General features: G+C 45.0%; 4 protein-coding genes across 4 annotated transcripts; 2 read left to right on the top strand and 2 right to left on the bottom strand.

Moving 5' to 3' along the window:
- Positions 1-1193: 1193 nt before the first annotated feature.
- On the bottom strand, positions 1194-2039 carry LOC120045396 (myeloid-associated differentiation marker-like protein 2). The gene has a single exon (XM_038990271.1). It carries the CDS (start codon positions 2037-2039, stop codon positions 1194-1196), a length of 846 nt encoding a protein of 281 aa, XP_038846199.1.
- A 1022-nt stretch (positions 2040-3061) lies between these two features.
- LOC120045395 (myeloid-associated differentiation marker-like protein 2) lies at positions 3062-3868 on the bottom strand. The gene has a single exon (XM_038990269.1). The coding sequence runs from the start codon at positions 3866-3868 to the stop codon at positions 3062-3064; it is 807 nt and encodes a 268-aa protein (XP_038846197.1).
- Positions 3869-31723: 27855 nt separating this feature from the next.
- LOC120046268 (STIP1 homology and U box-containing protein 1-like) lies at positions 31724-42933 on the top strand. The gene is made up of 8 exons (XM_038991350.1): positions 31724-32036; positions 33138-33374; positions 33605-33803; positions 34198-34363; positions 34711-34789; positions 34980-35036; positions 40701-40817; positions 41115-42933. Exons 2-8 carry the CDS (start codon positions 33261-33263, stop codon positions 41238-41240), a joined length of 858 nt encoding a protein of 285 aa, XP_038847278.1. The 5' UTR covers positions 31724-32036; positions 33138-33260; the 3' UTR covers positions 41241-42933.
- Positions 42934-44199: 1266 nt separating this feature from the next.
- On the top strand, positions 44200-46248 carry LOC120045498 (pentraxin fusion protein-like). Its single transcript, XM_038990395.1, has one exon. It carries the CDS (start codon positions 44242-44244, stop codon positions 44875-44877), a length of 636 nt encoding a protein of 211 aa, XP_038846323.1. The 5' UTR covers positions 44200-44241; the 3' UTR covers positions 44878-46248.
- The last annotated feature ends 25841 nt before the right edge of the window (positions 46249-72089 follow it).

Below are 72089 nucleotides of genomic sequence, written 5' to 3'. Positions count from 1 at the left end.
TGAAGGCCCTGTTGCTATGGAAATAGCTAACATGTGTAAATGGTATGTCACAGGTGGGACTGATTGACTCATTAACTCTCCCAGACATTTAATTGGATGAGGGATTAAGTAAGTGAAGTGAGTGTTCTTCTGAATTCTATTTAACCCCCGTTTAAGGGGTGGCCACCCACAGGAAGTCAAGCCGTCTGGAGTCATGGTGGAGCCCTTTGTTGGTTGAGCGAGAGAGCGTATCCGTTTGGTGAGATCATACAGAGGTCTTTGAGTTGAAGCAACTGGGCACCTGCCTCCTGGGCTGCACCACTTCCAGTGCCCGTTTCTGTTTGGTTTGTTTCTTTCTGGTATCTGTATGTCATTTTGAACTTTTAATCTATTTGCATTGGCTAAACAAAAACTATGGAACAGAACATTGTGTGGTGTAACCATCAGAAAGCCATGCCCTATTAAATATGTTGTTTGTTGAAACTGTTGCCTGCCTCTACTTCACTCTTCCTGATTAACCCAGATCCAAACGAACCTTTTGCACCTCGTGACAGTTCTACATGGGCATATGTTTCACCCATGCATATCTTGATGAAGAATTCATGCGAGATCCGTACAGGATTAGACAGACAGACCGAAGAGAGATCAGTTACCACCAGAGGTCAGCTCTGGGCGTTTGAAGCCTAACATGGGTAAAAAACAGGGCAGGGTAAAAAACAGGGGAAGATCTTGTTTGCATACTCCTCGCGTCCTCTCTCCTCGTCCTCGGCAAGAGGACGCGAGGAGTATGCAATTGAGATTCTCCCCATGTCCACTATAATGAGGATGAAGGGTTTCATTCACAAGGATGTACTGTACATCTGGGCTTTCAAATAAAGCGCCATAGGTTCCATTATGTTATGAAAAAGAACAACCATTAACACAGGGAATAAATAAAATCTACAACGTAAAAGATTGACATACGCTACAACCACCAGATTGTCCCATGTGCAGGTTTGGCAGATGGAAAGTCGTTCTGGAATCTGAAGACAAGGTCGCAGGCGGAGGTGTACAGAAGCACGGCCAGGATGTCAAAGCCACCCAGGTACACCTCTAGAAGCTGGAAGATATGTTTTACAGGAAAAGAGGCTGAGGTCGATGATTACTGGAAACAGACCAAACAGACAATATGTCATAAAAAAAAATGTAGACCTACCTCTTAACTTAGCAAGATGTTAGGATTTCAGTCGAGCCAAGATGGTGAAAACCAAGTCCACGACGTAGAGGATGAGATTGGCAATGGTCCCCACAGTTACCACATCCAGGTTGTCATGGCGACAGTTGTCACAGTTTGGTGGATTGTACTCACGGTAGTGCTTGTAACCGAAGACAGGCCAGAGGATGAGGGCAGACAGGTACAACACCACAGCCACTATGTTAAACACCAGCTCCAACAGATCCATCCCAATACAGGAGATGAGGCTTTCAAGTAGACTGCACAGATGGATGGGTATGATGAGAACGGTCACAGGGAGACAGACTACATAGACTACAATGCACCAGAACATGGCGGGTGGGCGGAATTCGCCTTCCACACCCAGGAAGTAGTTGGTGGCGCCGGCGAGGATGATGCAAGCCAGGACGGCCTCTGTGAATCTCAGAATACCCCTCAGGTTTGATAGATAGCCCTTTGGACATTTCATTTTTCTCTTGACGCTGTCCACCAGGAAGACCACGGTAGCGGCCAATGAGAAGATGATGCAGAAGACACTGCTGAAACATGACAGGCAGCCAAAGACGATGGCGAAAATGAGCGTGGCGGCGGCGACCATGAGCGTGCACAGCATGGTCAGACCGCAAACAAGGTCGTCCCAGTTCGGCAGGAGGATGTGCAATAGCATGATCTCGGACACCAGTAGGACCACAGCCACAATGACACAGAAAACCCAGATGAACTCGCAGTAGATGCCGTATGGGTTCACCATCCTACCCCTGAACATAGGGATGACCAAGGCTAACGTACACAGTATGATCTCCAGCAGCCGCAAGATGTTGGGCAGACTCTTGAAGTGTTTACACATCTCCAACTCCTGAATACGGTAAACTTCAATTCCAAAATTCTATTCCACCTGTGTAGCTTTTTTAAGGATAACCAAGATTTTCCAAGCTCAACTTTTGCTGTAGACTTGAGTGACAACACTTCCCTTGAGTTACGCTGAGTTATTCCACCTTCATAACTGTTTCACAATCTCGGATGGAGGCAACCCTTATAGTATTACAGACAGAAGTGGGCAGGCTGTCTGCTGTTAATGGTTAACGTACGTTTGACACTAATATCGTTATTCAAATCCCTGGAGAAGTAGATACATAGTACACTGGAGAAGCTGTTCTGCACTATTACTGTTATAGACCAATGAGAATGCGGTCACACTTCATTTAGATAGAGTATCTACAGATTGACTATTCGGACTAAGGATGGTCATATTATCAACAAACTATCTGTTGCTAAGCAACTGCTTGCTACGGTTATGGTTAGGTTGAGAACAAGGGTTAGGGGAAGGGTTGACGTTAAGATAAGGGCTAGGTTTAGTAGATAGAGATTCTACAGATAGTCTGTCGTCAATCTAAATGAAGTGTTCCCGAGAATGCAAGTGGTAAAAGGACAGTAGGGCAGTGCTGCGACTCACACACAAGAGTTTAACGTAATGAAAAGAAATGTGGTTGTGGTACTTCAAAATCCTTTATCATATACAGTAGTTGTGAATGTTGGCCATGTAATGCTGTTACACGGGCTACTTTTATGTAAATGTATGCCTTGTTGCCATGGAAATATCCATGTGTGATTGACATTGTAACTATACCCTTTACGTTCTATATGGATCATTTCATCATTAACGTGTAACACCATGACAAATTCCTCAGAGGTCACTGCAGGGTTTATATTTGTTCTACTTAAACTATAATAAAAAAAATAATAATAATAATAAAAAGATGAGTGAAACAAGCAGCTTTTGTTAAATTACTATTCAATGCAACAACAAATAATGAATGAAAAGCTATGGATTATATAGTATAGTAAAACAGATACAGAGATCAGTTAACGCTATGAGCGTTTGAAGCCACACATCCCAAGCAGGGTAAACACCAAGTCCATTATAAAGAGGATCAGATTGACGTATGTCATGAATGCCACCATGAACTGAATGGCCCAGATACAGAAGCTTCCAGGACAGTCACTGGGACGAGGGTTGCCTCTGAATGTATAGATGGGCCAGATGATGGCAGCAAAAGTATAGAGAACCACAGAGATGACCAGAAATATAAACACAAACCTGTCTATATTAAATGGCAAACAGTTCTTAATTTTTGTGAAGATGTTGGTGATGATGATAATAGGGATGATGGGGAAGGGAATGACATAGGCCACAATGCACATGATCAGTGCCGGTTTCCCGTCATAACCCGTGAGGGAGATAAAAATGATGCAGCTCACGAAAGCCTCCAGAACCTTCCAGAAGCCAGGCAGGGCGGCCAGGTAGCTCCCCTTCTTCTTATCCATGAACTTATCTTTCACGACCTCTAAGATGTAGGCCACGCCACAAAGTAGGGCGAGGAAGGCGATCACAATCGAGTACAAACATTTTTTGCAGATGTAGAAGTTGGCGTACATGACGAAGACGGACGTGGTCATGAGAGCGGAGGACATCGCCATTCCCGTGGTGAAGTCGTCCCAGTCCAGACAAAACTTGAGGAGGAGGTGGAGTTTGAACATCTCAATGACGGTGATGATGAGGGTCATGATGGAGCAGAAGGCCCAGCTGAACATGGCATAGTTCCAGTAGGTGTGTTGAGTCTCGCCCTGAACAGCGGCCAGGATGAAGGTCAAGATGCCCAGCACTATCTGAGTCATGTGCAGGGCCCCTCGTCCACTTATTAGAGAGGAAGGAGTGAATACGGCTTCGGACAGGAACTTTTTTATTTTGTCCATTGTCTCCGAGTGTGTGATGATGCCTCTTCTCCTCTATCAGGCTTTCTAGACAGCTGTAATGGTAGAGGAGAGAGTGAGCTTCGTCTGAGCTATCCTCTTATCTGTTACCTAGTAGATAGCCGGTCACAATGTGCTTTGCATGATATTCATGAAATACGGTGTGCAGTATCTACACCGGACAGTATACTTCAGTGAGTTTTAAGAGGAAGTGTTTCTCAAGTTTTTGAAAGAGAGACTGGCTAAACGTTTTCAATTCAAGCATGGAAAACATCTGTGACAAATGCACACTCTCTCAAGTTTCCAAAGACAAAATGAAGCAAGGTTTATTTCAATATTTTAAAAAGGAGGGAGAGCTGCTTTGATATCAAGAATGAAAATAAGGAGAGGTGTTCATCGGAGAACGGGTTATAACTTATAGCAACCAAATTAAGTTGCAGCTGTGTAAAAACATTGTACTTCAAAAAATACAAGGCACTCTCTCGTGGAGAGAAAATGTAAAAAGCCTTTATTTGAGTGGCTATCGCATTGCATTGCATCTTCAGGGAAGGCCTGTGAGCCGCAATGAGTTGGTGCGTTTTTGGGTTGTTTTTTAAATAAAAAAGCTAGTTAGACAGACTGAATAAAGTACAGAAAAACGAATCTGATAAGATTACATTTATTATTGACTAGGATGTACTGAATGTGCAACTTATAAAGTGCCAGTCAAAAGTTTGGACACACCTATTCATTCAAGGGTTTTTCTTTATGTTTACTATTTTCTACATTGTAGAATAATAGTGAAGACATCTATGAAATAACACATATGGAATCATGTAGTAACCAAATCAAAATCTAAAAAAAAGTAGCCACCCTTTGCCCTGATGGCAGCTTTCCACACTCCTGGCATTCTCTCAACCACTTTCAGGAGGAATGCTTTTCCAACAGTCTTGAAGGAGTTCCCACATATGCTGAGCACTTGCTGGCTGCTTTTCCTTCACTCTGCGGTCCAACTCATCCCAACCCATCTCAATTGGGTTGAGACTCGGGTGATTGTGGAGGCCAGGTCATCTGATGCAGCACCAGCACCAGCACTCTCCTTCTTGGTCAAATAGCTCTGGAGGTGTGTTTTGGGTCATTGTCCTGTTGAAAAACAAATTATAGTCCCACTAAGCGCAAACCAGATGGGATGGCGTATTGCTGCAGAATGCTGTGGTAGCCATGCTGGTTAAGTATGCCTTGAATTCTAAATACATCACCGACAGTGTCACCAGTAAAGCACCATCACACCTCCTCCTCCATGCTTCATGATGGAAACCACATATGTGGAGATCATCTGTTCACCTACTCTGCGTTGCACAAAGACACGGCGGTTGGAACCAAAAATCTCATATTTGGACTCATCAGACCAAAGGACACATTTCCACCGGTCTAATGTCCATTGCTCATGCTTCTTGGCCCAAGCAAGTATCTTCTTCTTATTGATGTCCTTTAGTAGTGGTTTCTTTGATGCAATTCAACCATGAAGGCCTGATTCACGGAGTCTCCTCTGAACAGTTAATGTTTAGATATGTCTGTTACTTGAACTCTGAAGCATTTATTTGGGCTGCAATCTGAGGTGCAGTTAGCTCTAATGAACTTATCCTCTGCAGCAGAGGTAACTCTGGGTCTTCCTTTCCTGTGGCGGTCCTCATGAGAGCCAGTTTCATCATAGCACTTGATCGTTTTTGCGAACTGTCTAAGTTCTTGACATTTTCCGGGTTGACGGTGTAACGATTCTCGTTGGTGGAAGGAGAGGAGGACCAAAATGCAGCGTGGTAAGTGTTCGTCATATTTAATTAAAACTGACCACTACACAAAACAACAACGAGGAAAAACGAAAATGAAACAGTTCTGCCAGGTGAACATACACTAAACAGAAAACAATCACCCACAACACACAATGGAAAACAGGCTACCTAAGTATAGCTCCCAATCAGAGACAACGATAGACAGCTGCCTCTGATTGGGAACCACACCAGGCCAAACACAGAAATAGACAACCTAGACATACAACATAGAATGCCCACCTACATCACACCCTGACCAAACAAAACATAGAAACATACAAAGCAATCTATGGTCAGGGCGTGACAGACGGACCTTCATGTCTTGAAGTAATGATGGACTGTCATTTCTCTTTGCTTATTTGAGTTGTTCTTGCAATAATATGGACTTGGTCTTTTACCAAATAGGGCTATATTCTGTATACCACCTTTTCCTTGTCACAACACAACAGATTTGCTCAAATGCATTAAGAAGGAAAGAAATTCCACAAATGAACTTTTAACAAGGCACACCTGTTAATTGAAATGCATTCCAGATGACTACCTCATCAAGCTGGTTGAGAGAATGCCAAGAGTGTGCAAAGCTGTCATCAAGACAAATGGTGACTACTTTGAAGAATCTCAAATATAAAATAGATTTTGATTTGTTTAACACTTTTATGTGGTTACTACATGATGCCATATGTGTTATTTCATAGTTGTGATGTCTTCACTATTATTCTACAATGTAAAAAATAGTACAAATAAAGAAAAATCCTTGAATGAGTAAGTGTGGCCCAAACTTTGGACTGGTACTGTATGTAGGTGTCATCATGCACCAGTAGTACAATGAACTAAGCCACACAGTGAATAAATCAAGTTCACAAAGTAAAGGAGCAGGTTGACACGTCAGTTTTGGCAGATAGAAGGACGAAGGTTGTTCTGGAAGCTGAAGACGGGCCACTGTGTCACAGCGGAGGTGTACAGGAGAAAGGTCGGGAGATCAAAGCCAGCCAGGTACACCTCCAGAGGCTGCAGGAGATGTTTTACAGAGGGACAGAGGTTTAGGACGATGACAAGGATCGTCAAGGGGAAACACACCGAGGAGACGATCACACGGCACTCCATTCCTGGATTTCCCTTGTAGTCGGTAAGGAACACAATTATGATGCATGCCCCAAATTCCACAGCAAAACCTAATACACACAATCTAGTAAAGGAATGGGATGAGAATATATAAGTATAAAATATATGGATGAGCAGTGACAGAGTGGCTAAGATGCAATAGATAGTGAAGAACATATAGTGAAGGATACAGTATACACATATGAGATGAGTAATGCGAGATATGCAAACATTCTTAAAGTGTTATTATTAAAGTGACTAGTGTTCCATTTATTAAAGTGGCCAATGATATCAAGTCTGTAGGTAGGCAGCCGCCTCTCTGTGCTAGTGGTGGCTGTTTAACAATCTGATGGCCTTGAGATGGAAGCTGTTTTTGAATCTCTCTGTCCCAGCTTTGATGCACCTGTACTGACCTCGCCTTCTGGATGGAAGTGAGATGATGGAAGCTCGGGTGGTTATTTTCCTTGGTGATCTTTTTTTCCTTCCTGTGACATCGGGTGTTGTAGGTGTCCTGGAGGGCAGGCAGGTTGCCCCCGGTGATGCGTTGTACAGACCGCACCACCCTCTGGAGTGCCCTGCGATTGTGGGTGGTGCAGTTACCATACCAGGTGGTGATACAACCAGACAGGATGCTCTCAATTGTGTACCTGTATGAGTTAGCGAGGGTTTTCCGGTGACAAGCCAAATTTCTTCAGCCTCCTGAGGTTGAAGAGGCGCTGTTGCGCCTTCTTCACCACACTGTCTGTGTGCGTGGACCATTTCAGTTTGTCGGTGATAAGTAACTTTCCACCTTCTCCACTGCTGTCCTGTCGATGTGGATAGGGGGGTGCTCCCTTTGCGGTTTCCTGAAGTCCACGATCATCTCTTTTGTTTTGCTGACATTGAGTGAGAAGTTATTTTCCTGACACCACACTCCGAGGGCCCTCACCTGCTCCCTGTAGGCTGTCTCGTTGTTGTTGGTAATCAAGCCTACCATGGTAGTGTCGTCTGCAAAGTACATGAGAGGGCTGAGAACGCACCCTTGTGGGGCTCCAGTGTTGAGGATCAGCGGAGTGGAGATGTTGTTTCCTACCTTCACCACCTGGGGGCGGCCCGTCAGGAAGTCCAGGACCCAGTTGCACAGGGCGGTGTCGAGACCCAGGGTCTCAAGCTTAATGATGTGTTTGGAGGGTACTATGGTGTTAAATGCTGAACTGTAGTCAATGACCAGAATTCTTACATAGGTATTCCTCTTGTCCAGATGGGATAGGGCAGTGTGCAGTGTGATGGCAATTGTGTTGTCTGTGGACCTATTGGGGCGGTAAGAAAATTGGAGTGGGTCTAGGGTATCAGGTAGGGTGGAGGTGATATGATCCTTGACTAGTCTCTCAAAGCACTTCATGATGACAGAAGTGAGTGCTACAGGGCGAAAGTCATTTAGTTCAGTTACCTTTGCATTATTGGGTACAGGAACAATGGTGGCCATCTTGAAGCATGTGGGGACAGCAGACTGGGATAGGGATTGATTGAATATGTCCGTGAACACACCAGCCAGCTGGTTTGCACATGCTCTGTGGACGCGGCTAGGGATGCCGTCTGGGCCGGCAGCCTTGCAAGGGTTAACACGTTTAAATGTTTTACTCATGTCGGCCACGGAGAAGGAGAGCCCACAGTCTTAGGTAGCGGGCCGTGTCAGTGGCACTGTATTGTACTCAAAGCGCGTAAAGAAGCGCGTAAAGAAGTTGTTTAATTTGTCTGGTAGCAATACGTTGATGTCGGCGACGGGGCTGTTTCCTTTTTTTGTAATCCGTGATTGTCTGTACACCCTGCCACATACGTCTCGTGTTTGAGCCGTTGAATTGTGACTCTGCTTTGTCTCTATACTGACGCTTTGCTTGTTTGATTGCCTTACGGAGGGAATAACTGCACTGTTTGTATTCGGTCATGTTTCCAGTCGCCTTGCCATGATTAAATGCAGTGGTACCTACCTCTCTGCTGCTTGAAAAATGTCCAGAAACAAAGGACTTTCTTCTGAAACTCGTCAGTCTATTCTTGTTCTGAGAAATGAAGGCTATTCCATGCGAGAAATTGCCAAGAAACTGAAGATCTCGTACAGCGCTGTGTACTACTCCCTTCACAGAACTGCATATACTGGCTCTAACCAGAATAGAAAGAGGAGTGGGAGGCCCCAGTGCACAACTGAGCAAGAGGCCAAGTACATTAGCGTGTATAGTTTGAGAAACAGACGCCTCACAAGTCCTCAACTGGCAGCTTCATTAAATAGTACCCACAAAACACCAGTCTCAACCTCAACAGTGAAGAGGCGACTCCGGGATGCTGGCCTTCTAGGCAGAGTTAAAAAGAAAAAGCCATATCTCAGACTGGCCAATAAAAATGAAATATTAAGATGGGCAAAAGAACACAGACACCGGACAGAGGAACTCTGCCTAGAAGGCCAGCATCCCGGAGTCGCCTCTTCACTGTTGACATTGAGACTGGTGTTTTGCGGGTACTATTTAATGAAGCTGTGCTAGCATAATTGCAAAAGGGTTTTCTAATGATCAATTAGCCTTTTAAAATGATAAACTAATTTATTATTAGGATTAGCTAATACGACGTGCCATTGGAACACAGGAGTGATGGTTGCTGATAATGGGCCTCTGTACGCCTATGTAGATATTCCATAAAAAATCTGCCGTTTCCAGCTACAATAGTCATTTACAACATTAACAATGTCTACACTGTATTTTTGATACATTTTATGTTATTTTAATGGACAATTTTAAATAAAATAAAAAACAAGGACATTTCTAAGTGACCCCAAACTCTTTAAATGTAGTGCAGGTGTCATAACCAGCCATAAAATAATCCAATATGTCACCACAGGTCTAAATATGTGTCGTGAGTGTTATGACCATATTATGTCAGGTTCTGACAAGTTATGTCAGCTGTTATGACATGGCTATGACCATGGCTATGATCATGTCATAAAGTGTTATGATGCTGGGTGTCATGTAAAGTGTTACCAGGACCTGTCTGGTTGACTGACATGTCAAGAAAGCAGAACAACGGCTTATCTTGGACAGATCTCTTCCCATTTAGCAATCATTGAGTATACCAAACATTAGGAACACCTTGAGTTGCACCCCACTCCTTTTGCCTTCAAAACAGCCTCAATTCGTCAGGGTAGGAACTCGACAAGGTGTCGAAAGCGTTCCACAGATGTGCTGGCCCATGTTGACTCCAATGCATCCCACATCCCACAGCATCCCACACCTTTGGGTGGTGAACCATTCTTGAAACTGTTGAGCTTGAAAAAGCCAGCCGCGTTGCAGTTCTTGACACACTCAAACCGGTGCTCCTGGCACCTACAACCATACCCCGTTATTTTTGTCTTGTCTGGCCCATTCACCCTCTGAATGGCACATATACACAATCCATGTCTCAATTGTCTCAAGGCTTGAACATCCTTCTTTAACCTGTCTTCTCCCCTATATCTACACTGATTGATGTGGATTTAACAAGTGACATCAATAAGGGATCATAACTTTCACCTGGTCATGGAAAGAGCAGGTGTTCTTCATATTTTGTACAATCATTGTATGTTTTGACCCTCGCCCCCGACCCTGGTCCAGGAACCTTCACCAAGGCCCCTCCTAAATAGAGGAGACAACTCAGGATAGAGAGGTAGCTCAGCACAGAGAGGTAGCCCAGGACAGAGAGGTAGCTCAGGACAGAGGGGTAGCTCAGGACAGAGGGGTAGCTCAGGACAGAGGGGTAGCTCAGGACAGAGGGGCAACTCCGGACTGAAGGGCAGCTCCGGACAGAGAGGCAGCTCTGGACTGAATGGTTGCTTCGGACTAGATGCAGCTCCGGACTATATGGCAGCTCATGACTGGAGGGCAGCTCATGACTGGAGGGCAGCTCATGACTGGAGGGCAGCTCATAACTGGAGGGCAGCTCATGACTGGAGGGCAGCTCATGACTGGAGGGCAGCTCATGACTGGAGGGCAGCTCATGACTGGAGGGCAGCTCATGACTGGAGGGCAGCTCATGACTGGAGGGCAGCTCATGACTGGAGGGCAGCTCATGACTGGAGGGCAGCTCATGACTGGAAGGCAGCTCATGACTGGAAGGCAGCTCATGACTGGCTGGCGGCTCTGGCAGCTCCTGACTGGCTGGCGGCTCTGGCAGCTCCTGACTGGCTGGCGGCTCTGGCAGCTCCTGACTGGCTGGCGGCTCTGGCAGCTCCTGACTGGCTGGCGGCTCTGGCGGCCCCTGACTGGCTGGCGGCTCTGGCGGCTCCTGACTGGCTGGCGGCTCTGGCGGCTCCTGACTGACGGACGGCTCTAGCGGCTCCTGACTGACAGACGGCTCTGGTAGCTCCTGACTGACGGACGGCTCTGACGGCTCGGGACAGACGGGCGGCTCTAATGGCTCGGGACAGACGGGCGGCTCTAATGGCTCGGGACAGACGGGCGGCTCAGATGGCTCGGGACAGACGGACGGCTCAGATGGCGCTGGGCAGATGGACGGCTCAGATGGCGCTGGGCAGACGGACGGCTCAGATGGCGCTGGGCAGACGGACGGCTCAGATGGCGCTGGGCAGACGGACGGCTCAGATGGCGCTGGGCAGACGGATGGCTCAGATGGCGCTGGGCAGACGGATGGCTCAGATGGCGCTGGGCAGACGGATGGCTCAGATGGCGCTGGGCAGAAGGATGGGCAGACGGATGGCTCAGATGGCACTGGGCAGACGGATGGCTCAGACGGCGCTGGGCAGTCCCGAGCCATCTGAGCCGCCCGTCTGTCCCGAGCCATTAGAGCCGCCCGTCTGTCCCGAGCCGTCAGAGCCGTCCGTCAGTCAGGAGCTACCAGAGCCGTCTGTCAGTCAGGAGCCGCTAGAGCCGTCCGTCAGTCAGGAGCCGCCAGAGCCGCCAGCCAGTCAGGAGCTGCCAGAGCCGCCAGCCAGTCAGGGGCTGCCAGAGCCGCCAGCCAGTCAGCTGGGCAGACGGATGGCTCAGACGGCGCTGGGCAGACGGATGGCTCAGACGGTGCTGGGCAGGCAGGCAGCTCAGACGGTGCTGGGCAGGCAGGCAGCTCAGACGGCGCTGGCCAGGCAGGCCGCTCAGACGGCGCTGGGCAGGCAAGCAGTGCAGGCGGCGTTGAGCAAACGAGCAGTGCAGGCGGCGTTGGACAGACGGCCTAGTGCGGGGAGCAGGAACAGGGCACACTGGTTTCTCAAAGCGCACTATAGGCCTGGTGCGTGGTGCCGGAACTGGTGGTACCGGACTGAGGGCACGCACCTCAGGGCGAGTGCGGGGAGAAGGAACAGTGCGCACAGGGCTCTGGAGACGCACAGGAGGCTTGGTGCGTGGTGCCGGAACTGGTGGTACTGGGCTGGAGACACGCACCTCAAGGCTAGTGCGGGGAGCAGGAACAGGGCACACTGGTTTCTCAAAGCGCACTATAGGCCTGGTGCGTGGTGCCGGAACTGGTGGTACCGGACTGAGGGCACGCACCTCAGGGCGAGTGCGGGGAGAAGGAACAGTGCGTACAGGGCTCTGGAGACGCACAGGAGGCTTGGTGCGTGGTGCCGGAACTGGTGGTACTGGGCTGGAGACACACACCATAGGGAGAGTGTGTGGAGGAGGAACATGGCTCTGGAGACGTACTGGAGGTCTTGAGAGCAGGGCTGGCACCATCCGCCCTGGCTGGATCTTCACCCTAGCCCGGCAGATGTGGGGAGCTGAGATGTTGCGCACCGGGCTAAGCACACGCACCGGGGACACCGTGCGCTCCACCGCATAACATGGTGCCTGCCCGGGACGACGCCCTCTCTCTCCACTGGAAGCATGGCTGGGAGAGCTGTAGCGGCGAGCTGGCAGAGGACGTGCAGGGCTAGGAAGGCGCACAGGAGGCCTGGTGCGTGAGGCTGGCACAGTCTTAACCAGACGGCTAGCACGCACCTCAGGACGAGTATGGAGAGCTGTTCCCGGTGACATCAACTCCCCGACACGTTCAGTCGGGCGGATGTCGTGCCTTATGCACCAAACCAGCACCTCCCTCATAACTCTCTCCTCCAATTTCCCCATTAACTCCTTCACTGTCTCTGCGTCGCTCACCTCCAATTCCGCCCTGACCGGCTCCTTACGGTAAGCAAGGGGAGTTGGCTCAAGTCTACTACTTGACCCAGCTACACTCCCTTTTAGCCCCCCCCCCCCAAGAAATTTTTGGGTGAGCCTCTCGGGCTTCCAGCCGCTCTGCCTTGCTAGCGCCTCATAATGCCGCCTCTCCGCTTTCGCTGCCTCCAGCTCCGCTTTGGGGCGGCGACACTCCTCTGGCTCTGCCCAGGGTCCTTCTCCGTCTAGGATTTCCTCCCATGTCCATTCCTCCTTGTACCGCTGCTGCTGTCGCTGCTGCCCGTTACTCCGCTGCTTGATCCTTTGTTGGTGGGTGATTCTGTAACGTTCGTCTAATTCCTCCTCCTCGGATGAGGAGGAGCATGGATCGGACCAACACGCAGCGAGGTATGAAGACATGAATAAATTTATTAAACAAGACGAACACTGACACGAAATACACTAGAATAACTACAAAACAACAAAACGACGTAGACAGACCTGAACATGAGAACTTACAATAACACGAAGAACGCACGAACAGGAACAGACTAAACCAAACGAATGAACAAACGAAACAGTCCCGTGTGGTGCAACGGACACAGACACAGGAATAATCACCCACAAACAAACAGTGAGAACAGCCTACCTTAATATGGTTCTCAATCAGAGGAAACGTCAAACACCTGCCTCTAATTGAGAACCATATCAGGCAACACATTAACCCAACATAGAAACACATAACATAGACTACCCACCCCAACTCACGCCCTGACCAACTAAACACATACAAAAACAACAGAAAACAGGTCAGGAACGTGACATTCGGTTTTATAGTGGAGCTGTGCTTAATATGAGCAGCTGAGAACACGTATTTCCCTCCACACACCAACCACTGTTTGAGGAGCATGCTCTCGCTTCCCTAACAGGTGATATTCCGCCCAAACTCTGTATGCCATCGGATCTCCAATGTTGTTCCTGTGTCACGCCCTGGCCTTAGTATTCTTTGTTTTCTTTATGTTTTTTAGTTAGGTCAGGGTGTGACATGGGGAATGTATATGTTTTGTAGTGTCTAGGGGTGTTGTATGTGTATGGGGCAGAGAAGAGTGTAGTTGTCTAGTTATGTCTATGGCTGCCTAGATTGGTTCTCAATCAGAGACAGCTGTCATTCATTGTCTCTGATTGGGAGCCATATTTAAGGCAGCCATAGGCAGTAGGCTTTTGTGGGTAGTTGTCTATGTTCTATGTTGCATGTGTGCACTTAGTTCAGGTTTAGCTTCACGATCGTTTGTTTTGTTCATTTTGTAAGTGTTTGTTTTTCCTTCATTAAAAGAAGATGTATTTTTCACGCGCTGCGCCTTGGTCCTCTCTCTCTTATCAAGACGATCGTGACAGAACTACCCACCAACCATGGATCAAGCAGCGTGAGAGGAACCAACAACAGCGGCAAAGAAACCAGGACTCGTGGACATGGGAGGAAATATTGGACGGAAAAGGACCCTGGGCTCAGACAGGGGAATATCGCCGCTCTGTTGAAGAGAGGGAGGCAGCTAAAGCCCAGGAGCGGTGGTATGAGGAGGCAGCAAGGAGACGTGGCTGGAAACCCGAAAAGCCTGTGAGTAAACCCCAAAAATTTCTTGGGGGGGGGGGGGGGGCTAAAAGGGAGAGTGGCGAAGTCAGGTAGGAGACCTGCGCCCACTCCCTGTACTTACCGTGGAGAGCGAGAGTACGGGCAGACACCGTGTTACGCAGTAGAGCGCATGGTGTCTCCTGTACGCGTGCATAGCCCGGTTCGGTACATTCCAGCTCCAGGTATCGGCCGGGCTAGATTGAGCGTTGAGCCGGATGTCATGAAGCCGGCCCAACGCATCTGGCCACCAGTGCGTCTCCTCGGGCTGGCTTACATGGCACCAGCCTTACGCATGGTGTCCCCGGTTCGCCTACATAGCCCGGTGCGGGTTATTCCACCTCCCCGCACTGGTCGGGCGACGGGGAGCATACAACCAGGTAAGGTTGGGCAGGCTCAGTGCTCAAGGGAGCCAGTACGCCTGCTCGGTCCGGTATTTCCGGCGCCACCCCCCCCGCTCCAGCCCAGTACCACCAGTGCCTACACCACGCACCAGGCTTCCAGTGCGTCTCCAGAGCCCTGTTCCTCCTCCACGCACTCTCCCAGTGGTGCGTGTCCTTAGCACGGTGCCTCCAGTCCCGGCACCATGCATCAAGCCTCCTGTGCGTCTCCAGAGCCCTGTACGCACTGTTCCTTCTCCCCGTACTCGCACTGATGTGCGTGCCCTCAGCCCGGTAACACCAGTGCCGGTACCACGCACCAGGCCTATAGTACGCCTTGAGAGTCCAGTGTGCCCTGTTGTTGTTCCCCGCACTAGCCTGATGGTGCGTGTCCTTAGCCCGGTACCTCCAGTTCCGGTTCCACGCACCAGGCCTACAGTGCGTCTCAGCCGGCCAGAGTCTGCCGTCTGCCAAGCGGCGCCTGAACTGCCCGTCTGCCAAGCGGCGCCTGAACTGCCCGTCTGCCAAGCGGCGCCTGAACTGCCCGTCTGCCCAGCGGAGCCTGAACTGCCCGTCTGCCCAACGGCGCCTGAACTGCCCGTCTGCCCAACGCCGTCTGAACTGTCCGTCTGCCAAGCGCCGCATGAACTGCCCGTCGGTACTGAGCCTTCAAAGCCGCCCGTCTGCCATGAGCCTGCAAAGCCGCCCGTCTGCCATGAGCCTTCAGAGCCGTCCACCAGACAGGAGCCGCTAGAGCCGTCCGCCAGACAGGAGCCGCCAGAGCCTTCCGCCAGACTGGAGCAGCCAAAGCCTTCCGCCAGACAGGATCAGCCAGAGCCTTCCGCCAGACAGGATCAGCCAGAGCCTTCCGCCAGACAGGATCAGCCAGAGCCTTCCGCCAGACAGGATCAGCCAGAGCCTTCCGCCAGACAGGATCAGCCAGAGCCTTCCGTCAGACATGACCAGCCAGAGCCGTCAGCGAGCCATGACCAGCCAGAGCCGTCAGCGAGCCATGACCAGCCAGAGCCGTCAGCGAGCCATGACCAGCCAGAGCCGTCAGCGAGCCATGACCAGCCAGAGCCGTCAGCGAGCCATGACCAGCCAGAGCCGTCAGCGAGCCATGACCAGCCAGAGCCGTCATCCAGCCATGACCAGCCAGAGCCGTCATCCAGCCATGACCAGCCAGAGCCGTCATCCAGCCAGGATCCGCCAGAGCCGTCATCCAGCCAGGATCCGCCAGAGCCGTCATCCAGCCAGGATCCGCCAGAGCCGTCATCCAGCCAGGATCCGCCAGAGCCGTCATCCAGCCAGGATCCGCCAGAGCCGTCATCCAGCCAGGATCCGCCATCCAGTCCGGTGCTGCCGTCCCTCAGTCCGGAGCTGCCATCCCTCAGTCCGGAGCTGCCGTCCTTCAGTCCGGAGCTGCCGTCCTTCAGTCCGGAGCTGCCCCTCATTCCGGTGCTGCCCCTTAGTCCGGTGCTGCCCCTTAGTCCGGTGGGGTTAATTTGGAGGGTGGCCATTTGGAGGAGGCTACCAAAGCGGGTATTGACAATGGTGGAGTGGGGGCCACGTCCCGCACCCGAGCCGCCGCCATGATGGGGCCCACCCCGGACCCTCCCCTTTTTATTTCAGGTTGTGCGGTCGGAGTCCGCACCTTTGGGGGGGGGGGTACTGTCACGCCCTGGCCTTAGTATTCTTTGTTTTCTTTATGTTTTTTAGTTAGGTCAGGGTGTGACATGGGGAATGTATATGTTTTGTAGTGTCTAGGGGTGTTGTATGTGTATGGGGCAGAGAAGAGTGTAGTTGTCTAGTTATGTCTATGGCTGCCTAGATTGGTTCTCAATCAGAGACAGCTGTCATTCATTGTCTCTGATTGGGAGCCATATTTAAGGCAGCAGGCTTTTGTGGGTAGTTGTCTATGTTCTATGTTGCATGTGTGCACTTAGTTCAGGTTTAGCTTCACGATCGTTTGTTTTGTTCATTTTGTAAGTGTTTGTTTTTCCTTCATTAAAAGAAGATGTATTTTTCACGCGCTGCGCCTTGGTCCTCTCTCTCTTATCAAGACGATCGTGACATCCTGCAGCTACCTAGTGCTTAATTTGGGAAACCAAGTGAAATCTGTTAGGAACATCGATTGTTTTCGCAAAGAAAAGTATTTCACTAAACTGTTGACAGCCCAGCCCGTCTGGGCGCTCGAGAAAAGAATAAAGGAGAGAGAGTAGGACAGGCCAGGGCAATTATTTTCCATGGAGGGCCACGTTAGAATATATTTTTGCCATCGCGGGACAAAATCATATTAAAGGATTATACATCATGTGTATGACTGTGTTGACAGATATAACTACTGTAAATCACGTCCATATAGGCTACTTATTTTACTTTTTTAACATGCACAGAAATAAACCACATCCATGTTCTCCTTTTGGTAGGTATTTTCATTATTAAACATGCAATGAACTACATGGAGGGAAAAGTACACTGTGCATTCAGCACCACGGACAGAACTCTTGTTAACGGGTTAACATTACATTTACATTTAAACTATTAAATCAGTGTGAGGAGTGAAGTCTCTGATGGGCTTGACTAGAGTAGTGAAGTCCGATATAGTTTCTGACGTCGCTATGCACAGGATTGCTGAGAGGTGAGTGTCAGTAAGAGATGAGCTGTGCCATGACTTGTTATATTTCATCACTGAAAATGTCTGTTCACATACATCCAGTGGCAAGAAAAAGTATGAGAACCCTTTGGAAATACCTGGATTTCTGCATAAAATGGGCATAAAATGTTATCTGATCTTCATATAGGTCACAACAATAGACAAACTGTCACGCTCGTCGAAAGGAGTGGACCAAAATGCAGCGTGGTATGTTTCCATCCCTTTTATTAGGAAGAGAAAACTAAAAGAACAAAAACAATAAAACTAACAAACGAAACGTGAAGCTAATAATAATGCTCACAGGCAACTATACATAGTCAAGATCCCACAAAGCACAATGGGGGGAAATGGCTACCTAAATATGATCCCCAATCAGAGACAACAATAAACAGCTGCAGGGGAGGGTCCGGGTGGGCATCTACCGTCGGGGCTCGTGGATACCACTCCGCTCGTGGATACATCATCGGAGGAACCGGACCGTGGATCGTTGCCGGAGGCTCCGGACCGTAGATCGTCGCCGGGGACTCCGGACCGTGGATCGTCGCCGGAGGAACCGGACCGTGGATCGTCGCCGGACGAACCGGACGTTGCTGGGGACTCCGGACCGCGGACTGTTGCCGGAGGCTCCGGACCGCCGACCGGAGCCGTAGGTTCCGGACCGCCGACCGGAGCCGTAGGTTCCGGACCGCCGACCGTCTCAGGAGGTTCCGGACCGCGGACTGTCGTTGGAGGTTCCGGACCGCGGACCGTCGTTGGAGGTTCCGGACTGCGAAACGTCGCCGGAAGCTCTGAACCGCGGAACTGTCGCCGGAAGCTCTGGACTGGGAACTGTCGCCGGGAAGTTCTTGACTGGGAACTGTCGCCGGAAGCTCTGGACTGGGAACTGTCGCCGGAAGCTTAGTGCGTGGGACCGGCACTGGTGGTACTGGGCTGGTGACATGCACCTCAGGACGAGCGCGAAGAGCAGGCACAGGACGTAATGGACTGTGGAGGCGCACTGGAGGCCTGATGCGTGGGACCGGTACAGGTGGCACCGGGCTGGTGACACGCACCTCAGGGCAAGTGCGGGGAGGAAGCACAGGACGTACTGGACTGTGGAGGCGCACTGGAGGCCTGATGCGTGGGACCAGTACAGGTGGCACCGGGCTGGTGACACGCACCTCAGGGCGAGTGCGGGGAGGAGGCACAGGACGTACTGGACTGTGGAGTGGTGTCCTCCCATGAACACCATTCTTGTTTAGTGTTTTACTTATCGTAGACTCATCAACAGAGATGTTAGCATGTTCCAGAGATTTCTGTAAGTCTTTAGTTGAGACTCTAAGATTGTGGTGCTGCACATTCTGCACATTCTGCGCTGTGATCTTGCAGTCATCTTTGCAGGACAGCCACTCCTAGGGAGAGTAGCAACAGTGCTGAACTTTCTCCATTTATAGACAATTTGTCTTACCGTGGACTGATGAACATCAAGGCTTTTAGAGATACTTGTGTAACCCTTTCCAGCTTTATGCAAGTCAACCATTCTTAATCTTAGGTCTTCTGAGATCTCTTTTGTTCGAGGCATGGTTCACATCAGGCAATGCTTGTGAATAGCAAACTCAAATTTTGTGAGTTTTTTTTATAGGGCAAGGCAGCTCTAACCAACATTTACAATCTCGTCTTATTGATTGGACTCCAGGTTAGCTGACACCTGACTCCAATGAGCTTTTGGAGAAGTCATTAGCCTCGGGGTTCACATACTTTTTCCAATCTACACTGTGCATGTTTAAATTATGTATTCAATATAGACAAGAAAAACACAATAATTAGTGTGTTATTAGTTTAAGCACACTATGTGTGTCTATTGTTGTGACTTAGATGAAGATCAGATCAAATTTCATTAACCAATTTATGCAGAAATACAGGTAATTCCAAAGGGTTGACATAGTTTTTCTTGCAACTGTAGGTTGACCCAAACAGTACAAACATCTTCTGAGCATGACTCCTAATCTTTGGAAAGTTTTGTTCATCGAGAGATGCATAGAACCTCGTCAGTGACATTGTTTTGAATAGTTGTCCAATAACTGCATCAGACTGAAGATCGAGAAGCTAAAGTTGCAGGTCAGTGGGAGCGTTATCTACATTGAAGGTGAAAGGAGAGGAAACGAACAGCATGTCATTTTCCAACACTTTGAAATCTTCAAAACGACGAGAAAACTCACAGTTCAAAGCACGCAGCATCGATGTATACTTCTCCCGCTGGTCATCTGATAGGGAACAGACTAGTAGTGTCGGAAGGTGGGTGAGATTGTTGGTTTCTACTTGGCGGGTCAGGAGGAGTAATTTTCCCTTGCAGGCTTTGACAAGGCTGTACATCTGATGTGCAAAAAGGCCCTTCCCTTGTAGTTTGGAATTCAGTTAATTCAAGAGGGCCATGATGTCCACGGTAAAGGCAAAATCAGCCAACCGTTCTTTATCTTGCAGTTGAGAGAAATCCACATATTTTCCTTTAATTTGCAAAAACTCAGCAATCTCCGACTTCAGGTCCCACACCCGTTTAAGCACCTTCCCCAAACTCAGCAATCTCACGTTTGTGTGGTAGGGGAGATCTGCATGACCCGACTCTGTCTCTTCCAACAGTGAGATAAACCACATGTGGTTTAAAGATTTTGCTCTTATGAAGTTTACCACTTTAGTGACTGCATCCACAACATGGCTCATTTTCAGAACACATTTACAGAGCACCTCCTGATGAATAATGCTTAGCAGGATAACAGTTTTCTGATCCGGGTTCAGCTCATCTACTTGATCTTGTATCCTTTTCAAAAGGCCAATGTTTTTTCCTGTCAAGTTTGGGCACCCATCAGTGGTCACACTGGATAACTTTTCAAAATTCAGTCCCAGCTTTGCCACACTTATTAACCTCCTCCAATAAATCTTTACCTGTGGTTGTGCTCTGCTCTGCATTGAGCAAGCTCCTCTGTCATTTCAAAGTCTGGGGTTATGCCTCGTAAGAATATCAATAACTGCGCCATGCCACTTGCATCACTGATCTCATCCAGGGCCAAGGAGAAATAGTTGAAATCCTTTACCTTGACTTTCAACTGTTGTTCCATATTCTCTGCGTTGTCCTCAACACGCCGTGTCACTGTTCGTCTTGACAGGGAAACATTTCCCACAAGCGGTGGGAGTTAAATCATTACACAAAGGTGAGTATTCATTGGGCTTCTAATCTGAATAACAAATAAATTTTTCCAAACTTTACTATCGCAAATTCTTTATGTGATCTGAGCATGATTCCACGGGTCGTATTGAATCAGGTCGCGGGCCGCATACGGGCCTTTGCCCAGGCCTAGAGTAGGAGATAGAAACGCATGGTGGTGAGATATTCTGTATAGCTAAAGGTAATGTGTCACCCAATTAATTATGATTTTTTTTTTAAATGCCATATTACTAGGCTATTCAAAATGAAATACGAATTCACCAATTGTAGGCTAACTGTAAGCTGCCCTGCATAATCAATGAACCAACAGCATCGCCGAGGCTATATACGTTCTCTCCCAGACTCATGTATTGACATTTTGGAGTGTAGCATAAGATAACCAGTCCATCCAGTATGGATAGTAATACAGTCCACACTCAAAGGCGATTACTCCATTTTTTTATATTTTGGAGTACATGTTAGACCAATTATGTACCAAAGACATTTTAAATCAGTTGTGTTTTATGTTTTTCTGCAATGCATAATATGCGGTAGTCTATGTATTGTATAACAGCACAATCCTAACTTCTTTCTCTTTTTTTACCCCCTTTTCTCCCCAATTATCGTGGTATCCAATTGCTAGTAATTACTATCTTGTCTCATCGCTACAACTCCCGTACGGGCTCGGGAGAGACGAAGGTCGAAAGCCATGCGTCCTCCGAAACACAACCCAACCAAGCCGCACTGCTTCTTAACACAGCGCACCTCCAACCCGGAAGCCAGCCGCACCAATGTGTCGGAGGAAACACCGTGCACCCGGCTCCCTTGGTTAGCGTGCACTGCGCCCGGCCCGCCACTGGAGTCGCTGGTGCGCGATGAGACAAGGATATCCCTACCGGCCAAACCCTCCCTAACCCGGACGACGCTAGGCCAATTGTGCGTCGCCCCACGGACCTCCCGGACGGCTGCGACAGAGCCTGGGCGCGAATCGAGAGTCTCTGGTGGCGCAGCTAGCGCTGCGATGCAGTGCCGTGGACCACTGCGCCACCCGGGAGGCTTCAATCCTAATTTCTATTCAGTTTTTTTTGAAGGCTCATAAGCCTATGCATATATATAAGCTATAATATGCATATGGGTGTGTGGAATTAATCATCACCTTAGAACACACTGTCCATTTCGTTGTGTTAAGTTTTGAAACAACATCCACAACAACCATGTTTTACACTGTTTCAATCTGCTGTTGAACTTCTTTCTTCAAATTGACCTCTCTTTCTAAAATGATCAGCCAAAATTGTTGCAACCCCTATTACTAGCCTGTTCAACCTCTTTGTATCGTCTGAGATCCCCAAAGATTGGAAAGCTGCCGCGGTCATCCCCCTCTTCAAAGGGGGAGACACTCTAGACCCAAACTGCTACAGACCTACATCTATCCTACCCTGCCTTTCTAAGGTCTTCGAAAGCCAAGTTAACAAACAGATTACCGACCATTTCGAATCCCGCCGTACCTTCTCCACTATGCAATCTGGTTTCCGAGCTGGTTATGGGTGCACCTCAGCCACGCTCAAGGTCCTAAACGATATCATAACCGCCATCGATAAGAGACAATACTGTGCAGCTGTATTCATCGACCTGGCCAAGGCTTTCGACTCTGTCAATCACCACATTCTTATTGGCAGACTCAACAGCCTTGGTTTCTCAAATGACTGCCTCGCCTGGTTCACCAACTACTTCTCAGACAGAGTTCAGTGTGTCAAATCGGAGGACCTGTTGTCCGGACCTCTGGCAGTCTCTATGGGGGTGCCACAGGGTTCAATTCTCGGGCCGACTCTTTTTTCTGTGTACATCAATGATGTCGCTCTTGCTGCGGGTGATTCTCTGATCCACCTCTATGCAGACGACACCATTCTGTATACCGCTGGCCCTTCTTTGGACAATGTGTTAACTAACCTCCAAACGAGCTTCAATGCCATACAATTTTCCTTCTATGGCCTTCAACTGCTCTTAAATGCAAGTAAAACTAAACGCATGCTCTTCAACCGATCGCTGCCCGTACCTGCACGCCCGTCCAGCATCACTACTCTGGACGGTTCTGACTTAGAATATGTGGACAACTACAAATATCTAGGTGTCTGGTTAGACTGTAAACTCTCCTTCCAGACTCTCTCCTTCCAGACATTAAGTATCTCCAATCCAAAATTAAATCTAGAATCGGCTTCCTATTTCGCAACAAAGCATTCTTCACTCATGCTGCCAAACATACCGTCGTAAAACTGACTAACCTCCCAATCCTTGACTTCGGCGATGTCATTTACAAAATAGCCTCCAACACTCTACTCAGCAAATTGGATGCAGTCTATCACAACGCCATCCGTTTGTCACCAAAGCCCCATATACTACCCACCACTGCGACCTGTATGCTCTCGTTGGCTGGCCCTCGCTTCATATTCGTCACCAAACCCACTGGCTCCAGGTCATCTACAAGACCCTGCTAGGTAAAGTCCCCCCTTATCTCAGCTCGCTGGTCACCATAGCAGCACCCACCTGTAGCACGCGCTCCAGCAGGTATATCTCTCTGGTCACCCCCAAAACCAATTCCTCCTTTGGCTGCCTCTCCTTCCAGTTCTCTGCTGCCAATGACTGGAATGAACTGCAAAAATCTCTGAAGCTGGAAACACTTATCTCCCTCACTAGCTTTAAGCACCAGATGTCAGAGCAGCTCACAGATTACTGCACCTGTACATAGCCCATCTATTATTTAGCACAAATAACTACCTCTTCCCCCTACTGTATTTATTTATTTTGCTCCTTTGCACCCCATTATTTCTATTTCTACTTTGCACATTCTTCCACTGCAAATCTACCATTCCAGTGTTTTACTTGCTATATTGTATTTACTCCCTTATCTCACCTCATTTGCTCACATTGTATATAGACTTATTTTTCTACTACATTATTGACTGTATGTTTGTTTTACTCCATGTGTAACTCTGTGTTGTTGTATGTGTCGAACTGCTTTGCTTTATCTTGGCCATGTCGCAATTGTAAATGAGAACTTGTTCTCAACTTGCCTACCTGGTTAAATAAAGGTGAAATAAAAAATCTAAATAAATAAATTGGTGCTTTCAAGACAACTGGGAACTCTGAAAAAACAAGGTCAAATCATGACGTCAGTGATCTTCAGGTCGGAAAGTCAGAGCTCTAGAAAGAGGCCAGAGTTCCCGACTTGGAATTCCGAGTTGGATGACCACGATTTTTCAGTTGTTTTTTCCTTATTCCCAGTTGTCTTGAACGCACCGAAGTCAGAAGTCTGAGATTTCTGAGTTCCCGGTTGTTTTGAACACGGCATATGTGCCTATGAGCTCCTGAGTCGAGGCAGTCTAGCCAAAGATACTGATAACTAACCCCTAACTAAGGTTTCCCCTTTTGTCTGTGGTCTAGCTTTTAGCTAACGTTAGCTAGCTAGCATTGCAAATTAGCATTTTGCTTTTATAAGAAAACAGCTGAGATGACTCAAACACTGTAGCTAGCTAGCAAGCCCTCCTCAGCGACAATGTTATTGGGGCGCAGGAATGTTAGATTCGTCTTATAATTTTAAGTTAATTGTCATTGAAGGTGGTAGTTAATCATGGTTTCAGATCCGAGGCCAGAGAAATTGTCCAACATGTTTTGTGTTTTGGTAAGGGCTCGGCAGCGCTAAAAAGATTTCACATGGGCCCTCGGAGCCTCAAAAAGTTCTATAGCTGCACCATCGAAAGCATCTTGACTGACTGCATCACTGCTTGGTATGGTAAATGCACCACCCTTTACCGCAAAGCGCTACAGAGGGTGGTGTGGACAGCCCAGTACATCACTGGAACAGAGCTCCCTGCCATCCAGCACCTCTATATCAGGCAATGTCACAGGAAGGCACTAAAAATTGCCAAAGACTCAAGCCACCCAAGCCATAGACTGTTCACTCTGCTACTGTCCGACCCATGGTAGGGGAGCCTCGGCTCTCGGACCAACAGGCTCCGAGACAGCTTCTACCCACAAGACCGCTAAATAGCCAGATTGCTAAATAATAAATTAATGGTACCCAAACTATCTGCACTGACTAGATCTTGCACTGACCCTACGCAAACTCACTAAACTATATACAGTTGAAGTCGGAAGTTTACATACACCTTAGCCAAATACATTTAAACTCAGTTTTTCACAATTCCTGACATTTAATCCTAGTAAAAATTCCCTGTCTTAGGTCAGTTAGGATCACCACTTTATTTTAAGAATGTGAAATGTCAGAATAATAGTAGAGAGAATGATATGAGCTTTTATTTCTTTCATCACATTACCAGTAGATCAGAAGTTTACATACACTCGATTAGTATTTGGTAGTATTGCCTTTGAATTGTTTAACTTGGGTCAAACATTTTGGGTAGCCTTTCACAAGCTTCCCACAACAAGTTGGGTGAATTTTGGACCATTCCTCCTGACAGACCTGGTGTAACTGAGTCAGGTTTGTAGGCCTCCTTGCTCGCACACGCTTTTTCAGTTCTACCCACAAATTTTCTATGGGATTGAGGTCAGGGCTTTGTGATGACCACTCCAATACCTTGACTTTGTTGTCCTTAAGCCATTTTGCCACAACTTTGGAAGTATGGTTGGGGTCATTGTCCATTTGGAAGACCCATTTGCGACCAAGCTTTAACTTCCTGACTGATGTCTTGAGATGTTGCTTCAATATATCCACATAATTCTCCTGCCTCATGATGCCATCTATTTTGTGAAGTGCACCAGTCCCTCCTGCAGCAAAGCATCCCCACAACATGATGCTGCCACTCCTGTGCTTCACGGATGGGATGGTGTTCTTCGGCTTCAAAGCCTCCCCCTTTTTCCTCCAAACACAACGATGATCATTATGGCCAAACAGTTCTATTTTTGTTTCATCAGACCAGAGGACATTTCTCCAAAAAGTACAATCTTTGTCCCCATGTGCAGTTGCAAACCGTATTCTGGCTTTTGTATGGCGGTTTTGGAGCAGTGGCTTCTTCCTTGCTGAGCGGCCTTTCAGGTTATGTCGATATAGGACTCATTTTACTGTGGATATAGATATTTTTGTAGCTGTTTCCTCCAGCATCTTCACAAGGTCCTTTGCTGTTGTTCTGGGATTGATTTGCACTTTTCGCACCAAGGTACATTCATCACTAGGAGACAGAACGCGTCTCCTTCCTGAGCAGTATGATGGCTGCGTGGTCCTATGATGTTTATACTTGCGTACTATTGTTTGTACAGATGAATGTGGTACCTTCAGGCATTTGGAAATTGCTCCCAAGGATGAACCAGACTTGTGGAGGTCTACAATTTTTTTCTGAGGTTTTGGCTGATTTCTTTTGATTTTCCCATGATGTCAAGCAGAGGCACTGAGTTTGAAGGTAGGCCTTGAAATACATCCACAGGTACACCTCCAATTGACTCAAATGATGTCAATTAGCCTATCAGAAGCTTCTAAAGCCAATTCTCCAAGCTGTTTAAAGGCACAGTCAACGTAGAGTATGTAAACCTCTGACCCACTGGAATTGTAATACAGTGAATTATAAGTGAAATAATCTGTCTGTAAACAATTGTTGGAAAAATGACTTGTCATGCACAAAGTAGATGTCCTAACCAACTTGCCAAAACTATAGTTTGTTAACAAGAAATTTGTGGATTGGTCGAAAAACAAGTTTTAATGACTCCAACCTAAGTGTATGTAAACTTCCAACTTCAACTGTATACACACTCACACACACTACAATGACACTCCCAAACAAAACCCACATACGTTCACACACACACACACACACACACACACACACACACACACACACACACACACACACACACACACACACACACACACACGCTGACACAACCCAAACAGCTGAGGAGTATTTTTCTCCACTCGCACAGGAGAAGTAAAGGCCTAGTTCAAAAATGTGGGGAAAATATATATATATACAGTGCATTCGGAAAGTATTCAGACCCCTTGACTTTTTCCAAATGTTGTAATGTTACAGCCTTATTCTAAAATCTACACACAATGCCCCCATAATGACAGAGTGAAAACAGGTTTTTAGAAATGTTTACATATTTATAAAAATTAGAAAAAACAAAAATACCTTATTTACATAAGTACTCAGACCCTTTGTTATGAGACTTGAAATTGAGCTCAGGTGCATCCTGTTTCCATTGATCATCCTTGAGATGTTTCTACAACTTTATTGGAGTCCACCTGTGGTGAATTCAATTGATTGGACATCATTTGGAAAGACACACACCTGTCTATATAAGGTCCCACAGTTGACAAAAACCAAGCCAAACTGACCAATCGGGGGAGAAGGGCCTTGGTCAGGGATGTGACCAAGAACCGATGGTCACTCTGACAGAGCTCCAGAGTTCCTCTGTGGAGATGGGAGAACCTTGCAGAAGGAAAACCATCTCTGCAGCGCTGCACCACCTTTATTGTAGAGTGGCCAGACAGAAGCCACTCCTCAGTAAAAGACACATGACAGCCCACTTAAAGTTTGCCAAAAGGCACCTAAAGACTCTCAGACCATGAGAAACAAGATTCTCTGGTCTGATGAAACCAAGATTGAACTCTTTGGCCTGAATGCCAAGCATCACGTCTGGAGGAAACCTGGCACCATCCCTACGGTGAAGCATGGTGGTGGCGGCATCATGCTGCTGGGATGTTTTTCAGCGGCAGGGACTGGGAGACTAGTCTGGATTGAGGGAAAGATGAATGCAGAAATGTACAGAGAGATCCTCGATGAAAACCTGCCCCAGAGCGCGCAGGACCTCAGACTGGGTCATAGATTCACATTCCAACAGGACAATATCCCTAAGCACACAGCCAAGACAACGCAGGAGTAGCTTCGGGACAAGTCTCAATGTCCTTGACTGACCCAGCCAGAGCCCGGACTTGAACACGATAAAAAAATTGCAACAAAATAATAATACAACTCGTAAGCAACAGAATGGCAAAAGTCTTACCAGACAGAGTTGATTAAAAATCAACACTTACAAACAAATACAAGAACGTTGGAAAGAAGGTATACCAAAATGTGCCCAGCTTAAACAAGGGACTTAAAAATCCTAAAAATATTTGGGATACTTCAACTGGTGACTATCCAGGAGAATAAAGAAAAAGGAGCACTCAGAGTACAAGAACATGTTTCTTTACTTTGTATCTCAACCCTCAACTTGGAAAACTTCCCTGGTGTTTGTGGTTGAACCTGTTTTAAATTAACTGCTCAACTGAGGGACCTTGCAGATAATTGTATGTGTGGGGTAGAGAGATGAGGTAGTCATTAAAAAATCATGTTAAATACTATTATTGCACACAGAATGAGTTATGTGAGTTGTTAAGCAAATGTATACTCCTGAACTTATTTTAAAATTTGGATCACATGTAGGCCTATGTAATTAGATTATAAGGATGTCAGGAAAAATATGTATTTAAAGCTGCAATATTTAACTTTTTGGGCGACTCAGAAAAATACACATAGAAATGTGAGTAATAGATCTGTCCTTCTCATTGAAAGCAAGTCTAAGAAGCAGTAGATCTGTTCTATGTGCACTTTCTATGCTTCATGCTCTTATGTTTTGTTTTTGCGTCTTTAAGTTTTGGTTTTGTACACCAGCTTCAAACAGCTGAAAATACCATATTTTTGGTTATGGAAAATATATTTCACAGCGGTTTAAATGGTACAATGATTCTCTACACTATACTTGCTTGTTTTGTCACCTAAACTGAAATTAACTATTAGAATTTTAGCAACCAGGAAATGGCGAAGCTATTTCTGCATAGTGCATCTTTAAGTTCAAAATAGTAATCCACCCAAAACAGTAAACATGCATTGATAATACCCAATGATAGGTGGCAACATCAACCATTTATCAGCATGTAGTGCTTTTTGCTTCCAAAAAAGGTTGTATCCCACAATACTTTGGTTCTGAAAGTTCATGACCTTTGATCACATGGTTGTTGTAAAGGTCATGCAGTTGACATATAGAAAAGGTTATGGACAGTGGCGGTGTCATAAAACCTAAGGGTCAAACAGGGAAATCAAATCAAATGTATTTATATAGCCCTTCTTAAATCAGCTGATATCTCAAAGTGCTGTACAGAAACCAAGACTAAAACCCCAAACAGCAAACAATGCAGGTGTAGAAGCCCGGTGGCAAGGAAAAACTCCCTAGAAAGGCCAAAACCTAGGAAGAAACCTAGAGAGGAACCAGGCTATGAGGGATGGCCAGTCCTCTTCTGGCTGGGCCGGGTGGAGATTATAACAGAACATGGCCAAGATGTTCAAATGTTCATAAATGACCAGCATGGTCAAATAATAATAATCACAGTAGTTGTCGAGGGTGCAACAAGTCAGCACCTCAGGAGTAAATGTCAGTTGGCTTTTCATAGCCGATCATTAAGAGTATCTCTACCGCTCCTGCTGTCTCTAGAGAGTTGAAAACAGCAGGTCTGGGACAGGTAGCACGTCCAGTGAACAGGTCAGGGTTCCGTAGTCGCAGGCAGAACAGTTGAAACTGGAGCAGCAGCACGGCCAGGTGGACTGGGGACAGCAAGGAGTCATCATGCCAGGTAGTCCTGAGGCATGGTCCTAGGGCTCAGGTCCTCCGAGAGAAAGAGAGAATTAGAGAGAGCATACTTAAATTCACACAGGACACCGGATAAAACAGGAGAAGTACTCCAGATATAACAGACTGACCCTAGCCCCCCGACACATAAACTACTGCAGCATAAATACTGGAGGCTGAGACAGCAGGGGTCAGGAGACACTGTGGCCCCATCCGATGATACCCCCGGACAGGGCCAAACAGGCAGGATATAACCCCACCCACTTTGCCAAAGCACAGCCCCCACACCACTAGAGGGATATCTTCAACCACCAACTTACCATCCTGAGACAAGGCCGAGTATAGCCCACAAAGATCTCCGCCACGGCACAACCCAAGGGGGGGCGCCAACCCAGACAGGAAGATCACGTCAGTGACTCAACCCACTCAAGTGACGCACCCCTCCTAGGGACGGCATGGAAGAGCACCAGTAAGCCAGTGACTCAGCCCCTGTAATAGGGTTAGAGGCAGAGAATCGCAGTGGAGAGAGGGGAACCGGCCAGGCAGAGACAGCAAGGGCGGTTCGTTGCTCCAGAGCCGTTGGAAATGGTTCCAATAGTTTTTCCAACATTAAATTTCCCCATAAGGGATTTTAGAATCGCTTAAAATAAGGGCTGTGTTTCGTGTAGGCTTACCCTGTCGTGACGTTTTGATAATCATGTAAATCTCTCTCGGACAAGGTGACTTTTATCAATATATTTGGATCTATTTACTCTCAGATAAAAAAATGCTAATTTGCATCAAAGTTAAAATCATGCAAAACTACAAATCCCGGCAAGCTCCTGCACATCATCTCTAGCTGACACCTTTCCTAACAGGTATTGTGTCAATGTAAAATTTGCACAAAACAGTTCTCAGAACTGTCCATTTAAAGAAATTTTGCCAATGTATTAATTACTACATTTAGCTAACATTAGATAGTTAATCCAGAGATTCTTACATTTGCCTTGATTCGGCAGTCTCGTCCAGATCATCATGGCATTTGTAGTTCTTTATGATAGCCACATTAGCAGCTAATTAGCATTTCATTTTGGGTGGCTAAATACAGGTGAATATATTGATAAAAGCTACCTTGTCTAGAGAGATTTACACAGTTATCAAAACGTCATGCCCGGGTAAGCCTACACGAAACACAGCCCTTATTTTACGTGTTTCTAAAATCCCCTAAATGTACGGTGGGAAAATGATTGGAACCATTTCCCTGTCTGACCTCTAGGTTTTATGGGTATTATGCCAAATTCTCTAAAACGACTTTGGAGGCGGCTTATGGTAGAAAAATGAACATTCAATTATCTACAACAGCTCTGGTGGACATTCCTGCAGTCATCATGCCAATTGGACGCTCCCTCAAAACTGAAGGCAAACAACTTCTCTGGTAGAAAATGGCCTATGTGGGATCGATATTAGTCAAACGTTTATTCTAGTGTCAAAATGTACTACAAAGTGTAAATAGGATCATGTTGGTCATAAAGTCAGTCTCATCCAAAATTGAGATTTGCAAGATAATTAGGAAAAAATATGTATTTTGCTGAATGAAGGGTACCATACAGTGGTACTCTATCCTGACAAGATACATGTCTCTCCTCCCTAACAATGGGAGTCGTTGTTCGCAAAGCGGCACGGCAGGCTGTCTAGCTCCCGCCTATCCTTTCTTTGGATTGCTGGATACATCTCATTATTGTAAACCTTTTTTGAATATTCGAAGAGGGTTGTTGACGACAACCGCCTGCATTCAATGGAGAGATGCTATGCTACTAGCCCCATGTCATGAATATGCATAGCAAACTCCAATATAAAGTGTTTTTTGTCCTACTTATATCAGTACACTCGTAAGAATTACGAAACTTATGTTCAATCAAATAAACCTCACGTAGCAAATAAGCCATCAATTTTTTTGTTGACCAAATTCGACTTTCATTGACCCCCGTTAAAAAACTCCTTGCTTGGTGGGGAAAAACAACGAAAAAACGCCATCTGCTGGAGGGAGATAGATTTTCCACCGAGTTGGGTCTTCCTTTTCCTCTATGCATGTAGTCGCAAATCGGAAAATGTTTATACCCATAATGCAACACATTTTGAAATGCTGTGACCAACGTTGGTCAACGTCATGACAAAAGTGATCCGCTCGAACGCGCCCAATGACTTTGCCTTCGGGTATACTATGAAACGAAATTTCGCTTCCTGGGCTGCTTTCATCAAATTGGTCAGACCCAACCTTGCTTAGCTAGACGCGTGATGTGAGCCTCAGTTGCTGCGGAAAGGCAATCAGACCAACCCTGACTTTGATGATACGGAATCAATTAGCACATATTAAAAACGTGTATCATTTACACCCATTATTCCTCTGAATTGCATGAGCATATATAATTTGATGACATGTTGTCAAAGAGTGTATTCTGTTAGACGTATTTTCACTGAAGCCTACCTCGCGGGTTTCCGTCGTCTACATCATGACGTCAGCATAAAAACAAACTTGCTAGCTCCTGTCAGCTCTGTCGTGACAGCTCAATGGGAAAAGCAAATAAATTAAGAATTGAAATCGAAAGATACTGGCACATCAACCGCCTGTATGTGAAATTCCTTTGAGAAGGTGAGGTTACATATGTTTATGTTGTGTAGAGCTAGTAGTAGATAAATAACCGCATATTTGAGGTATGCTAGCCGTTAGCAAGCTAACCATCTAACGTTAGTTGGCTAGCGTTAGTTGTTTATTCGCGGGGGGTTGTTGTGAGGTTTGCAGGGATTTGGACGTTGCAATGTAGCTAAGTACTATACATTTGCCATAATTTCGAGTTCAGTCAACCGCAAACTCATGGTGGGGAAAGTCCACTCTAGCTAGCTTTAAGATTAGTTAGCTAGCTAAATTACCTTCTTAGCTAACCACCGTTGCTAGCCCTTGACCATGACTCACAGTTCCATTACATTTCACATAAATAATTGGACGAAGGCGTCTTCTGTAGGGTGACGTTTTGTTAAGAGCAGCGACGCTCGGTCTGAACATTAACAGTACGATTTTGGAAGCATAAATACATTATCTTTGACATCGGCGAGAAATCATTTTATAAAATAACGTTAAATCAAAAGGTTAAGTTGATACACACCTTTATAGGGTTATGGTTCCCACACGGGCACATTTCCATGTTATACAGCTCTTGTTTACGGGAAACAGACAGAAGACAGTGGGCAGACAAACTGTGCTAATTACTGTAACTACCTGCGTCTCGGAACACCTGCTTGTAAACGGTAGACACAAACGTGTTGTCACTGAAAAGTACTATGTGCTGGAACTGTGTTAAATCCGGTTAAAACGATGTTCAGACAGTGTATTTATTTGTTAAATGATTTTGATGTGATATGAAAGTAGAGCGATTTATGTTTCTAGAACCGTACCGCAATTGAGTTTTTGACTGTTTTGGCTTCCTTGGCGTAAGGAGTAATGTTCGGCTCCTTTAGTCCAATATTAGGTTAGTTAACTACCTTATTTTTTCATTGCGACGTGGACCAACGTTAGAAAGCATAGCTAACGTTATAGTCTTGACCTAGCTAACTTTCGTGACTTGACACGGATATGCTGCTCAATTTATGAGTTGCCACAGCGACTGCACCTCATCAGAAGCCTCAATGCAGTGCAGGTGCATTGCAGCAGCAAGGCATTGACTGTTGCATGACGCTGCCCATCTTTCGTTTGTAGTTGGTGAGAAGACAAAGAACAGACGGCCTGGCCATTCTTTCACCTGACAGCTAGCCAGCCGGAGAGACGGGGAACAGGATAGGGAAGCAGCGCGGAGCAGGCGCCGCGGAGCCACCGGAGAAGATGGCAGGCAGCCCGGAGAAGAGTTCCACAGCACAGGAGCTGAAGGAACAGGGCAACCGACTGTTCCTCTGCCGCAAGTACCAGGAGGCTGCCACCTGCTACAGCAAAGCCATCGTGAGTAGCGAGCTACCTCCCTTTCTGCCGGATGATGTAGTAGTAGCTGACATGGCTAGACTTGTCCGCATGCTTTGAAAGGGTATGACATGAGATATTGACACTGACTTATTCACCTATTTTGAATGGATTCATGTACGTATAGAAAGTAGCCTATACGCTGGACTGATGCACCCTTACAACAGTAGCCTGTGCAATATGTTTGTGTTTTGTGTGTATCCTGCCAACAGAACCGTAACCCGCTGGTGGCGGTGTACTACACCAACCGGGCTCTGTGCCACTTGAAGCTGCAGCAGCACGACAAAGCCCTGGCGGACTGCAAGCACGCGCTGGAGATGGACCCCCAGTCGGTCAAGGCCCACTTCTTCCTGGGCCAGTGTCACCTGGAGCTGGAGAACTACGACGAGGCCATCGGCAACCTGCAGAGAGGTCAGGATCAACCCTCAAGGCCAGTTTCCCGGACACAGATTAAGCCTGGGCCTTCACAAAGTCAGAATAGCAGTACCAGTATAGGCTCAGTTTGTCTTTTAAAGTTAATAAATATGATTATATGGCCCCCTCAGTATTACAACACAACATTGATGTGCATTTTTGTTTTGAGTGCTAGTTAGAATGCTATGTGCTGCAATTTAACTAAACCTCAGAGGTGCCGAGTACTGTGTAATGGTACTAAACTGAAATTGTTTTGATTGTTGTAGTGCAACTAAAATGTTCTCCTGTATAATGCTAAGATCTGTAGATGGGAAAATGGGCCGCATAACAGTTTTAAGCTTTTACTTTCAATGGACAACATTAATGATAGCTGGAACCGTTCTGTGGACAGCTTACAACCTGGCCAAGGAGCAAAGGCTGAACTTTGGAGACGACATCCCAAGTGCCCTGCGGCTCGCCAAAAAGAAGCGCTGGAACAGCATCGAGGAGAAGCGCATCAACCAGGAGAACGAGCTGCTTGCCTATCTCACCAAACTCATCCTGGCTGAGAAGGAGAGGTGAGGGAGGGACCTGGAGCAACACTCTTAGACTCATACTAGTGTATGAGCAAAACGCCTGCACTGATATTCCATTTCCTATGGGGAAGCATACAAGTTCATTGCGTATGAGTTCATTGCCAGAACCCCCATTGAATGACATTAAATGAGTTGCTACATATCCTGCCCAGTGTTCTACACATGTGTAATCATGTGTGATTAATAAAATTGTTGAGATGTTGGTGCAAATCTTGGGGAATAAGTCGTGTTAATGCATTAGAATTTGCGGGTGCGTTTTCTGTCCCAATTCATCTTGGGATCTTTAGTGAGTGATTTAAGGAAATGCTACGTCTTTATATTTTTCTCAGGGAAGTGGCGGATTGCCGGGAAAACAAAGAGGCGGACAATCCGAGTGGCAGTGACGTCGTCAAAATCAAATCAAAACATGTAAGTTATGTCTGTATCCTCCTATGTCAATATACAGGGACCAGTTGCTTTTAAACTATTGAGCACTGGCGTCGTGTAACTGAATTTCTGTCATGTTGCCTATTTCTCCATATCTCATTGATATTGAGGGGCGTTTGTATTAGTGTTCTGTGCTAGCCCTCACCCAACTCTCTGCTCTTCTCCTAAATAGGACAAGTTCTTTATGGACATGGAGGAGCTCTTTTCACAAGTGGACGAGAAGAGAAAAGTGAGTGATACATTTTAAATTAGTTGAACACACCGTTTACTACGATTGTGGTCAACCTTCAATCCAGACTAATTTCACTAAATCTTACTGATTATTCATTATCGTTAGCCGTAGCACAACACAGCTCTGTATTACTGAAATAACAATACATATTTGATCTTATTCATAAAATTTCACACAATTTCATTTAGAGAAAAACAATTTGTCCACACTCTGTTTCTCTGATCAGCTGGGTCTGACCCACCCCCTTGCTTTGACACTTAGTTGTGCCAGTGTTATGGTTACCAAAATAGACTAGCACTCCACCTCCTATTTCCAGTCCAAGCCGTTTCTACAGCAACCACCACCTCAAGTTGCTTGTCGAGGCTTGTTATGAAGGATTATCGGGGCCTATATATAGTTGTTGACTTGGTACATGTAATTGTCATTGTGAGTTAAGAAGACACCGTCTTGCCTCTGTCAACATTGGTGTTTCAAACCCCTATACTGGGTTGTGTTCATTAGGGCACACCGTAGCAAAATGTTTTACCGTGGAAAACGAGGATTTCTTATTGGACAAGTTCAGGTAGTCCGTCCCTTTTACAGTCAGTTTTCTATTTGTTACCTAATGAATATGGCCCAGATCTAGATGGTGTCTAGGGAAGTGGTTTTCAGCCAGTGTGCCTTGATGAACTCTCAGGTGTGCTGTGAAATTTTTCCTAATCTAGATTATTATATTTTTTTAAAGACATCGAACTCTCCCTTATAAACGTGACCTGTCGGATGCTCATGGAATTTTGACTTGGAATCACCAGTGAGGCTCAGATAAAACATTGAATGGCACACACAGTTACATCTGTATCGTTGTTTCAAGTCCGGTGTGCTCAGGCTGTTACGTTTGTATAATTTGAGGGACGCGCATCACGAGCAAAGCCATTTGTATCATTTTACATCGCCTGTGAGAACCATTAGCACAGGCAAGTCTGATTTAGGCTTAGCTGTAACACAGCCTCTTCCATAGAAACAAACGGAACATGGCTTTGTGTCCGTAGTGGCACCTTTAGAATGCGTCCGGGGCGCCTAAGCGACCGCTTAAACCTGGATCTGGCCCTCGGTACACACAAATGAGTCATCACGATTAAGGAACTATGAAACTACTTCAAATAAACCCTATTTAATCTACAATTTTTTTTCACAAAATAGATTATTTGCTGTATGGATCAGATTAGGAGGTCATTACCACTACATTATGCGGCACACTTCAAATTTCTCTGTTAATCTTTTATCCCATCACGGTTCAAAAAAAGTTTGGGAACCACTCATCTAGGGGGTAGTATTTATATTTACATGTACAGTTGAAGTCGGAAGTTTAAATACACGTAAGTTGGAGTCATTAACTCGTTTTTCAACCACTCCACAGATGTCTTGTTAACAAACTATTGTTTTGGCAAGTCGGTTAGGACATCTACTTTGTGCATGACAGAAGTAATTTTCCCAACAATTATTTACAGACAGATTATTTCACTTATAATTCACTGTATCACAATTCCAGTGGGTCAGAAGTTTACATACGCTAAGTTGACTGTGCCTTTAAACAGCTTGGGAAATTCCAGAAAATTATGTCATGGCTTTAGAAGCTTCTGATAGGCTAATTAACATAATTTGAGTCAATTGGAGGTGTACCTGTGGATGCATTTCAAGGCCTACCTACAAACTCAGTGCCTCTTTGCTTGACATCATGGGAAAATAAAAAGAAATCAGCCAAGACCTCAGAAACAAACAATAGTATGCAAGTATATACACCATGGGACCATGCAGCCGTTATACTGCTCAGGAAGGAGGCATGTTCAGTCTCCTAGAGATGAATGTACTTTGGTGCGAAATGTGCAAATCAATCCCAGAACAACAGCAAAGAATCTTGTGAAGATGCTGGAGGAAACGGGTACAAAAGTATCTATATCCACAGTAAAACGAGTCCTGCATCGACAATACCTGAAAGGCCGCTCGGCAAGGAAGAAGCCACTGCTCCAAACCCGCCATAAAAAAGCCAGACTACGGTTTGCAACTGCACATGGGGACAAAGATCGTACTTTTGGAGAAATGTCCTCTGGTCTGATGAAACAAAAATAGAACTGTTTGGCCATAATGATCTTTACACCTTTATTTAACTAGGCAAGTCAGTTAACTTTTTATGGCTGCATCCCGCTAACGGGATCGATATGACAACAGCCAGTGAAAGTGCAGGGCGCCAAATTCAAACAGAAATCTCATAATTAAAATTCCTCAAACATACATGTGTTTTATATCACTTTAAAGGTAATCTTGTTAATCCCACAAAAGTGTCCGATTTCAAATATGCTTTTCAGCGAAAGCACTACAAACGATTATGTTACGTCACCACCAAACCACAATAAGCACAGCCATTTTTCCAGCGAAAGATAGCAGTCACAAAAAGCAGAAATAGAGATAAAATGAATCACTAACCTTTGATGATCTTCATCAGATGACACTCATAGGACTTCATGTTACACAATACATGCATGTTTTGTTTGATAAAGTTCATATTTATATAAAAAAATCTGAGTTTACATTGGTGCTTTACATTTACTAGTTCCAAAAACATCAAGTGATTTTGTATAGCCACATCGTTTCAACAGAAATAGTCATCATAAATGTAGATGATAATACAAGTTATACACATGGAATTATAGAGATACCGCTCCTTAATGCAAACGCTGTGTCAGATTTTTTTTAAACTCTACGGAAAAAGCAAATCGTGCAATAATCTGAGACGGCGCTCAGAACAATAGCCAAATTAGCCACCATGTTGTAGTCAACAGAAACCAGAAAATACATGATAAATGTTTCCTTACCTTTGATGAACTTCATCAGAATGCAGTCCTAGGAATCCCAGGTCCACAATAAATGCTTGATTTGTTCGATAATGTCCGTTATTTATGTCCAATTAGCTACTTTGGTTAGCGCGTTTGGTAAACAATTCCAAAGTCACAAAGCGCGTCCACTATAACGTGACGAAATGTCCAAAAGTTCCATAACAGTCAGTAGAAACATGTCAAACGATGTACTGAATCAATCTTTACAATGTTGTTAACATACATCTTGAATAACGTTCCAACCGGAGAATTAGATTGACTTCAGTTGAGCGATGGAACGGAGCTGCCTATCACGTGAACGCGCGTGGTCAAAGCATGGTCAGCTCGTGGCAGTGGTGACTAATTCCTCCTTCGGCCCCCCTTCACATTAGAGTCATCAGACAAAGTTCTATTGACTGTTGACATCTAGTGGAAGCCGTAGGAAGTGAAAACTCATCAATATCTCGCTGTAATTTCAATGAGAGCTTGGTTGAAAATCTGCCATCTCAGAAAAATTCCAAACAGGAAGTGGAACTTCTCAGGTTTTTGCCTGCCATATGAGTTCTGTTATACTCACAGACATAATTCAAACAGTTTTAGAAACTTCAGAGTGTTTTCTATCCAACACTAATAATAATATGCAAATATTAGCAATTATGACTGAGGAGCAGGCCGTTTACTCTGGGCACCTCTGTGCACCTTTCATCCAAGCTACTCAATACTGCCCCTGCAGCCATAAGAAGTTAAGAACACATTCTTATTTTCAATGATGGCCTAGGAACGGTGGGTTAACTGCCTTGTTCAGGACAGAATGACAGATTTTTACCTTGTCAGCTCGGGGGATTCAATCTTGCAACCTTACAGTTAACTAGTCCAACGCTCTAACCACCTGATTACATTGCACTCCACGAGGAGCCTGCCTGATACGCGAATGCAGTAAGCCAAGAAAAGTTTAATGCTAGCTAGCAACTTATCTTATAAAAACAATCAATCAATCATAATCACTAGTTAACTACACATGGTTGATATTACTAGTCTAGGCTTCTGGGACATTTTCATCGGTTGTTGCATATAATCGATGCGGTGCGTATCGTTGCTTCAATGTGTACCTAACCATAAACATCAATGCCTTTCTTAAAATCAATACACAGAAGTATATATTTTTAAACATGCATATTTAGCTAAAAGAAATCCAGGTTAGCAGGCAATATTAACCAGGTGAAATTGTGTCACTTCTCTTGCGTTCATTGCACGCAGAGTCAGTGTATATGCAAAAGTTTGGGCTGGCTAATTTGCCAGAATTGTACGTAATTATGACATAACATTGAAGGTTGTGCAATGTAGCAGGAATATTTAGACTTATGGATGCCACCCGTTAGATAAAATATGGAACGGTTTCACTGAAAGAATAAACCTCTTGTTTTCGAGATTATAGTTTCCGGATTCGACCATATTAATGACCTAAGGCTCGTATTTCTGTGTGTTATTATGTTATAACTAAGTCTATGATTTGATAGAGCAGTCTGACTGAGCGGTGGTATGCAGCAGCAGGCTCGTAAGCATTCATTCAAACAGCACTTTCGTGCGTTTTGCCAGCAGCTCTTCGTTGTGCTTCAAGCATCGCGCTGTTTATGACTTCAAGCCTATCAACTCCCGAGATTAGGCTGGTGTAACCGAAGTGAAATGGCTAGCTAGTTAGCGGGGTGCGCACTAATAGCGTTTCAAACGTCACTCGCTCTGAGACTTGGAGTAGTTGTTCCCCTTGCTCTGCATGGGTAACGCTGCTTGGCTGTTGTCGATGTGTTCCTTGTTCGAGCCCAGGTAGGAGCGAGGAGAGGGACGGAAGCTATACTGTTACACTGGCAATACTAAAGTGCCTGTAAGAACATCCAATAGTCAAAGGTTAATGAAATGCAAATGGTATAGAGAGAAATAGTCCTATAATTCCAATAACTACAACCTAAAACTTCTTACCTGGGAATATTGAAGACTCATGTTAAAAGGAACCACCAGCTTTCATATGTTCTCATGTTCTGAGCAAGGAACTTAAACGTTAGCTGTCTTACATGGCACATATTGTACTTTTACTTTCTTCTCCAACACTTTTGTTTTTGCATTATTTGAAACAAATTGAAAATGTTTCATTATTTATTTGAGGCTAAATTGATTTTATTGATGTATTATATTAAGTTAAAATAAGTGTTCATTCAGTATTGTTGTAATTGTCATTATTACAAATAAATTTTAAAAATCGTCCTATTAATCGGTATCGGCTTTTTTTTGTTCTCCAAGTATCGGCTTTGAAAAATCATAATCGGTCGACCTCTATATTGGAGTGGCCTCAATCCTATAGAAAGTTTGTGGGCAGAACTGAAAAAGTGTGTGCAAGCAAGGAGGCCTACAAACCTGACTCGGTTACACCAGCTCTGTCAGGAGGAATGGGCCAAAATTCAGCCAACTTATTGTGGGAAGCTGGTGGAAGGCTACCTGAAATGTTTGACCCAAGTTAAACAATTTATTGGCAATGCTACCAAATACTAATTTAAAGGCAATGCAAATACTAATTGAGTGTATGTAAACTTCTGACCCACTGGGAATGTGATGAAAGAAATAACAGCTGAAATAAATCATTCTCTCTACTATTATTCTGACATTTCACAATCTTAAAATAAAGTGGTGATCCTAACTGACCTAAGACAGGGAATTTTTTGTGAAACTGAGTTTAAATGTAGTTGGCTAAGGTGTATGTAAACTTCCGACTTCAACTGTATGTATCATTTTACATGCATGTCTATTCTTGTGAACCCCACAGAAGCGGGAGATCCCTGACTACCTGTGTGGAAAGATCAGCTTTGAGTTGATGAGGGAGCCCTGCATCACCCCCAGTGGGATCACCTACGACCGCAAGGACATTGAGGAGCATCTACAGGTACAGTATTCCATCCTTTTATAGACATCTACTCGGCAGAAGTATAGATAAACCGTTGCCCATTCATAGACCTACTGTTTTATTCACACTACCGATCACTTACCGCTAAATTACCACCAATTTAGATTGCTATAAATACACTTGCCGTTCCTACTCGATCAACCACTCACCCACAGGGGTAATACTATCCAAAGCAAACTGTAAACTATGCGTAAAATGCATAATAATGAAAGCCACCATCTCACAGCTACACCAATACCTCAAACAATCGTTCCATTTTTCCTCCGTCCTCTGTAGCGAGTGGGCCATTTTGACCCGGTCACCCGGAGTCCTCTGACTCACGACCAGCTGATCCCCAACCTGGCCATGAAGGAGGTCATCGACGCCTTTATCCAGGAGAACGGTTGGGTGGAGGACTATTGAACCCCCTATGGCTCGTAGATCCACACGTCCCAGAGCTGAGACCCACACCAGAAGTGTCAAGAAAAAAAATAAGAAAAAAGGAAGTGACAGAATTCACAAACTCCCTCCTGGACCTGCACTTTACACATAGGGGGGGTCACACTATGGACTGCAAAATGACAGCCATATCTCCAGGTGATTCCTCTCTTTCTAAATCGGTCTCCTCTCTCTCCCCTTCTCTCTGAATCTTTCTTTATCACTTCCCTTCCTCTGATAGTCCTCTATCCCTCAGAATCAGGGGCCATGTTTCTCAGGTCTCTCTCTTCCCCTCTATCTCTCTGTGCCACAATCCTCTCTGAACACATCGCACTGCACGCTGGTCTCAAAACCCTCTAATGTAAAGCTTCCAATCTCTTCTCAAATATAACCATTGGAACTATCTACCCAAGCGATGAAAATATTAGCCTTTTATCTAACTCCTACTCCAGTATTTTTGTTTACTTCAATTTTTTTTTAACATAATGGGTTAGTTGTACTGTAATGACTTATTTCCCACAATTCAGTGTTGGTGGTCTTGGTCAATTTGATGCCAAATTGTTATTTTACTTTTCAAACAATCTAGTGTGGATTTTTTTTAATGCAAGATAATAGCAAATGTGAGAAATGTATTATAGAAAAACTGACCAACCAAGTCGGTCTGCTTCATGTCATTGCCTGTGATGTGGAGTTATAACAAGATCATACAAACTATAATGTTCCAACCGATGGTCAACGGTCCTCTATTGCATTATATCAGTCCCTCATAGCGGGCAGTTATACTATGTTGAATGTATGCATATAGTGAGAGTGAATAGATTAAACCCATTTTATTTTACAACGAGTTGTATGTATTATTACAGTAGTACCAAATGGCATTCTTGTCGTGATCCAAAAAGGAGATTTGAATGATAGACAATTCATCAGTTTAAAGTGCTGCATAGAGACTCTACAAGGTCGTTTCAATTTCCTCTGTAATGGTTCAGATATCTGCATTTTTATCATACGAGAACATCGTCTTTACTTTCTCTTTGGGTTTGAAGTTCTTGAAACCTGTTTTTCGAAGGACTGTGCTGTAATTGCTGTTATTAGAGACAAAACGATAGGTGCGTGCGCTTGGACAATGTTTGGCTGATGGCTAGTAGTACAACCGCCGGTACAGTATGCATTTGACATGACAATGGACTCCCTACATTGTTAAGCATGAGGTCTGCTCAGGTTGTTATAAGCATTCAGGTCTGCTTTGCAAAGAACGTGCCTACTTTACTATAACCACACAGTAGCCGTAGGTATTCACAACTTTAAAAATGTAAGTGTGACAACTGACTAATGGTCAAAGCAGTCATGTTCCCAATACTTTGAGAGTCTCCTATACCTTCTCATTTCAGTGTCTTTCCCTATTTTGATCTAAACTATGTCCCCCTTCCAGCATTTCTAACCAATCACAACAATCAGTGTTGCAGTACCTTGACTAGGAGCTTGGAATTCTCGGCTGTTGACAGTCTTAGATATTTCTCAGTTTTTCCTCAATTAGTTTACGTAAGTCCCCTTTCTCAACTGAATGTATGTGATTTTAGTGAACTGCAGGTTTTGTGTTGGGGTGAGGAGTTGGCTTTTTGAGGACTTCTGAAGAGCTTGAGAATAAACAACTGTATTAAATGTAGATATGTTAATTATACACGTGACCTTGGTTTGTTCCTTTTTGTCTCCTTGTGAAATGTTCATCTGAGTTTTGCGCACATTACTTTTGATCACATCTAGCACTTTTAGCAAGGCACTTAACCCTTAACCTGCTCCAAGGGGTCCTTAACCTGCTCCAAGGGGTCCTTAACCTGCTCCAAGGGGTCCTTAACCTGCTCCAAGGGGTCCTTAACCTGCTCCAAGGGGTGCTGCTTCCAGCATCTGAGGTGTGTGTCGTGCTAGGGAGGTTGGGAAATCGAAAAACAGACAGCAAAAAGAAGAGTTGTAAGTAAATCAACCTGTCAATCAGACATTAGTACCGGTCGAAACAAAATTGTACATGCACAAGAGACCATGAGGTTGCTGGACCTAGAATTCACCCTTAATCAAAACAGTCATTCAATGAATTAATAGACGATACACACCCACAATCACATGTTCTGAAAGTGTGTGCGTGCGTCCGCCCGGGCGTGTCAGTCAAAACAAAGAGGCCAGTGTCACCCAGACCCAATCCCCCCTGCACACACCGGGTCCATTGTCAGCACAGCCGTCCATTGAAGTGATGTAATGGTCTGGTACTAGGAGGGAAGAGGCGTACAGACACCATGGCATTAAGAATAGACAGGCGTGACCGAGTGCGCTAGCATCATCACCTTTCAGTGGAATAACAACCTTAAATCAACATGGTAAGAGCAATACTGTTTTGTGTGCTGAAGCATTTTGTTAACAGGATATGCACTTTACTATAGTATATGATGTATTTACTACTATTTATTATTTTCACAATGACCGTAGTAGTGGCGTGTTTTGCCATTCTGATATGTGTTTGTTGTGGTAGATAACTGCCAGGCTCATACTCCTACTGGGTATCGTGGGTGTCACCTCAGCCAATGAAGGTATGTTTTGGTTGGTAGGCTATGGAATATAGGGAAAAAATGTACGATTGATTATTTAATGATTTCTTTGCTTAACTATTATTAAGATCCCAAATAGTAAATCCTTTAGCTCATATGTGTGCATACCTCAAGTAAAAAAATCCCTATTAACTCATGTTTTTTTTTTAAATGTTGCACTTCTGAGAGAATTCATCATATTCAGATTGCTCTCATGCCACGCTGTTTTTATACTGTTGTGACCGCAGTACAACATCTAGTGACCGTCAAGTGGTTTGGACCTCTTGGTTTAACGATTGCTGTGCTGGGCTGACAGTCACGGGAACCCGGGTTCAAGTCCCATTCAGACAACACCATTAATGTTCCACAATACTGTTGTCATCTTCTCCAGTGACTGCTCTAATAGACAGTTGATGTTGTTTGTGGTGGTGTTTACAGTTGGCCTGGGCGGGAAGGTGCTGGTCTTCCCGTATGAGACGGACTTCAGCTTCGTGGCGCTCATCCCCCAAAAGGAGATGGGCCTGCGGGCGTTCACGCTGTGCATGCGCGTGGCCACCGAGCTGGAGGGCGAGCGGCAGATCATCCTGTTCGCCTACCGCACGCCCGACTACGACGAGCTTAACGTGTGGCGCGAGAAAGACGGCCGCATCGCCTTCTACCTGAGTGGCGACGGCGCCTTCTTCCACCTGCCGCCCATCACCACATTCAGAACGAGTCTCTGCCTCACCTGGGAGTCCCGTACCGGGCTGGCCGCCTTCTGGGTGGACGGCCGCCGCAGCACCTACCAGGTGTACAAGCCGGGCCACACCATCCGTCCCAAGGGGACCGTCCTCCTTGGGCAAGACCCGGACAAACACCTGGGAGACCTGGAGGCAGTGCAGAGCTTTGTGGGGGAAGTGACCGACCTCAACATGTGGGACTATGTGCTGCCCAGAAGCCAGATACAAGCCCTGCATTACGAACATAAGATCGCCAAAGGAAACATCTTTGACTGGGCCACCATCGAGTACCAGCTGAACGGGAATGTGATGGTGGTTGATGATGACTGACTCGGAGTGGAGTCGCGAGCGAACGCGGATGTGACCCGTTTGTGTGTCTCTGCTGGACTGCTACTGACCTTTTTTCATTAGTTTGGTCTTCTAGATCTAGTCACTTGCATTCCTTATGTAGTCAATTAACTATGTTCCCTCACAAAATACCAGTTGTTCATAAGAAGAGATGGACATTTTGTGTTGTTTAAAAAGTCTATGCAGAAATGTCAAAACCAGATTCCAAAAGGTCCTTTCTTTTTATAACTAACTATTTAGGATAGATACGGTATGTCCTCACCTAATGCATGCATGGGGAGATTAACCATATTTTATTAGCATTCCAGCAGTTATGTTAATTCATGAAGCAAGATGTGAAAATTTGGTATACTACTATTTAACTTTAACTTTATTAGTCTCCTCTTGCAGCCTGCTAATTATCATGAATGTTCAGTACAAATTGCATACAGTATGCAAATTAACCTGTTTAGTTACAGAGCCAGTTTATTTATTGCTCTCAGAATGATTTTATTTTTGTGGCCTCATGCCAGGCTTCCAGGGATTTGTATACATTTGTCACGTGGCTGGTGAGCACTATTTTCAATGGAATGTACCATATTTAACCACAAGATGGCAGTATATGCTAGTTTAATCAGTGAGCGCCAAATAATACATTTCATGATCATGCATGGTTTCATTTTTTGATTTAACTAGGCAAGTCAGTTAAGAACAGATTCTTATTTACAATGACTGCCTACACGGACAACGTTGGGCGCCGCCCTTTGAGACTCCCAAATACGGCCGGTTGTGATACAGCCTGGATTCGAAGACCAGACCGCTGCGCCACTCGGGAGCCCAAATAGTGTGGCATTCTTGTGCTCAAGATTTCAATTGCTTTTGTTCCCGCTAATGGCTAAATTGAAACTGTTTACATTAGACCTGCAATGTTAAAATCATGCACGTCAAATGATTTGATATTGATTTTATTCTTAAATATGAACAATGTTACCACTATTTTGACAATTGTTTATGGAAAACGGGATGAGTGAATGAAAGCTGAAAGAGAAGGATGATTCATTATTTCTATACTTAATAATTTAACTGCGCTTTGAGACAAACCTGCAATTGTGATGTTTAAAAGCTATTGCCATAATGTTGCCTTTGGTTATCACACTCCCTCTCATAAATGTTCAATGTTTAAACTGATGTAAGAATGCTTTTTGGGTCTGAAATCAGATCTTGGCATGTGCATAACTAAAAGTGTGTGTTTATTAAAGAGAAAATAGGTCTTTGAACTTTGAGCATCCACTTTGTATTCTACTTACAATTGCCGGTGAGACCTTCACAAGGTAAAGTAGTGGTGGTATACTGTGCCATTGTTTAATTGTTCTAAAATGAATTGGCCATTTGTTTATGTGTAATAACCTATCTGTTGTGAATGATGTTTGCATTAAAAAGAAACACCACATGAACAGTATAGACATTTGTTCACTGCGCCAATAATGAAGTGTAGGGTGTAGTCCTGATAACATTGACCCTTGAAAGAACCCACTGGGCACAGACGTCAATTCAACGTATATTCCATGTTGGTTCAACGTAATTTCATTGAAAAGATGTGGAAACAACGTTTGATTCAACCAGTGTGTGCCCAGTGGGGAAGCATGTGTCAAGTCCCTGTGCTGACTTAGTAGCAGCTATGTGCTATAGTTAGTGTGCCTGTTGTTCTTCTGTGGCACTATGAACCCGTTCTCTCTTCCCCCTCCATCTTGACCTCCTTGGAGAGGAAGGAGGAGTTTCCAGTGAACATACAGCCTAGGCCCCCCAGAGGGTGGGAAAGTGCGGCGTTCCGAGTTTGTGTGTGTTTATTCGGGCCCAATCCCCCGTCGGCTCTCAGCAGCAGCAGCTAAATAAGGAGGGGAGGGCGAATGAGTTCTGACTGCGGGTCAGCAGCCAAATGTTCCACCTTCTTGAATGTTGCAATGCATCAATCGCGCTGCCCACTCACTGTGTAGTAACACCTTTGTGGACCATCTGCCCAGGCAGGCTCCTCAGCCCTCTGGTTTCAACCACACATCTCTGTTTCTCCTCTCCTCCTTTCTCTCCTCTCGCATCCATGCCCAAGAGGAGTGCTAGCTGCCTTCCAGCCTAGACGCACACACACACAACACACACCACCTCCATCACACCCCCAACCCATACACACCATATCACCATATCCTCTTTACTTTTACTTATGGTTGATTAACTTTCAAGTTAAGTCAAGTTTTTGAACTTTTGGAGATCGGGTGAACTATGAATGAACTATGAATACATCCCATATTGCAGGAGACTAGAGATTAATTAGTGAGTAGGAATATTTTGGAATATTTCTGAACAATTCATTATATTGGCCTATTTTGTACTGAAGTGAAGGTTTATGGCAGCAGTCATTGAGCCTATTTGGAACATCTCAAAAGTCCAATTTGTGTGTTCTTGTTCGGCAGTATATTTCATATTTTCCATAATAAGAATAGACTTTAGTGACAAAAACACCATTGGGAACCCTTTATACAAGATCCACTATCAGCATATTTGTTTCAAACATTATTTTATAGGATTATATACAACCTGGTCTCAGTTTTAGTACCATATTGATGTTTTGAACCATTAAACAATTTCTGAACATTTTACCTTAAAGTTAGGTTTACTCACAACACCTAAACATTTATTGTAGAGCCATTTTCACCTCTTTATGGTCATCTAGTGAAACAGTAGGCCTATAATTACTTACTCCATGTCCTTCGAAGGGGGTCTTTTGCGTGTATTGTACAACTGAGCAAACACTTGCGGGGCGCCTTGTTCTGCTCGCGGAGACGGAGGGAGCCAGCAGCGGCGGCGGCCTGTGAGATCTGCATATTCGCCCATTGTTGGGCCATCCGAGGCGGTGCGGTGCGGTGCATGCAGCTCGCTGCTCGTCCCTGCGTGTGTGAGCTGGTGAAATGTCTTCCACGCGAGAGGACATAGACGGCGCGAGGGAGGCCCGTGTGAGCCGGTGGGGAAGACAGAAGGAGGCCCGTTCTGGATTCCTTCGAGCAACTCCAAATAGATTTCCAGGCAAAACATATTTGCATACGCAAGACAGTGCTACGAGCTATCTGGGTGAGCTCTGGCACGTGTCCATTGAACAGATGGATATTTTTTTAAGAGCTTTCTTGCAGAAATGTTCATTCCATTAAAACGTGGATGTTTATCCTGCTTTTGTCAGATTCATAAAACAGAATGTAATCCTAAATGTGATCCTTTATGAATCCGGTTATTACCTTGTATTAGTGAATTGTTGACACAAGAATTTGATATCCTAGTAAGAAAGAGCACTTGAATATTGTTTAATAATAACAGAAACAAAAATGAAAAACATGGAAACTTAAAAAGATTAACCAAACAAGTCACATTTTGTTCAGTTTTAGGTTACAACCATATCTTCTGTAAAACTCCATATGAAACGCTCTAAAGTTATTCATGAACTATCTTTAGTTGATACATACACTACATTCATTTAAAAAATGTATTTAACCTTTATTTAATTTACATGACCAAAAGTATGTGGACACCTGCTCGTCGAACATCTCATTCCAAAATCATGGGCATTAATATGAAGTTGGTCTCGCTTTTGCTGCTATAACAGCCTGCACTCTTCTGGCAAGGCTTTTCACTAGATGTTGGAATATTGCTGCGAGGACTTGCTTCCATTAGTGAGGTCAGGGTGCTGATGTTGGGCGATTAGGCCTGGCTTGCAGTCAGCGTCCAAATTCATCCCAAAGGTGTTTGATGGGGTTGAGGTCAGGGCTCTGTGCAGGCCAGTCAAGTTCTTCCACACCAATCTCGACAAACTATTTCTGTATGGACCTCACTTTGTGCATGGGGGCATTGTCATGCTGAAACAGGAAAGGGCCTTCCCCAAACTGTTGCCACAAAGTTGGAAGCACATAATCGTCTAGAATGTCATTGTATGCTGTAGCTTTAAGATTTCCCTTCACTGGAACTAAGGGGCCTAGCCCAAACCATGAAAAACAGCCCCAAACCATTATTCCTCCTCTACCGAGCTTTACACCACTCCAGCACTTACTTGGCATTGCTCGTGTTGATTTTAGGCTTTTGTGCGGCTGCTCGGCCATGGAAACCCATTTCATGAAGCTCCCGACGAACAGTTCTTGCGCTGACATTGCTTCCAGAAGCAGTTTGGAACTCGAGAGTGAGAGTTGCAACCGAGGACAGACTATTTTTTACACGCAACACACTTTAGTACTCGGCAGTGCCGCTCTGTGAGCGTGTGAAGGCCTACCACTTCGTGGCTGAGCCGTTGTTTCTCCTAGACGGTTCCACTTCATAGCAGGACAGAAATTTGATGAACTGACTTGTTGGAAAGGTGGCATCCTATGACAGTGCCATGTTGAAAGTCTCTGAGCTCTTCAGTAAGGCCATTCTACTGCCAATGTTTGTCTATGGAGATTGCATGGCGGTGTGCTCGATTTTAGAAACCTGTCCACAACGGGTGTGGCTAAAATAGCCGAATCCACTAATTTGAAGGGGTGTCCACATACTTTTGTATATATAGTATTTCACACTGATCAGTGCAGAAATCTATACAAGTACACATCAACTAGCTATCTAGCGTGTCTCTCTATTGTGATTCTTGTCTTCAACATGCCAAATTCACAATTACTTGAAATACTGTATGTGTCAGTAAAATGATACAGTACTTCACATTTACAAGAAACTTTCACAATCATCCGGGTGCATTATATTTTGTCTGGGGTAATATTTCTAAGAGTAGAGGCTTTAGCTTGAGTTCAACACATATTAACTATGTCTGGTAATTATCATAGATTATATTAAAAGCATTACGAATGGAAATATGGGAATGAGAATAGTGTTGAGTAAGGTCTCTCTCTCTCTCTCCTCCAGAGATGGAGGTTATAATGTCCCCAGTATGCTTGCTCTTCCACCCCCTCTGGGTTGTATGAAAAATTCACCAGGCCTCCCCATTAGAGTCAGTTTGAATCAGAGAGCATGCACTTCTATGGCCTCCCTCCTGACACGTTCGCCACTCCGCGACTTAGTAACGCAAATGTTACGTTTAAAAAAAACACACACAAAAAAAATCACTGCCTTTCTGGAATTTCTGACTCTCCCCGACGGTGTCAGGGTAGTAGTGTCATATAGTGTCTCCTAACTCCCTCCACACACTTGCACGTGCACTACGGACATACGCACGCACACATGAACACACATGCGCGCTTGTTAAAACCAGAGGCGTTGTACCCTTTTCCACCCAGCCTTTTCACACTTCTTGTGTGAATCTTGACCTTCAGTTGAATGTGTGAGGGTGAGAGAGAGTGTGTAAGTGCTGTCCGGTGGAAGACCTTCAGGACTGCTAGGAATGGTACTTTCTTTTTCCAAACGGCCCAACTGTAAAGTAGGAACTAGAGCCAAATGCCCCACTTCCTGAATGTAGTCACATTTATTCATTTATATATGTTTACTTTAAAAGTAAAGTAAACATATAATGGAAGTTTTACTTTTCGTTTTTAAAAAAAGTTAACTGACCATATATATTTATTGGGGAGATTTATAGTTAATCAAGTATCTTTTATGGTACCAAATCGCTTAGACACTGCATCGTCCACTACTGGAAGGGTAGTTATCTAATCTAAACCAAGGTGTGTTCAGTATTTTCCTCCCATCTCCATCTCCACTGCAGTTAGATGGACTGAGGGAAAAGCAGCAATGCGGCTCTGTGGTCGACTGCATTGTGTGGGGCTTTTAGCAGTGAATTCCTCTCTGTCGCCCCTGGGCTGGCCTCCCTCTCATGTGAACATATGAGGCGTGCCAGGGCGCGTGGCACTGGGAGCAAGGCCAGGGCCCCTCATTAAATATTACAGCCCTCTAAATGGATGGAGATTAGCCTCTGTGGGAATGTTAGGGGCTTAATATGCCCCCCGGCCAGAGAGAGGGGCTCCAACTCCACTCTGCTCCGCTCCATCCTTAGGAGGAGAGGAGAGTGCACACTCGCTGTGTGTGTGGGGTGTGGACATGAAAGGGGGGGGGGGGGGGGGGGGGGGGGGGGGGGGGGGGGGGGTTGTAAATGCATGTAATGGGGAGTAGTTTAGGGGGAAAGGGTTGGCAATGGTTTCAGGGGCTCGGGATAGGTTAGAGATGCTACGACAGCTCAGAGGCACTGTCTTCTTATAGTCTCTATACTATGTCTATAGTACATCACCACTTCTTACATGGAGTGAAGCCTAGTAGTCCGAAAACTTTCATAATCATCTCTATCAGTTATACCAAAATCACTGTTTTCTAATCATCACCTCAGTTGACATTTAGGGCTAGATTCAATCCGGACCTCGGATTAAATTCGGCTTAGATTCAATCCGGAATGCAGAAGATCTGCGTTATAGCGTGATTGAAATGTAAAGGTCATTTCTGATTGAGCCGACATATGCTGCGTTTACCGTGAACGTAGTCTCCGCGAACGCAGGAACGTTGCCTTTAAATTTCAATCGCGCTATAGCGCAGATCTTCTGCAGTCCGGATTGAATCTAAGCCGAAATTGGACCGTAAACCTAACACCTGGGTTGCCTTACAGGTTATAAAGTTAGGAGAAGGTCTATCAATGGATTAACACACATAATGATTGACTCTGTGGCTGAATCAACGTGAGGAAAGCATCTCTCCAAGGCACGTTAAGTAAATGACTGTACATATTAATTGCATACTGTTTTCTATGCCCTGTTATGTCAGCTCGACATTCTTATTGAATTATTGACGAGTTGGTTTTGTAGTTCGCCGGGCCTGAAATGCTTTTACAGATGTGTGTGTGTGTGTGTGTGTGTGTGTTGAGGTCTTTGCATGAAAACCCCAGAGTGAATTATTTATAACCACACATAGCCTTTGAAAATGGAAAAATAGGATCTCAGTATTTCCTTGTGAAAATGTTTGCATGTAATTGTTTATACTGTATGATATTACATTCATTGAGTTTGAGTGTCATCAACATGTTATTGGAAAATCAACTTTAATGTAGTTTAATCAGCACATTATCCACAAGATATCCTGACGATATTATTTGACAAACATTTGGATTGTATGTTTACTTTCTGTTTATTTCACTGGCACTAAAATGCATTCATATCCACGCCTTCCTATTAGGATAATGGATTTACACACACACACACACACACACACACACACACACACACACACACACACACACACACACACACACACACACACACACACACACACACACACACACACAGACAGAGAGAGAAAAAACATAAAAACACATGCATTCATATAAGGGTATTAGATTTACAAACACACACACACACACCACGTGGGCACAGATCCACAAAGAAAAAGAATGCACAGACATAAGTGCATGCACACACACACACACACACACACACCTACATACACAATCAACACACACAAAAACACACAAGCACTCTATGCCAGTGGGTAGGGACTAGCCTGAAAGATTGAAAGCAATTAAAACTATCATCTGCAGTGGCTGTGGGCAGGCCCGTGGCTGCGAGGGGGGAGCTGCCACTGTGCATCAACCTCTCCGTCTCAGCAAACGCACAGCGACAGAAAGGAGCGCAGAGGAGGCCCTCTCTCCGAAACTGAGACGCATCGTTAGAGTCGTACACAAACTCAACGCATAGTAGCACCTCGGTGCTCCAGCAACCCTCCAGTAGTGTCTGCTATAGCCCACACACCGCTAGGTTTCCGTTCAAGTTGAACACGTCCTATAGCTTGAGCAACCCCCGAAGACACAGCAGTCAGAACACTAGTTAACACACCAGTAGCGCTTCCTTGAATTATGTCACGCAACAAGAGCCACACTCAACATAATGGCAATTTTCCATAGCTCTGCAGTAGTCATATTTGCCCTCACTGTGGCAACACTGTACTGACACAATGACAACATAGATGTTCCAATTAGCTCTGTGCTGGGACTTCCACTTTGTCTCTTAACTCCCGTAAAACCAAGCCCTCAAGTGTGACTGTAAGGGCCAAGTGAAAGAAATGGAATATGCTTGTAACCTCAAAGAGCATGGCATGTCTATGGCGGCTTTCAAGCCCTTGGAGGTGAAATGGTTGAGCTGACATGTTTTCCTGATGGCACTGTATATTTACCAGCAACAGGGAGAGATACACTAGTAGGCCTGTTTACACAATAAAAGTAAGACAAATGTATTTTGTATTATCTGCTCCATGCATAAGTCTAAAAGGTCACTTGGTATGAGCATGTACTGTGCACACACAGAGAAACACACAACAACATGCACACACGCACACACAGAACCAATCTGTCCAACCTGAGTTGATGGAAATGACTCCAAGCTGTTCACCCGAACTTGGAGCTTTTTACCTGGGTTTAGATCCCCAGGAAATGGTGGCTGTCTGACTTAGTCTGTCTGGACCTCTAACAAGTCTCCTCAGGACAAGTCCACCCCTACATCATCAGCCACTGGAACTCTCTCTCTCCTCCATCTCGGTCTCTCTCGACCGATCGGCCCAGCCTGTCACTCTCGCTTAGAGTCGACATTAGCACCGGTGGTTTCCCTCTTCCCGGCTCGTCTTTTTTTCTCTCTCCCTTGTGCGTTTGAATACATATCCCCGTCCCTCTTTAATTTGACAGGGCCCTGTTTTGTCAGGCTGACAGGCCGATAGCAGGACACTAATAGGCCGCAGAGACCACCAGCAAAGCACCAGCCAGGGCAGCCCCTGCGGTGCCAGGCCAGATCACCCTCCACATGTCTCGGGGCGATGCGGGCATGGAGGGGGGGGGGGGGGGGTCGAGCGGGACAGAGGGCCAGCCTGGCTGGTCGAGCTGGTTAACCCTGTCACACTGGTCATAGCAGACTGGGCCAGACTCCCATACAGACACCCGTCACTGAGCCTCTCCAAACAGTGGGGTGAAAAGAGCAGCCAGTGAGGGGGGGATCTGATGACTGGGGCTGCCACTCAGAGCCAAGGCCTTAGCCATCATCAGAGACATTAGGCCTGATGCGGAGAGGGGGAGAAGAGGGTTAGTCTATTAGTCCCACTGTTTGTTTGGTGATGGAACCAGGGTGGAGCAGCTGGGAAGGGGCTGATGTGCTTGTGGAGGGGGTGGTGGTGGTGTGTGTCAGCCCCTCTAGGCTGCTTGTCTGCCTGACTGTGACCTGCTAGACTTTTATAAGGGTTAATTGGTAGGTGGGGGGAGCTTGGCTGTTTTGGTCTGGACAGGTACCCCAGATTAAGACAGTGGGTATTGTTTCCTTTGACATGGCTAGTTTATTGCTAGATGACTTGAGGGCATTAAGACAAAAACATCCCAGTCAAATGTGAGTGCCCTCATGAAACGCTGAAATGCTCATGAAACGCTCTCAAAAGGCTGAAGTGGATGACCCTATCATGAGGTTTCACGAGTTTGAGGACCAGACATTGAAAGGGATTTTGAATATTTATTGGGGAAATTGAATGGATGGATGTGGATTTGAGAAAGGATTCAGGGGGAGGGGAATGAGAACGGACCGGGTAAAGTCAAGGGCTGCAGATGAAGGATCCAGGGGCTGGACTTGGTTCGGGATGACATCATCAGGCCGTGGTAGTTAAGCTGCTGTGGTGATGGCAATCCCCCCAGGAGATCCTTGGCGGAACCGAAGAGAGACTATAGTGAACAAAAATATAAACGCAACATGTAAAGGGTTGGTCACAATACATCACACGGCCAAGCTTCCTGCCATCCAGGACCTCTATACCAGGCTGTCTGAGGAAGGCCCTAGAAATTGCCTAAGACTCCAGCAACCATAGGCATAGACTGTTCTCTCTGCTACTGCACGGCAAGCGGTACCAGAGCGCCAGATCTAGGTCCAAAAGGCTTCTTAACAGCTTCCCCCAAGCCATAAGACTCCTGAACAGCTAACCAAATGGCTACCCGGACTATTAGCACTGACCCCCCCCCCCCCCCCCCCCCCCCCCCCCCCCCCCCATTTTTACGCTGCTGCTACTCTCTGTTTATCTATGCATAGTCACTTTATGTCTACCTACATGTACATATTACCTCAATTACCTTGACTAACCGGTGCCCCGGCACATTGACTCTGTACCGGTACCCCCTGTATATAGCCTCGTTACTGTTATTTTATTGTTGCTCTTTAATTACTTCAGTTTATTTAGTAAATACTTTAACACTTCTTTTTTTCTTAAAACTGCATTGTTGGTTAAGGGCTTGTAAGTAAGCATTTCACTGTAAGGTCTACACCTGTTGTATTCGGCACATGTGACAAATAACATTTGATTTGATGTTTCATGACCTGAAATAAAAGATCCCAGATATGTTCCATGCGCACCAAAAAAGATTTTTCCGCTCAAATTTTGTACATCCCTGTTAGTAAGCATTTCTCCTTTGCCAAGATAATCCATCCACCTGACAGGTGTGGCATATCAAGAAGCTGATTAAAAAGTATGATCATAAAACAGGTGCACCTTGTGCTGGGGATAATAAAAAGCCACTCTAAAATGTGCAGTTTTGTCACATAACAATGCCACAGATGTCTCAAGATTCGAGGGAGTGTTCAATTGGCATGCTGACTGCAGGAATGTCCCACCATAGCTGTTGCCAGAGAAATTCATGTTAATTTCTCTACCAATGTCATTTCAGAAAATGTGTCAGTAAATCCAACCGGCCTCACAACCGCAGACCACGTGTAACCAACACCATCGAAGTGCCTCCACATCCGGCTTCCTTACATGCAGGATCGTATGAGATCAGCCACCCGGACAGCTGATGAAACTGTGGATTTGTATGAGAGAAGAATGTCTGCAGAAACTGTCAGAAACCGTCTCAGGGAAGCTCATCTGCGTGTCGTCCTCAAGAGGGTCTTGACCAGACTGCAGTTTGGCATCGTAACCAACTTCTGTGGGCAAACTCAACTTCGATGGCCACTGGCACGCTGAAGAAGTGTGCTCTTCATGGATGAATCCCAGTTTCAACTGTACCGGCAGAGTATGGCATTGTGTAGGCGAGTGGTTTGCTGATGTCAACGTTGTGAACAGAGTGCCCCATGGTGGAGGTGGGGTTATGGTATGGGCAGCCATAAGCTACAGACAACAAACACAATTGCATTTTATCAATGGAAATTTGAATGCACAGAGATACCGTGACGATTGATGCCATTGATCCGCCGCCATCACCTCATGTTTCAGCATGATACTGCACAGCTTCATGTCACAAGGATCTGTACACAATTGCTCGATGCTGAAAATGTCCCATTTATTTCATGGTCTGCATACTCAGACATGTCACCCATAGAGCATGTTTGGAATGCTCTGGATCAACGTGTACAACAGCGTGTTCCAGTTCCCACCTAAAATCCAGCAACTTCACACAGCCATTGAAGAGGAGTGGGACAACAAGCCACAATCAACAGCCTGATCAATTCTATGCGAAGGAGATGTCACACTGCATGAGGAAAATGGCAGTCACACCAGATACTGACTGGTATGTGACCAACAGATGCGTATCTGTATTCCCAGTCATGTGAAGGCCATAGATTAGTGCCAAACAAATGTATTTCAATTGACTGATTTCCTTATAGGAACTGTAACTCAATAAAACCTTTGAAATTGTTTCATGTATAGTTTGTAAAGTGTAGTTGAGATGCAACTTGATAAGACTTGTAACACACATTAACATGCACTGCAGAACAAAGAGGAGGATTGTTAGTTTGGTCAAGTTTAAGTAGGGTGGCAGTGGCGATTAAGGAGTGTGAGCACAGGTGTGGAGGCTGATTAGCAATGAGTTGCAGCTGATGCTTGTTGAGGAGCTGCGGTCAAGGCAACTAGTTAACGTGTTGAAAACAGGCATGGAGGCTGATTTGGAAATTAGTAGCAGCTGAAGCTTGTTGAGTTGCTAGGGAGCTGCATTCAAGGCAACTAGTTAAAGTGGTTGCAGTAAAGTCTGGTCCCCTCTCCTGAATTTTTGTTAATACTTAAAGAGCGACTGCCCATAAAAGCAACTATTCCCTTTGAAAACGCTCTATGTGGCATCGCTATGAGTCATAAACATTTATTCTAGTGTTAAAATTGACTATAAAGTGTAAATAGGATAATTTTTGTCATAAAGTCAGTCTCAACTAAAACGGAGTTTGGAACCTCAGTGCGTCACAACAAGTACATGAAGCTTGGGTTTTGATTACAATTATGTCAACAAATCATGCCCCCTTTTGCCAAGCTCCACATGCAAATCGCACCTCATCCCACTTCGCTTCCCTTCCCTTCATTGAAGGAATTTGATTTATCAGGCCTGGGCACCCTGTTTGGCTAGTTTTGCTTGCATTCGTTTTGGAACCGGGCTGCGTCCCGAGCGTGAGCCAGGTGTCCCGTTCAAAGCCCACGGCGAAGTCGGCTCAAAACAAAAGTGACGTAATGAGTATGATTCTGTGTTTTTACATGCAAAAGTAATTGCTTTTAATAAAAACGTTTTATTTGCCTTCCCCATGAAAACTAGTTTGACAATTCAAACATATATTTTATGGAAAAGAGATGTATGTTTATGGACCGTTTTTCCCATTCACGTCACAGGCCATATATAGGTGCCCCGCGGCTCAGTAGCCTCCTCAGTCATGTTGGGAAGCTGTTTGAGAGAGTACTCACCCAAAGACTGAGCAGCCACACTGAGGAAATGGGCCTCCTTGGAATCCACCAAGCTGGCTTCAGAAAAAGAAGATCAACTACCGATAACATTCTAAGACTGTCAGAGGACATCCTTTGGAACTTCAAGACAAAAGAACTTACCCTGGCGGTTTTCTTTGATGTAGAAAAAGCATTTGACAAGATGTGGCACAATGGGTTGTGCTACCGGCTTGCAGACTCCAATCTCAAACTACCACTCTCCATCAGAAACATCATCACTAGCTTTCTCCACAACCGTACAATTAAAGTGAAGGTCTCCACAGCAATATCCTCATCTTTTACCCCCGAAGCAGGTGTCCCACAGGGGGCAGTTCTAAGCCCACTACTCTTTCTACTCTACATATCAGATATTTATTACCCTCCACCCACCATAGGCCAAGTGTCACAGTTTGCCGATGACCTCTGCTACTGGTCCAGCTCCAAATGTCCTCAACTTGCTGCAAAAAAACTCCAGAAGTCTATTGAAATGATCGAGACATGGTCTAACATGTGGCGAGTAAAATTGAACCCACAAAAAACCCAATGTGTCCTCTTCACAAGAAGCACCAGCAAAAAAACAGGAAACCCATAGATCTCAAACTCTAAGGTGAAACAGTAAGGAGAAAAAGAAGCAAAATTCCTTGGAGTCACCTTCCAGAAGAACATGCACTGGACAACCCATATAGCGAACATAGAGAGAGAGGGACGAAAGACTAAACCACCTAAAAACGCTGTGCGGAAGAAAATATGGAACCTCACCTCAGACAGTGCTGAAAGTCTACATCAGCTACATCCGATCCCTCTTTGAATACGCCCTACCAGCCTGGATAAGAGCTTCACCACAGCAGATGAATCGGCTACAGATAATCCAAAACATGGCAATAAAAATGGCTTACAGACTACCAAGATACATCAGCAATCACCATGTTAACAGCATATCTGGACTGACATCCATCAACAATTGACAGTCAATCATTGGCCAGAAGTTCATCAACAGAGCCACTCACAACCCATCACTGAAGGACGCTGTGGGACAGGCCAAATGGACCACAGATACACCCATGTCCATAATGCTGAAACTGACCTAGAAGAGAGAAAAGGGGAGAAGGGAAAGAGAGAAAAATAAAAATACAAAAAAATAATAAATAAAAATACAAAATACAAAAAAATACAAAATACAAAAATTGTGTGTGTATGAAAGTGTGTAGATATATGTGAATGCACTCCTTAGCGCCCCACCCCTCCCCCCCGCACAGTTGTGAGCTATAACTTTAATGACATTTAAAAAATATATATATATATTTTTTAAACACCACACTCTTTTTGTATTTTTTTGTGTGTCTTTTAAAAAAATTGATACAAACTTTTTTAAAGGATTAGTGTTCCCATATCTCCATAATACAGCGCGTTTACGGAAGACACCTGTGCTAATTAGCTGTCTAGCATGCTGCTAACACCTGTTTATTTTTTTATTTTTTTAAACAACAAATCAATACAGAAAGTACATGAGGGAACACACGTATATATAGATTATATACAATGGACAATCGAGCTAGGGGGTACAATATCACATTACAATTACACAAGGACCTTAAGGGACATACATACACTTACAATTCTAACAGCCTTTTTGTTAGTAGAGTATTTAACTGTCTTAAAATACAGTTCCATTTATTTTTGTAGGGTAAAAAAACACCACAAACTCAAGTCGGGAAAAGAAAAAGGTGAAACTAATCTACGCTTGTTCTGATAAAAACCTTAGGGCATTTAGCCTCGGGGGATGCCTTGCTTGACCACACCCTCCTTCCTTGCTCCTGGCCTGCCCTGCCTCTTCCACCAATCCATTTGTTTTTTATGGACAGAAAAGAGCAGAAGCTCTGAGCTGTCCGATCAGGTCCATTGTCATAATCGAATCCGCCCACTGAATGGGGCTACGGTGTGCAACGACCAGTGGTGGTGAGTATAACAAGAGATACTGGAATATAATGACCTCTCTGGTATAATTTAGCTAACAACGTTAGACAACGTTATTGCTGGTTCTCTTTCGTTTTCGTAATGGGTCACCAAGCGACCTATGGGAACTCCTTCACGCGATGTGATTGAGATGCTTAATATCAAAAGATGTTTACAGTCACGCCACACACTATACCCACGTGACCTGTTACAATAAAAGGCGGTGTGGCGTGACATACAATAATTTCTTCACGTTTGTGTTTTACATTACGAGATTGCTATTAATCGCCTTCGGATGACTTTCTTTCACGATTCTCCAACGACTCGGGGATGTGCAATGAGTAGTTATTCTAGGTGCAGTTCACAACAGGGTGACTTTGACCACAGACGCTTCCCTGCAGGGATGGGGAGCCTTGAACCAGTCAGGGTTCCATGGTGTATGGTCAGCACCATGGACAACAGCTCACATCAAAGTACTAGAGCTCAAGGCATTCCACCTTGCACTCCGGCACGTCCTCCGAGTACTGAGAAGACCTAACTCTGAATGGAGCGCGGCGGTTGAATGGGATGACGCTGATGTACTGTCCACAAGAGCCTCCCACTCTTATGACAGATTAGGAGCACTCTCTAGCATCGTCCAGTCCCCAGCCTGCCAGCCTGGCAGTCGACCATAAAATATCCTTGTGTTAGCAGCTAGCTAGCTACCTCATTACAATTTAGGTCGTAGCTCATAAAAGTTTGTGTATTGTCTAAATACTGCTGGTTATGTAACGTTATCATTTGATAATGCTAGCAAGGCAGGCTAGCTAACGTTATCTAGCTAGCTATCTAACGTTAGCCTACAACTTGGATTTGCAAGTTAGTTCGTAGCTCATACAAGTGTATTATGTATTGACTAGGGCAAAACTAAATTATGGATGCAGCTATGATGGCAGCTAACTCATGTCGGAGTCTGACTAATACAGTGAACTAGGAGCAACAAACCGTAACGGCGTCACCGGCCTGAATCTACTCCAATCTGAAGCTACAGTCAGTCTACATCTGTAAAGCATAGACTTTGACTTTCCACTAGTTACCACAGCCACAAATACGTATCGTAAAAATAAAATAACTTTTTGGTCTTAATTTAAGGTTAGGGTTAAGCGTAAGGTTAGCAGTGTGGTTGAGGTTATGGTTAGGTTTTAAATCACATTTTAAGGAGATAAATTGTAGAAATAGGTGGCCTTTATGACTTTGGTGTAACTAGTGACAACCTACAATTAGCTTGACACTGTCCTGATGACACAGAAGGCTTCATCATCAAAGGCAATGTGTGTTATGTGAAAAGTTATCTGGGTTGTAAATTGCTTTATCAAAAAGCGTAGTCCTTTCTTTATAACAAAATTAAATTTACCACTTGGCTGTCTATTGTATCACCCTGTCACAGGCCCTCCCAGCTGCAGTTGTTCAAGAGATATCCAGTCTGCAGCAGAACATGCAATATTGAGAAGACCCTCAGCATCAGGCAGACATGCCCTCACTGTGAGCATTCCTATAAATGGCACAGGGAGGACACTTGAATCAGGTTGGTGACATTTGACCTGTTCAAAGGTAAAAACAGTTTTGAGTTGTGCCAATTCACCTTCATAATCTAGCCTGGTGGAACCAGCCTCATTGCTGCCTTTACCATTTTATTTCACTTCACATATCATGGTATCTTAAGTAAAATAGAGAGGTGAATGCAGTGATCTGGTTGGCTCCCCCATGCTAATTATAACCACCATTGATCATGTAATCATTGCTCTTTGTGTGTGACCGACCAGTATCTTTGAGGGGCCAGGAGCTGATCTACGCTGCTATGACCATCAATAGGGCGCTGGCAAAGAACTTACCTCCAGCCTCACCTCTTGCCGGCTCACCAACGGTCGTCAATGGAGAGAACAGAATTAGGTAGGTTTAGTCTGACCTGTTCAAACTTCAACATAGTACTGTATATGTTTGTTTGTCAGATATCACCTATCCGAACTGCCATTGGTAATAGGAAAACTGACGATGTGTGTATATGTGTTCACAGATGAGTCTATGGAGCCAGGACATGGAGACTTGCAAGATGATGTGATGGAGTCCTGACCAGCAGACAGGCTTGATACTGATGTCTCTAAATGGAGAGAGACCTGGCACTCAACATAACATTTTTACTAGACACAACTTTCACTTGTATTGTCTTTTTTAAATTATTTAATTTAATGCTATCAGTCAATATTAGGAGGCCCCATTACCACCAGAGAAAATGCAGATGGGCACAGTATCTGCAGTACCAGTCAAAAGTTTGGACACACCTACTCATTGAAGGGTTTTTCTTTATTTTTTTTTACTATTTTCTACATTGTAGAATAATAGTGAAGATGTCAAAACTATGAAATAACACATATGGAATCATGTAGTAAACAAAAAAGTGTTAAACAAATCCAAATATATTTTAGATTCCTAAAATATAGCTGCCGTTCGCCTTGATGACAGCTTTGCACACTCTTGGCATTCTCTCAAGCAGCTTCACCTGGAATCTTTCACAACAGTCTTTAAGGAGTTCCCACATATGCTAAGCACATGTTGACTGGTCTAATGTCCATTGCTCGTGTTTCTTGGCCTAAGCAAGTTTCTTGTTATTGGAGTCCTTTAGTAGTGGTTACTTTGCAGCAATTTGACTAAGAAGGACTGATTCATGCAGTTTCCTCTGAACAGTTGATGTTGAGATGTGTTTGTTACTTGAACTCTGTGAAGCATTTATTTGGGCTGCAATTTCTGAGGCTGGTAACTCTAATGAACTTGTCCTCTACAGCAGAGGTAACTTTCCTGTGGCGGTCCTCATGAAAGCCAGTTTCATCATATCGCTTGTTTGTTTTTCAAATGAAATGAAATCAAATGTTATTTGTCACATGTGCTGAATACAACAAGTGTAGACTTTACCGTGAAATGCTTACTTACAAGCCTTTAACCAACAGTGCAGTCCAAGAAGAGTTAAGAAACATATTTACCAAGTAGACTAAAATAAAAAGTAATTATAAAAAGTAACACAATAACGAGGCTATATACAGGGGGCACCGGTACCGAGTCATGGTGCGGAGGTACAGGTTAGTTGAGGTAATTTGTACATTTAGGTGGGGGTGAAGTGACTATGCATAGATAATAAACAGCGAGTAGCAGCAGTGTACAAAAGTGAGGAGGGGGGGGTCAATGTAAATTGTCCAGTGGCGATTTTATTTATTGTTCAGTAATCTTACGGCTTGGGGATAGAAGCTATTGAGGAGAAAACAGTCTATAACTTGGGTGACTGGAGTCTCTGACAATTTTATGGGCTTTCTTCTGACACCGCCTATTGTATATGTCCTGGATGGCAGGGAGTTTTGTCCCAGTGATGTACTGGGCCATTCGCACTACCCTCTGTAGTGCCTTACGGTCAGATGCAGAGCAGTTGCCATACCAGGCGGTGATGCAACCGGTCAGGATGCTCTTGATGGTGTAGCTGTAGAACCTTTTGAGGATCTAAGGACCCATGCCAAATCTTTTTAGTCTCCTGAGGGGGATATGGTTTTGTCGTGCCCTCTTCACGACTGTCTTGGTATGTTTGGAACATGATAGTTCGTTGGTGATGTGGACACCAAGGAACTTGAAACTCGACCCGCTCCACTACAGCCCTGTCGATGGGGGCCTGTTCGGCTTGCCTTTTCCTGTAGTCCACGATCAGCTCCTTTGTCTAGCTCACATTGAGGGAGAGGTTGTTGTCCTGGCACCACACTGCCAGTTCTCTGACCTCCTCCCTATAGGCCGTCTCATTGTTTTCGGTGATCAGGCCTACCAAACGTAATGATGGTGTTGGAGTCGTGTTTGGCCACACAGTCATAGGTGAACAGGGAATACAGGATGGGACTAAATATACACCCCTGAGGGGCCCCAGTGTTAAGGATCAGCGTGGCAGACATGTTGTTGCCTACTCTTACCACCTGGGGGCGGCCTGTCAGGAAGTCCAGGATCCAGTTGCAGAGGGAGGTGTTTAGTCCCAGAGTCCTTAGCTTAGTGATGAGCTTCGTGGGCACTGTGGTGTTGAATGCTGAGCTGTAGTCAATGAACAGCATTTTCACATAGGTGTTCCTTTTGTCCAGGTGAGAAAGGGCAGTGTGGCGTGCGATTGAGATTGCATCATCTGTGGATCTGTTGGGGCGGTATGCGAATTGGTGTGGGTCTAGGGTGTCTGGGAGGATGCTGTTGATGTGAGCCATGACCAGCCTTTCAAAGCACTTCATGGCTACCAACGTGAGTGCCACGGGGCGGTAATCATTTAGGCAGATTACCTTCGCTTCCTTGGTATCATCTCTGTTCTGCCGGTGCATGGAAAATCCTGCTAGCTCTGTTTTGGCCGTATCGTCGTTCAGCCACGTCTCGGTGAAACATAATAGGGCTATCTTCTGTATACCACCCCTACCTTGTCACAACACAACAGATTGGCTCAAACGCATTAAGACGGAAAGAAATTCCACTATTTAACTTTTAACAAGGTACACCTGATAATTTAAATGTATTCCAGGTGACTACCTTATGAAGCTGCTTGAGAGAATGCCAAGAGTGTGCAAAGCTGTCATCAAGGGTGGCTACTTTGAAGAATCTCAAATATAAAACATATTTGGGTTACTACATGATTCCATGTGTTATTTCGTAGTTTTGATGTCTTCACTATTATTCTACAATGTAGAAAATAGTAAAAATAAAGAAAAACCCTTGAATGAGTAGGTGTGTCCAAACTTTTGACTGGTACTGTATATCGGCTGGGAATGACATTGAAAGGTGCACATTGTTATATTAGCAGAACACTGCTTCTATGGTATTATTTAAAGGGTTGTTTATTCTACATGGACATGTTACTACATTTGAAACTTATCAAAAAGCTTAGTTTAGAATATCTACATAAATTCAGCAATTGTATTCTTCTCATATTACTCTGACCCATTCAAAGCTTCCTCCGGCATCTCACCGTACATCTGCCTGTAGTTACTTAACTCAACCTGCAGGAGGTTTGTTTGTTGTAATTGATTGGGGGGAAACTGCTGCGGGCAAGGTTTTGACAGATGGGTGTGTCTTGGTGTTGGCAAGGATACACCCACATCAAACCACACCCCCAGCCCAACCCAAATCACGTTTTGCTTCTGTCATGGCCGCCAGCATTTCTTGAGGAGCAAGCCAAAAAATGAGGCCAAATCAACGGGTGCAGTTCCCGTTTAACACCATATCAAGACCGTTTTTCAGTGATTTCATCATAAGAGCTGTACATAATAGGCAGATTCTACCGCACACCCAGAGTTGATTAGTGAAGGTACTGGAGGCAAAAGGCAAAGTCTCTGTTAGAGCTGTACAAACCAAATTGGTTGGCTACAGTGTTTCAAAACGTGTGACTCTAACATTCAGTCTAGGTAACTGGTGAGGGACACTGACCTTCAACAACCTAAGAGAGGGACAAAGAAAGAGAAAGAATAAAGGTAGAGAGATGACAGGTAGGCAGCTTCAGTGGCAAGGGATTTCCCCAGGCCTGTGCATTGTGAATTATTAAGGTTTGCTAATATTTCATAAATCCTCTCTTTGTCCTGTCGATTACCGGCCTGTCACATCCGCTCGCCACGCAGAGACTGAGTCACCCACTTCATCCGAATGACAGAAGTTAAACTGTTCCTTCCAGAGGAGATGGGGGGAGGGAGGGGGGCAACAGCACTCTGCAAGTAGGCCCCAGGGATGGAGGGATGGCTTGGGATGTGGAGTTTTTGCGGGCCCAGTGTGTGTGCTGTGAGAGAGAGTGTGTGTATCTCTGTGAGTACAGTAAAATATAATAGTATGTTTGTGTGCATCTATGTGTGTGTGTGTGCGTGCATTGGTGTATATGAGTGATTCTGTGGACCCCCGTGCTGGAGTTGCTTATCTTTTCCCCATGCACCCCCTTACCACCAGTAATCTCCCCCATCTTACCCCCTTCCTCCTCCACCCCTCCTCCCAAAACAGCAAGCCTCGCCTCAGTGCGTGCCTGGCGGACTCTCTCCGCGGTCTTCGACAGCCGAGCTGGTCATTGCCCCGAGCACTGAGGAGCTGTCGCCACTCGTTAGCGTCACCACTGCGACCCAGAGTCCTGCCTGCCTGCTCCTTGATTAGAGCGAGGTGGAGGGGTGTGGGGGGATGAAGGGTGAGGGGGGGACTCAGCCCCCCCCCCAGAGCTGCTTTTAAAGATCAGTGATTTGGTCAATTGGCCTGGCAATTCCAATCCCATGGAAGGTCAATGATGGCTCAATGGACCAGTCATAGAAGGCGAGCTGTCACACACATGGGGCGAGTGTGTGCGTGCGTGAGTGTGTGTGTGCACACGTGGAGGACTGAGAGGATCGATGTAAGTACGTTTTGAACTAAATTCCACAACAGTAGAGATTCAACTCATTGAATCAGAAGAAATGGATACAGAAGTAGGCCTAGACAAGTAAGTACACTGAATGTATAAATTCACAGCCAAAAACACATACATTCACAAGGGCATAGAAACACACAGTGTATACCAACAAACACAGTAACCTACTCGCATACATGTGCACTGCCTTGAATAAGCAATATGCAAATAAGCATACAACAGACATTCATAAACAGATACATTTCTTTCAAATCTAATGAGGGTTCTGTTCATGCATATCCATTTGAAAGCACACTTAGGAAACATGGGGGTTCTATTATAGATATTACACGTCACATTCCGAAACAATATCAATTGGACATTCTTTTCAGTCAACACAACAACACAGTTAGGATTGTCTTAGCTTAGAAACGGACAAACTTGCCACTCTAAGGTGATGCACGGGCGGCCTGTGTGATCCAGTGGTTACAGCTGCTGATCCTGGTACACACGTATGCCAGAGTCGACATGTGTTCGAATCTGGCCCACTGCCCTTTTTCTCACCCTGTCTTTCCAATACTGTTTAATCTCTTCAATTAAAGCTCAACAATTACAAAAGGAGTGGGACACTGCTTAAAAAATACCTTTTTAAAAAATGGACACACAGAGAGGTACAGGAAATCACCTATACTCTATCTGGTCAGACTCCTAAACGAAACCAGATTATATATTTTTTTGCAAAGACATCAAATGTATTGTAAAGGAAAGTAACCCAGTGTTTTAGAGACAACTCATTCTAAGAACATGTAATAATGCTGGTGTTGGTAGGACTGTCTCTGACCTTGTAATGAATCTTAGATAGTCATCTGTCTGCCTGTCTGCTCATGGTGGCCAGGTCACTGAGTCGAGAGACCCCAGGGGGCAACAAATACTGTTGCACACTGCCCGTGATGTCATTTCCTATATGCCTTGCCCTGGGCACAGCTGTCCATCTCTGGCCAATTTCTCTGCCCAAAGGGAGGATGACTCCCCCTGCAGACCACACCACTGTCCATCTGTTTAGGAGTGTCCTTCAACTAATTGCCAGGTCTGATGGATTCTCAATTCAGGACCCACGTTTGGACGATTCTAGCCGTGGTCAGTTTCAGCTCTAAGAAAGAGGTATAGAGAATTTTGTTGATCCCTTTCAGCTCCACTTTGGAGTTAGCGCCGAATCGCTAACTTGCTAAGAAGGTAAAGATGTGAAGGAGCCATGTCGAACTTGAAAATATGTTTGAATTAAACCTATCTGCTAGCTTTATGATACCTGCCTTAGTGCTCATACTTTAACTACAACCATGCTAGAGATACGACTAGTTTACTAGCCAACTATTGTACACACAACAGAAAGTAACATTTGCCAAGGCAAGTTTTTCACAGAGCCAATAGCTAAGTGAGTGTGTGGGTCTTTCCACGAATAGACTGCCTTTTGTGTCCCTTTGATATTTTAAGTAGAAATTGTTCACCATAATTGCATTTTTTGAAAGGCCTGTTATATTGAAGGATGTGCCCTTTAAATGCCCACACTATGGCCAGAGCTTACCCATGATGTTGCACAACGTTTTAAGTCAATAAGTCATTGTTTTAGTCAAAGTGTGATATATTTGGGCTTGAAATGACAAATCCGAATTGCCCACTTTGTGCAAATCCGTGTGAATCTGGGGTCTTTTCCTATGATGACATACACATTCTTTTCAGCCTACGTTTTCTTACCAGGGCTGGATTTTATTTGAATGTTACCACCCACCAGTTATTCCTCTTCGTGACTGAGACGAGCCAAACAGCCTTTTGGCCGCTTGAGCCATGGAGCAAATTAAAATAGGGCGTGCATGCAAACGTATGTTTTTGTATGGTAGTAGGTCCCAGGCGCACTGGTTTGTGTCAAGAACTGCAACGTTGATGGGTTTTTCACGCTCAACAGTTTCCCGCAATCCAGTTTCCACCATCCAAAGGACATCCAGCCAACTTGACACAACTGTGGGAAGCATTGGAGTCAACATGGGCCAGCATCCCTCTGTGGAACACTTTTGACACCTTGTAGAGTCCAACAAATTGAGCCTGTTCTGAGGGCAAAAGGGGGGGGGGGGTGCAACTCAATATTAGGAAGGTGTTCTTAATGTTTGGTATACTCAGTGTTTATATATGGCCATACATGTTGTGATAAGATAGCATTTTGCCAACTCCCTCCCCCCAAGACGAATGGTTTTGACCACTAAAGTTTTGCTTCACTACACGCTCCACTACTTTGATTGGTGTAACGTTAGCTAGAAACCACGCGTGTCATACCAGATAATGAAAAGGCACTGGCGCAAGAAAATGTCATTTGTGGTGTGCATGATCAGGAGCAAAGTCATTGTAGCCTATCATTTCACTTCCCCTGTGAGAACCATGAGCAGTGGCTGACTTGGCTTTGCTGTACCACAGCCGAAGACTGCCAACCGCCTGCCTACCAAAGGTTGGACTGTGTCCATTACAATGTAGAAAAACGCATATCAACTATCTTTCAATAGTTACAGTGCCTTTGGAAAGTATTCAGACCCCTTGACTTTTTTCACATTTTGTTAGGTTACAGTCTTATTCTAAAATGTATTAAATTGTTTTTTCCCTCATCAATCTGCACACAATACCCTATAATGACAAAGCAAAAACAGGATTTTAGAAAATGTTGCTAATTTATAAAAAAAACAGAAATATCACATTTACATAAGTATTCAGACCCTTTACTCAGTACTTTGTTAAAGCAACTTTGGCGCGATTACAGCCTCGAGTCTTCTTCTTGGATATGACGCACACCTGTATTTGGGGAGTTTCTCCCATTCGGGCTGTCATGTGCCTTTTACTGAGGAGTGGCTTCCGTCTGGCCACTCTACCATGAAGGCCTGATTTGTGGAGTGCTGCAGAGATGGTTGTCCTTCTGGAAGGTTCTCTCATCTCCACAGAGGAACTCTAGAGCTCTGCCAGAGAGACCATTGGGTTCTTGGTCACCTCCCTAACCAAGGCCCTTCTCCCCTGATAACTCAGTTTGGCCGGGCGGACAGCTCTAGAAAGAATCTTGGTGGTTCCAAACTTCTTCCATTTAAAAATGATGGAGGCAACTGTGTTCTTGGGGACCTTCAATGCTGCAGAAATCTTTTGGTACCCTTCCCCAGATCTATGCCTCGACAAAATCCTGTCTCGGAGCTCTACGGACAATTCCTTAGACCTCATGGCTTTGTTTTTGCTCAGACATGCACTGTCAATCATGTCCAATCAATTGAATTGACCTTTAGAAAATATGCACATTTTCTCTAACACTAAATATACTAATATGTATACATAAGGAAAGTGAAATCTTATAGTTATTCATTTTATAAATTGATTATTTATACTTTTCAAGCCTTATTCATACAGTTTTGTTGAATAGGTCATGCAAAAGGCACTCCATTGGTGGAGTGACCCGTGTTTTGTATTGTTTTCTATTACTATAGTATCTATAACTGATTTGAGAAATAACTGTATTTTTTTCTCCAGTCATTTTCATTGAGCTCAGCTATACATCACATAGTTATACTATTTACCTCATATGGAATACAGGGAACACACAATACCTGCTAAACAACAAAACTGTTTCAGATCGATAAAATATGATAATCCTACAAAATACCCGTCAGGGCGAGGGCGCTCACTTTACAAAATAAAAGTCAGCCCCCGCTTACAAAAGTCGCTGCTGTGTCACTGTTAACATACAGTATTCCATGTCATACAATAATAAGGGACAGATTTCTCCTCCATTAAGAATATGTGACACGTGCAGCCAAAGTGTACTTTGAGAGGACACACAGAGAGAGAGTGAGAAAGGCAGATAGAGAGAGTATGGGGGATAGAGACATGACCGCCCTCTAGCTATAGCTTCTCGACTTGTTTATTTGCTAAAGGCGTGTGGGGTTGAACATATGGTATGCTAAAACATGGACTTGTAGTTTGGGAGGCCACAGGACCCCAGGGAGTAGAGCTGAGGGAGCCAAGGGGGCCTGGGCGATTGGACCCTGTCTCCCTCCATTCCTCCCGCTTGGCTAGCCAGGGCCAAGGCCGCCTCTACTCTTGCTCAGAGAACCAGAGCCATAGCTGCAGTCTCCTCTCTCTACTAACTCCCACAAGCCCCCACCCATTGCCCGCTACTCCCCAGCTGATCCCCCCCACCCCACACTGCTGCAGGTAACACCCAGGAATGGGGGGTTCGCCGGGGGGCTGGGGCAGAGGTTGCAGCTGAGACATACACTGACACCATCCAGGCTTCTTGTTCCCAAGGGTGTGAGGACAAGAGGAGGCATCGCACTGAGCTCTGGTGCTAAGGGTAGAAAGGCATGGTAATGGACATGCTGGTCGTGCTGTATCCCCCAAAGGCTACCAGATATTTGGTGAGCATTACAACTGTATGTGAGGTAGACTAGTGTAATATGATCACGGATATCATTTCTCGTGGACAGATGCACGTAACATAAATGGTAGTAGCATCTTTCGACAGACTGTGGGATGCAACGACTAATGAGGAACTTTGTTCTGGTAAACAGATTTTTCGTCACAGATCATTTGAACAAATCACGATTTCGCAGGTGCTCGCATATTTAGAATTCTGGAAGGGGAGGGGACTTTTCGCCCATAGACTTGCCTGAAACTTGTTGAGTTTCCGTTTAGAGGGGTGGAGACTTAGCGTGTCGCGTTAGTATATTTTCTAACACGTCTCCCACCAGAACTTAATCAAGCATCTGATGCAATTACGCAAGATTTTAGTTGGGTGTCCGAGATTATCATACATATAATGTGCCTGTGGTTTGGGAATTCAATATGTACAACCTAGTGATATTTAATGAGTGCATTGCCAGTATGTTTCATTTTGGAAGTAGTGAAGGAGGATAGGATGCACACGTAAAAACATTTACCTTTTTGAATTCAATATCAACTCACGGCCAATGTTTCAGCTGCTGGGCCTTTTTCAAGGGATGCTGTTGAGAAGAAACGCAATGACATTCATAGCCAAATCAGAAACTAACACACAGGCATGCAGTATACAGATCAGTGCATTTAGATACACACACTGCTCACACGCCCTCCAGGTCATTGTGTTTACGGACTCACACACTCTCTGGGATCAAGCTGTTAATGTAATGTATTCACATACCCTGCAATGATGGGCATGCACACACACATACAAGCACACACACGCATCCTGTAGGTCAGTGACTTCATGGACACACACACACACACACACACACACACACACACACACACACACACACACACACACACACACACACACACACACACACACACACACACACACACACCCTGCAGGTCAGTGATTTGACTGACAGGTGCTTTGATGCTCCATGACAGGATCTGCTGCTTCCCTTCATTTCCACTTCCTTTTCTCCCATCAGGTGACACCCCCACAGGTGCCACGACAACCGAGACCCCGCCTCCTCGGGGTGTGGATGGGGGGCAGCTGGTAACCGTGGGTGGAGACTGACACGATGAGCTGAACCAAGAGACGACACACCAGCTGCTTCCCATCACTGTCTGACAACACAGGAGCAGTGAGTGTCAAGTCCATGTCTCTGTGTCTCTGGACAATGACAGATATATCAATGTCATTAGGAGTAGTACTAACAGTTAACTTTGTCTGTTAGACCATGGTTGACCGACATCTCAATCAAAAACAACCTCTCTCTTCACCTATTCCAATGGAGGGTCATGTAAACTGTGTTTATCTTGTTAAATGTATTTTGTATTGACTCGGGAGGAATAGAAGAGCATCAATATCTGGAGAGAAAAAGAAACCAGTCATATACTCAGTCATGACTGCACTTTGACATTTGCCCTTTTCAGAGATAAACCAAGCTCACTTCAGAGGCTGCTTTTTAAAAAGTTTGGACCGTGTCCATCACTCGTCTTTCCTCCCTGGTATAATTGTGTGAGGGCATTTGAGTGGAAAACTGAAAATGTCTCAATTCTCCTGCTTCGTGCTCCCAGGGCTGTTCGCTTCCTTCACTCCCACTACAGCCTGGTCTCATAGACAAGACGTAACATTGTAAACTTAAATCGGGGACACTCAAATTAGTATGATATGTTACGTTTGGTATGGTTACATAAGACAGAAGGT

Source organism: Salvelinus namaycush, chromosome 4 (assembly GCF_016432855.1).
Source record: "Salvelinus namaycush isolate Seneca chromosome 4, SaNama_1.0, whole genome shotgun sequence".
NCBI classification, from domain to species: Eukaryota; Metazoa; Chordata; class Actinopteri; order Salmoniformes; family Salmonidae; genus Salvelinus; species Salvelinus namaycush.
The sequence above is the reverse complement of the archived record's forward strand: the minus strand, read 5'-3'. Positions and strand labels throughout refer to the sequence as shown.

Bases quoted from the DNA above. Each gene is read 5' to 3' on its own strand.
- LOC120045395 (XM_038990269.1), bottom strand. From the start codon at position 3,868: ATGACTCAGATAGTGCTGGGCATCTTGACCTTCATCCTGGCCGCTGTT.
- LOC120045498 (XM_038990395.1), top strand. From the start codon at position 44,242: ATGTTGTTTGTGGTGGTGTTTACAGTTGGCCTGGGCGGGAAGGTGCTG.
- LOC120045396 (XM_038990271.1), bottom strand. From the start codon at position 2,039: ATGTGTAAACACTTCAAGAGTCTGCCCAACATCTTGCGGCTGCTGGAG.
- LOC120046268 (XM_038991350.1), top strand. From the start codon at position 33,261: ATGGCAGGCAGCCCGGAGAAGAGTTCCACAGCACAGGAGCTGAAGGAA. The intron at 34,364-34,710 runs GTGAGGGAGGGA...TATTTTTCTCAG, and splicing joins ATCCTGGCTGAGAAGGAGAG to GGAAGTGGCGGATTGCCGGG. The intron at 40,818-41,114 runs GTACAGTATTCC...CGTCCTCTGTAG, and splicing joins ACATTGAGGAGCATCTACAG to CGAGTGGGCCATTTTGACCC.